We start from the raw sequence: 72,089 nt of genomic DNA, 5'->3' as shown, positions 1-72,089 counted from the left end.
CGATGATGATGCATGGAGGACCACCCCACCCTGGAATGCCCATGTCAGCATCAAGCCCCACAATGCTTCATACCGGAGAGCCAGCAGTGAGCGGACAAGTGATGGACATTCATGCTCAGTAGCTTAAGGGAAATACACGTTGTCTGCAGCGATGGTAGATTTCAAACATTGTCTTTCTGCAATGACTATGGAGTTCTTGGCGTCAACTTTGGACCAAGGGACGTTCCAGTTCTTCACAGGGACCCTGAAAAGCAGGAAAACACCAACTGAAGTCAACTTCTGGGGACATGCTAAATACCTATATAAGACATTAAGAAGACAAAGAGTGAAATATTGTAAAATGCTATTATACTGTTATCCATATTACGTTGTTTCTTATAGATTTTTTAAAAAAAATGTGAAATTTTTCCACACTATGTGTGTTGTTTCCATAGCTCTTCACTTCCTCCAGAAGCCTCCTTACATTAAAAAAGAAGCCTTACACTTATCCTGCAAATGACAGAAAGGGCTTATTTGCAGGATTTTTAGAGCATTAAAATAACTATGTCAGGCAGAAGAATCTTTCTTCTATCCTAGGATTTCAGCCATGCGCGCTCTCTCTCTCTCTCTCTCTCCCCCCTCTCTCCTCCTCTGTCCATCTTTCTTCCCTTTCTCTCCCTTTCTCCCTGTCTCTCTCCCTCTCTCTCTTTCTAGCCTGGGGCATGAATTTGCATGTCTAATTCATTTACTCACCATATTTGAATTGGCCTGAACAGATGTAAATCGGGAAGGATGGGAAAAACTGAAGTCATCAACAATGATTAATCAGCTGTTGCAGGCAGTGTCTTAAGGAGACTGGTAGGAGGAAGCATGGAAACGGAAAGGCAGTGTATTTGAAGCCTAATTGTCACATCAGAGCATCCTTGTCCCCATGCAGCAACCACCACCTTGTACATCACTTCCTGTTTTATGCAGCTCAAAACATGGACTGAAGATTTATTTTTAATATGTTGACTTTCTTTCTGGGCAAGACATCGGTCATGTGTGCATTTTTTTTTCCATAGTCCCATCATGGAGCATTTATGTATACATTGTAAATAAATTTTGTGCAAAAAGGACTGGAAAAATGATCTGTACTATTGCAATTTTTTGTAAAAGTAGCAGTTTGGTATGAGTTGGCATGCATACAGATTTACTAAGTGGGATAAGCTAATTATACTTTTGTTGTGGTTAAACAAATGCTTGTTGATAGCCTTTTTCTATCAAGAAACCAAGGAGCTAATTATTATTAATAATAATCATTGCACACTGAGTCTTAGAGTTTCTGATTGAAACAGTTTGGATTGTATAATAACTCAAAGCCCAGTTGTAGTAGTTTGAGTGCAGTAATGAAATCTGAATCTAAAATAAAAACAAATTATTTTTTGTCATGGTGACTCCACTGCTTGCAAAATTTGTTTCCTGTCCCCATGCAGTATTTGTAGCCATTCTATCCCAGACTGAGAGCTGAGCAGCTACAAAATACAGCTGGCTCTGGAGATGTTACCTATCATTTGCTATTTAAATATAAGCTTCGTATTTAAAGAATGTAAAAGTAATGCTATGCTGCATAAAGAAGCTTCCTTGGAACTTGCACTGTAAATTGTCAGGATGGGAAATGTTGCCTGTTAATAAATGTAATATCACGGGGCATTATTGGACAGAAATTTGTAAATAGTGTTGCCGCCCCTCCCTCCCAAATTATACGCAGTTCAAATTATTGAGTTTCTTACTGGAATTGAGCGTACTAAGGAAAGAGGAAAAATAAAACTTGGCGAACATTGCCTGTCCAATGCATATCTGTAAGGGGATGAGGTGCTGCCGGACCTCTTCGAGCAAGGCCAGTGCAGACCCTCATTAACCAATTTCCTCCTGGCTCGTTTGTGCTTTCTGCACCGCAGCCCCCGAGTGGAGGAGCCCCAGCCAGCCCCGGCAGGCTGCGAGACCTCTCGTTTGCTTTAAGTCAAATCGCAGCTATAGAATGAAAAAAAAAAAAAAAAAAAAAAGGAAAAAAAAAAAAAGAGATATTCCCGGAACTAGGAAAATGACACAAATATCTTAATTAAGGTGAAATAATGCAACAAGCCCCCTCCTGCCAGCCTCTCCCAAGGCAGCCGGCACCCCCGGGGAGGTGTCCCAGGAGTGTTGCAGGGCAGGTTCCCGGGGGGGCTCTGCTCTGCGTGTCCCCTGGGGCACCCCCGGGCTGGGCAGGGCTGCAGGCAGGCACTGCAGCCCTTTCTGAATGAAGCCAGCCACTAAAGGGTGACTTCCTCCCCCACTTTTTTTTTTTTTCTTAACTCTGAGTTTTCTTTTTTTCTTCTTCTTTTTTTTTTTTCCTCCTCCTCCTTTTCCCTCGTTTTTTTTTTTTTTTTTTAAGAGCCGCTGTACGGCCAAGGAGGCTGAACATCCCTGCTCCTTCTTTGTGAGGCCGGAGTAATGACATTTTTCTGCCAAAACGTGAATGAACGGGGCTCGCTTTTTTGCCTTTTTTTTTTTTTAAGGTCTCGTTTTGTTTCGTTTTGTTTGTTTTGTTTTTATGTGTTTGGGTTTTTTGGGTTTTTTTAAGGTTTCTTGAAAGACAAAAACAAACCGCCCTCTCACAGGCGAGGGCACACGCGTCCCTTCTCTTCGCAGCCGCAGCGAAGTGGGGCACAGACCTTCCTCCATGGGACCTTTTTTTTTTTGTTTTTTTTTGGAGGGGGGCACATTTCAAATTAAACCCACGATTACATCCCAAGACATTTAGTCAGCTGTAATTATAACACATTCAAAATGAAGAATATGCCTTGACAGTATTTTTATTGTTATTGTTCATCGCATGATGTTCGACAGCTTCAGAGGCACAGGAAAGAGAAGTAAACGGGTTACAAATAGGGAATTATCCCTCGTTTAGCATTAAAATTCATTTAGATAAAATTGCCACAAACATTTAAATGGGGAGATTAGTTCCCCCTCACGCCTTATTGCACTCTCTCAATGGCTCCGCTAAGAACATTTTACACGTTGGAAATTCCGCCTTTTCGGGCCGCTCGCTGTTTCCTAGCTACCCTCCTTTCACCGCACCGGGGGGGGGGGCCCGGAGGGGCCCGGGCAGATCCGCCCGGCTGTGCCTCCGCTCCTCGCCCGGGCCCTGGGGGCTGCGCGGGGCTGCGCGGGGGCGGACTGCGGGAGCGGGGCTGCGGCTTGCATCCCGCTGTCCTGCCGTGCCCGCGGCCGAGGAACGGCAGGAGGAGGAGGAGGAGGAGGAGGAGGAGGAGGAGGAGGAGGAGGAAAGCCGTCTTCGACTGCCATCTCTTGGGGGCTCGGGAGAGTGACGCGGGGGGGGGGCTCCGGGGCCGCCCGCGGAGCGCTGCGGATGTTGCGCGTTGCGGGGCTGAAGTTTGCACAGCCTTCAGACATGCTCTGTTTTGTTGGTTTTGGGGTGTTTTCATTTTTGGTTTTTTTTGTGTGTGTGTGTGTGTGTGCTTTTTTCTTTTTTTTTTTATGTGTGCTTGTTTTGTTTTTTGGGTTTTTTTTTTTGAGTTTGCTTGTTTTTATTTTTTTTGTCGTTTGTTTGTTTTTGGCTTTTTGTGGTTTTTTTTTTTTTTTGGTTGTTTTTTTTTGGTTTTTTTTATGCTCCCGATTTCCCGCGTCCCCCTTTTCTTTTTGTACCTTCCCCGGAGCGCCCCGCGGAGCCAGGTGCGTGCGCTGCCGCGCAGGGCAAGCGCAGCGCTTTCCCCTCCCACCCCTTCACAGAGGATGGAGAGGGACCAGAACTCTCACAGAGGTATCTGAGCGCACCGCTGCGCGGGGCTTGCCCTGCTTCTGGGCTCTGCATCCTCATCCCCAAGCGCGTTTTTTTGGGGGGGACAGCAAATCCCAGCTAAGCTAAGCTGGGCGGACCGAGTCCCGCTCCAGGTGCCTGCCTGCCGGCTCGGCCGTGCCACCGGCAGCCACAGGTACTTTTGGACTCAGAAGTGGCACTTTTCGGCCGCGCCGTGAATATTTCCACTCCCGGCGCTGTTGCGCAAAAAGCTCCCGCTACTGGGAACTGCTGGGGCCTCGCCCCGCGCGTCCTAAACCTGCGTGGAAAACAGAAAAGCATTTATCTCCTCCCATGACCTTGCTACGCTGCCCGTGATGATAACATATATATATATATATATTTATATTTATATTCATGTATAAAATCGAGCGCCTTTCCCCGGCCGCGGGGACGAGAGTCGAGCGGTTGCGTGGAGGCGATCGCGCCTGGAGTGGGAGCTCCCGGTGCCTCCTGGAGATGGCTGCTCAGCTCCTGGCCCGGGCTCGTGCTTTGTGTGTGACAGCCAGCAAGCCTTCCCCATCCCTTTAATGCGTGTGGAAATACCCGCATGCCTGTGTGGCAGCTGCTTCCAAAGCCCCAACTAACTCTTTTGGAAGAGCAGGGCGAAAAGAGTGAAAGGCGAAAGAAAGACTGTTCATTTTTTTCCTTTGGTGCCATTTTGGATGTCATCTGTTACCTTGGTGACTGTGCTCAGCCCCCAAAGCCCCTGGATTGTTAGGGGAAAAAAAAAAAAAAAAAAAAAAAAAAAAAAAAAAAAAAAAAAAAAAAAAGCATGCTATTTCTGCACCGTCATTTATCACTGTCACCGCATAATGATTCCCCTCGCAGCTCCTTATTGATGTTTGTAATTGCATTATCTCATAAAGGGAGGGGGTGGCGGGCCGGGATGATCAATGGAGCCGCGCCGTGCATGCCGGGGTCAGGGGCTGCGGGAGGCGGCGGGGCCCCCCCGGACCCTCCCGGCCCCGCTCCCCGCCTGGCAGACAACAAGTCCCGGGCACCGCCCGGAGCGCGGCCCCGGCAGCCGGCGTGTAGGGCCAGAGCAGCTCCCGGCGGGGCCGTCCTGCTGGGACCCCCCAATCTGCGGAGAGGAAGTGTTGGGGGGTGGGGGGGGGGCGGAAAAAATAGGGCTCTAGCAAGGGGAAAAATTAAAGCGGGTGCGATGTGATTCGGCTGGGGAAAATAGCGTCGGTGAATTCTACCCCCATATGCCGAGTATCCGCCTGCAGCGCTGCGGGGCGGGGGTGCTGCTGTGGGCTCCTCGGGGGACCCTTCCCCGCAGAATCCCTTGGGCCGCGGGGGATGCGCGGGGCCCCGCGGAGCGGCGACCGCCCCGTGGAAAGGTCCGGCAGCGGGGAGAGCTGCAGGGAGCACCGCGGGACCTGGGGAAGTGGGGGACGGGACCGGCATGGGCCCCCTCGGCGAGGAGGAGAAGGTCCCAAAAATGCGGCTCGTTCCCCGCATTTAGCTGGTTTTTGTAGCGGCTTCTTTTCGCCGAGCGCTCTTCAGAGACGGCAGCGCTGCCGCAAACCCCCAAACCGGAGCAGCACACGGGGGATTTTACTCCTCTCCCTTCTCTCTCCCCTGGCTCTATAAAGATTACCAACGAAGTAAATATGAACTCCTTTCTCGCCCTCCTCTCCGCGCAAAATGAACTCCATCCACTGAGCCCAAAAGTTCAAAGAATTATTTTCCGGCCATTTTCCCAGAGGACGAGCCAGTGAACCCCATAACCCGGGACTTGGGGGTACCAAAGCCGAGCCCGTGTGAGCCATAACAGAAGGATGCTGGTTTTGCCACAACCATCCTAGGCAGACCCCGAGCCTCCCTTTCAGGCACCACGCTAAACCGAGGGGGGCGAGTAAATCCTCTCCTGCTTGTCCTTCACCGCATTGATCAGCTCCCTCCCCAGGTTTCCCCCTCTTTAATCTTCCCTTGGAAATTTAGCAGTGCTTTAATTTGGAGGTAATACAGCCTAAGTGTTATTGTTCTTTTTCCTAGACGTACATATAGAGGGAAAAGAAAAAAAAATACACACACAGACGCACATACATATTTTTCCATATTTTCTCCCAGGAATGAGAGTTGGCGCTACCCTTAGCCTTGTAGCGAAACGCCGGTTGTCTGCTTTTATGTAAACATTCATGATTCCAAATAAACTTTATAAGGATTTCAATTGGAAAGTGAAGCGGTCGGCACTGCGAAGACAGTGTACTTGAAATTTCAAATGTGAACTAATCCAACTTAGCTATTTTTCCCTTTTTCTGGTCTGATAGTTTGCAATCTGGAGTTCCATGCATTAAAAAAAATATATTTAGTGCCATAGCCCACGGTTAAAATGGTGAAAAATTAGTCTCGTTTCAGAAATTATTTATTTATAGAACGAACATGATTAAAACATAAAAAACACACAAACTGCAGCTGCAACAAAAAAACCCCACCGTGATTTACGATTATTAAATCTTTGATTGCCATGTTAATGTTTCTTTTTCTACCTTTCATTTGCATTTTAATCTATCGAATCTTTACAATTTTGCTGCCTCCTACTCGAATGATTGATTACACATCTGAAAGAGGGGGAAAAAAATCCTAAGCTTTCTAGGCGAGCTTCTATTTTTCCTCCCCCCTTCCCTTTGCTGGTTTGCTTTCTGAAACCTTCCTCAACAATGTTAATGCAAGCAGGACAAATTAATTATGCTCTTTTAAATGTCAAAGGTATAAATAAAAATGCTTCCCACTCCCAACCCCCCCACCTTTTCCTCTCCTTTGCTCCTGCCCCAAATGGGAATATTTTTCCAAGCCGATTGTTTTAAAAGCAAGAAGGAATCACCCTGGTAAAATAGAATGGGGAAAAAAAAACCAAACAAAACAAAACAAACGTGCAGCGTCCTAACTGTAAATAAATATTATTGCGTGGACATTTACCTATGGAATAGGGGGGGAAAAAGAACCAGAGAGGCAGCGGGAGTCAGGGAGCAGTGGTGAAAGCTCCCTGGAGCTGCGGCAGCGCTTTCCGTCTCTGCTGAGCCTTTGCTTTGGGGCTGTTCCCCGCTCCACCCCCTTCTATTCCTTCCCCCCCCCCCCCCCCCAAAAAAAAAAAACCTCACACGAGAAAAGGGGGTGGTCAAGGTTCAACCCCCAACAAGAGAGGAGCATCCCCGGGGGTTCTCCTTCTTCCCTTGCCTCTACTCCGTGGGCCGGGGTAGAAAGATCGGTGCGGTGGTGAAGGAGCGTGGCGGCCCCAAAGAGGGGGTCCCACCTGCTGGCAGGGGGTGCTCAGGGGGGGTCGCCCATGGGGGACGCCTACCTGGGGACTGCCCACGGGGAAGACCCACTCGGGGAATGTCCACAGGAGGACACCGAGCTGGGGGATGCCCATAAAGGGACCACGGTCCAGGGGATATCCCCCCGAGGGGATGCCCACGCGAGACGGGGCCCCCCGAGAACGCCCGCCCGGCGCACGGGGCCGAAGGCAGGACTGGCACCTGGGGGGCCCCACAGGAGCCGCTTTGGGGAGGAATCATCAGGAAAAAGGGAAAGGAGAGGGTAGGGCGGGACAGGCGGAGGCGGCGGCGCGGACGCTCCGCACCTGCGGGCCGGGAGCGACCCGCGAGGGTCGGGCAGACAGGGAAGATTTAGAGGTGAAGAGATGGCAGATTGTTAAGAAAGTAATAGTAAGGTGTCCCATATACTACGGTTTTATTGTGGGGTAGTAACTACTAGATTTATTTATTGCCGAGGCAATATAATAAAGATAATGACCGCAAACTCAAGATAAATGCTTACGCCCATAGCTGGTCAATTCTTTTTTATTTAAGAGAGTGATCCGGTGAGGTGAAAGTCATCTTCTCCCGACCACAAATATCAGTCTTGGTTTCCACCAGGTTATAAACATGACATGCAAATAATGGAGCTGCTCTCGGGCGCGGAGAGTTCGGGGTCGGGGGGTAGGGAGGTGCCCCTTCCCCTGGCATTACCCCTCTCCGAAGCACTCGCAGAAGAGAGCACCCAGATGAAACAACAGGAGAATGCGTCTCCCCACGGGGGAAGTGAGGTGGAGGTACGCCAAAAAAAAAAAAAAAAACCCAAAAAAACAAAACAAAACAAAACAACAACCCAACCTCTCAAGCCCGTGGGGAAATGCCACTTGCGAGGGGAAGAGCCCGGGGGAGCGCTCCTGCCCAGGGCGATCGTGTGTCAGCCCCACAATGGACGCTTCTACTCCCGGGCTCTTTGATCCTTGCACGGCCGGGAAAAAAGCCACCTGACAGCGATCTGCGACGAGCGGGAGAGAGAAAAAGAGAGAGAATGACGGGGAAGGGAAAAAAAAAATAAACTAAATAAACAGAAGGAAGAGTTGAGCCGTACAATTTCGTGGTTTGTGCGCAGGGTAAAATTATAAGACCGAAAAGTGCGAACAATCCTCCTAAATCTTTTACAACACCAGCGCTGCGCTCAGCCTTAACCAGAACCTCCCTTTCTAGGCGAACGTGAGTTATCATTTCCCCTGCCTTCCTGCCTTCCCTCTCCCCGCAGGAAAGGGCAGATTCCTCCCGCTCCAAGGCTCGGCCGAGCGCATCTCCCTGCGCTGCGCGGGTTTCTGCGCTCCGCGCAAGCAGCGGCGCGGGCAGAGTCCTTCTCCTCCCGGAGCGGCGACTCGTCTGTCGCACTTCAAAGGGTGATAACCTAATTGCTTCCAGGGTTTAAAAGTAATTAAGCTGTATTAAGTAAAACCGGTTTGCCGCGCACCGGCTCCCCTTGTCCTTCAGAAGGTAAATTTTGAAGTCCCGTTTCTGGGGGAGGGGAAAAAAAAAAAAAAAAAAAAGGGGGGGGGAGGAAAAAAAAAACGGAGTTAAAATAGAAAAAAGAATCTTGCATTTATATAACGTAGGCGAAAAAATGTAAACAGATTCCGTTTTTGAAAGGGTATGGGTAAAGTGGTGGTAATTATGTATAATTAATGCTGAAGGGAAAATGAACACATAATAGGTTCCAAAGATTAAACCATCTGTAACTATCAGGGGAACTTTTAAAGTTTTCTTTCCCTTTTTTTTTTTTTTTTTGCCTTTGTAAAAAAATACATATATTTCCTTTCACTAAGGATTTTTATATGTTAAAATTCAAGTTAATGTTTTCATCTCTGAAGTATTCTGATTTGAGAAACAAATCCCTAAAACGTTTCAGCTACTCTCAGTCTACAACTTTGAAGATCATCCAATACAAAAATAAATTGAGTGGTAATTTTAACCATTATTAATGTTTGTGGCATTTAATTTAGTTAGGTGCTGGCTTTCCATTTTTGATTACACCATAAGGAAATTATTTTGCTAAGAAATGTTAAGATAAAGTATAGGCATTCCCACGCATTCTTTATATTTTTTCTGGCATGTATTTATTATAGTCTAGTCAATCTATTTTAATTTCTAGGTAATGCATAACCACCGGAGCAAATTATTTTTGCCCAGCAACATGTTTGCAAGGGTAGAGCCAGAATGTGAAGATGTGGGTCCTGCACATCTGCACGTGACATTCAACACAAGCAACTATAAATTTAAATACATTTATCCTACAGTCTCAGATCGACTTCACAGAAGTAAAAATGGTGCCTTTAACATTTGCAAAGGTAGGACTGGATCTAGCTTTAGCAACACTAATAGATGTTGAGGTGCTGTGTGAGCTGTAACTTCTGTCAGCAACTGTGCTTTTTTGATAACAGTAATTCTTAAGGTGTGAAAGTAGAGTGGTTAAACCTCGTGGATGAACAGACTAGTTGCCTGAACGTTGGTTTGCAGAACTGGTGGCTAGCGAAAATAAGTGCATTTGTGCAGAAAGAGCAATCATAATTAGCAGGAACTGAAGTTTAAACTGCTCTATCAGCTTAAACAGAGCTTAAACTGCTCTAGCATTCACTTGAGAGAACAGAAATTAATCTGCTTCTTTCAGCCCAGATTCAGGTCTGGTTCTGCTGCTGTTCTGACTCTTTGGGTATGTGGGGGATGTTTTCTTCTCCAGGAGGAAAGGCTTGATACCTCCTGTGGGGAATTCACCAGCTGGCAGTTCAAGACAAGGTTTAGGTTGTCACTCCCACTCCCCAATTATTGCGTCTAGCTCGGAAAAGTAAATTTTTAAGCAACAGTGCTGCTCTTTGATATCTGCCATACTGCAGCTTAAGCCTTTAAATTAATTCCTAGACTTGCTCTTTTATGCAGAGGCCAAGCAGCTGAGTCTCAGCTTGGCAATTCTGGCAAACCCAGCTGAAGATGCTGAAGACCCTGGAGCAATAAAGGGGTTTGCTCTTCAGGGGATAATCTACTTTAGCTCCAAGAGCAATTTTTGTGCTGCTCGCTTCTCAGCCTACCTGGAGGAGGATGAGCTGCCAGTGGATCCCAGCCCAGTGACTCACCCAATAACTTTTCCTGAACAACATCCATGTTGTGCAGACATCAAAGTGAGTGCTTAGGCAAATGTTCATATGGGAAGGGTGTGGAGGAGAACAAGGCTCAGATGGGGATTGCAACCTCAGGAGGTTACTTTTTTCGGGGATGAAAGTAGTTGTAAGGCCCACGTACTCATAGAAGCTACAGAGCTATAAAATCAGTTTGCTACTGAAGTGCTCAGCTATTTGCCAATGACAGCACAAGGGCAGCGTGTGCAGGCAGGTGCAACGATCCCTGGCATTGACCAGCATCTAACAATGGTGGATTAAGTCAGCTCCTATTCGGGACCTGATAACTCATGCAACACCAGAAACATGAACTTCAGTCAAATATTTTTTCCCAAGCCTGGGAAATCCCCTGCAAAACCTCCTGTGTTTAAAAAACCCTCCTTTCTCCCCTACTGGTGTCCTGGATAGAGATAAAGGGTAAAACACCCACAGTTTGTCACTGTCTTTACCAGAATAAATTACCAGAATACTTCCCTTTCAAATACTTTTTGATGTGCCAATCATCAAGCAGTCTGATGTAGCCACCTCATTCTTGCAGGGTACCTAATATGTCCAAGCATAAGTTGAACAGAAAATCAGCTGGATTTCAGCTTCCTAGGACTCCTTGGGTGATGCAGACTCAGGGGTGGGTGATACTGCCTGATGGGATGGCAAATTGCCTTAGGATGCTTCAGTTTGCCCCTTGATGGGAGGTGCTTTGTAGTTAATTTTCTTATCCCTGAGTTGATGGATGAAGCGAGGTGCTGCCCGTGGTTTGAGTGGATACCACTGACTCCTGTGAGCACTGACATGGTGATGAAAAAGCAGACCTTAAAAATGTTACTCTCTCAGTGCCTGCGAGTGGGATTTCCACCTCCCTTCCCAACTACTACCCACAGAGGTTTTTTTGGTGATGCATGGCAATGAGGCTGACCTGGCAGAGCTCCCACACAGACTTGGGTCCTAGGATTGGGAGTAAGCCCTACTCAACCCAGACTGCAACATAAACTGAAATTATCACCTACATTTCCTTTGCTGGCTGGATTGTTCTTCTTAACAGTTCCACACCCTCTCCCCCCCCCACCCCTTCTTTCTTTCCCTTATCTTAAAATCCCTTTGCCCAGAGCAGAATTAACAACAGGCCTTGTTAACAAAGGGACCAGCAATATCTCCCCTGATGGCATTAAAACCTCCTACCTGGCAAATTAGTCCTCCCAATAATTCCTTCTCTTCTTACAAAATGTTTTCTTTACTGGAACTTGTTTGCTACTTGCACAGTAATTACTCCACAGTAATTAGAGAGATGTTAAAGAGGCCGAGTCCAGATTTGGACCAAGATTTAGCTTTCTGTTGAGTTTGAGGAGTTGTCTGGCTACTGAACGGTAGCCAGGACTTGCATCTCAATAGGGTATTGTGGGATCTTTGCCAAAATCTGATCAGCTCTTCCCCTGAATCCCTGTCCACACTGTATCAGAGCAGGGTACATGTCCAAATTGAGAGGCAAGGGTTCTGCTTCATTTAGCATCTGTCTCTGCATCTCTGTTGAAGCTGGCAGCCATGGTCTGAGAGCAGATTTACCTCTCCTTTGGTGGAGGCCATCATCCTGGAGCCCTTAGAGGACCTCCTCTGCTGTCCAGCTCAGGAGAAGTCAGCTGTCCTGCTGGAGAAGGTCTTTAGCTCAGCTTTGGGATCACGGATTAGGAGCGACCAAAATGTGCAGTTCAGGCATGTGATAGGAGAATGCCCTTTTTCTATAACTGCTGTATGTCTCCTACTGAATATACAGGATATACTGCCCAGGGACAGAGCTACAGTGCTTTACCAAATTTCTCTGCCAAGCACAGGCATGTGGCTGGTGTCAGCAACACAGGTAAAGGAGCCACCAAGCACTGAGGCTGCTGAGGTGCAGGGCACTCAGCAAGGAGCATGTGGTTTACACCAGGAAACAGCAGATAGCAAGGACTCATTTTGGAGCAGTGGAAAGTCCCTCAAAACCCACAGAGGTGGCAGCTCGAGGATCTGTGACGTGGTCTTTGCACAATTGTCTGAACAAGTTGCTGGATGTGGTGGGAACAGCTGAGGTGGAGATCTTTGTCCTGGGGAGGAAGAAGGAGCCCTTTTAACCTCTCCATTCCCAAGCCTGGCAGGGACAGCAGTGCTGTGGTTCCCCTCCCAGCTTCCTTCCTCCTGCTCCAGCCACAAGTCCCAGGGCCTGGGCTGGAAGGATGTCTTATCTTGTTTGTGTAAAATGAGTGCTAGAGGGCTGGTTCTTTCTTTGGCAAAATGTTCACACACTGGGGACTCACCTCCTCTGCCAGAGATGGAGCAGCTATGGCCTGGGCTGGTCTCCTTCTGGGGTGGTGGGAAATTTGGCACAGAATAAAGCAGGAAATTGCAGCTCTCAGACACCGAGCTGTAATTGGGAAGCATAGATTTGGATGCTGGGACAGGTCAACATTTCTGTTGGGATAGTCACCCCTGTTTTTCCCAGCATGAAGGCTCGGAAACTCTTGCAAAGAAGAAACTGAGAGTGAGAAATTACTTTTATTTTATTTTATTTTATTTTATTTTATTTTAATTTTAATTTTTTTTATTTTTTAGCAGACCTTTCCTTGCATCCAAACGAGGAGACGTGGTCATGTAAACCTTCTGTTATTGGAGCAGAGCACAGTTTTTGGGCCTCACCATCAGCCAAGTGTTGCATCTGCTCACCTCTGACCAAAGAGGAGCAGGCACAGCCCCAGCAGCCCTAATAAAGCTCTGGCCAGGCAGGCGAGACCGAGGGATGTGCCATAAAATTTCCTCCTCGGTGGTGCAGCCCATGACCCCAATCTGCTTCAAATGGACTTTTTACAGCCTTACATCACTGCAGCCTATCCCACCTGCCTCCTTACTCTCAGCCATGCTAGCTGCTAGATAGGCAAACAGTGAGGCTGATCATCGATGATTTTTAATACAGTTTTTGATTTAAATCACTGTGGCTTCTGCTTTATAAAGTTTCCAACACTTGACTGATGCACAGTGTAAATTTTATATATATGTGTATGCATTTATAGATTTATATTTTAGCCTGTATAACAAAGGGAATTCTCATTATACATCTAAATATCTGCTCCATTTTGGAGTCCTCCAAAGATGTTCAAGTCTGTGCTGCTAAACAGTGTTATCATTTGAAGGAGGGATGTTCAAGCTTTTAGTAAACAGATACTGAGGAGCTGCTCCTTGAGATGTTTGTCATCCTTTGGCAGCATTTAGCATTAAATGCAATTTAGTTACTATAGTTAGAAAAGCCCTTCAACAACAATGGCAACAACAACTGTAATTAATAATAACAACAGAAACAATAATAAAATCCTTTGCTTTTTACTTCTTTAAACTATCTTTATGAACTGAGTTTCATGCTGGCATTAAGCAAACATTATTCATGGTCATCAAGAAATAGCTTTCTCCCCTGAAAAACTGGGAGTACTGAAATACTGAGCAAGTGAGCTGAGCTTACCAGGGAAAGACTCTGACCTTGCCATTCATATTCTCTAGGTGGAAAAGAGCTTGACTTAGCTCAAGCCCCACTTTGAGATGCAATGAATGTGTAGCCTTAAGTTTTTCCATGTGCACACCCCATGGCGCAACACCATGCTTCAAACTGAGGCTTGAGGAGCTCTTTTTAGTCCAGAACAAAGAGGAGCTTGGTGAAAGATCTCCTATCTAAAACAGGTAGACCTCACAAGTGTATGGGAGGATGAACTGTGCTATTCAGGGTACAGAAATCTCTGATTTATTAAAGCTCTCCAAGCCCTGCAGTCTTTAAATAAAAGGGGATTCAGTCAAGACTGCACTTTCTGCAGCTAAAAATTGGGAAATTTGTATGTTGATTGCCATCCAGGGCCTATGGATGGCTGTTTATTGCTGTTCAGAGACAAATTCAGCAGGAAATTTGAAGCTGTCCCCTGAAATAAAGGGGTAACCTCCAATTACCCCCAGTGCAGAGGAGAGCTGGACTTACTTTGTTCTATTGCCTCACAGTCACGGTGGATTCATGATAGTTATGTGCAAGTACAAATGGCACACAGTTCCAATAACACACGAGACATCCTTTCCAAAAATTGCTTTTTTAATATTTGTCTTCCTTCTCTTTCTCATCCTTCCCTGCTCTGTTGGGCTCAGCTATGCAAGTTTCTCTGCTGGGGGTGTAAAAACCCACACAAAATGATGGGATATGTAAGAAACAACTTGTAACTGGAAGTACTTGCTCTCCTACAGCACACATAATCAAAGAGGGTTGTACTAACTCCATGGTTAGATGAAATAAGGCCTTTTAAGGAGTTGAATGGAGCTGTTTGTTTTCTCTCTTGTAGCCCTGTTCCTCCAAGGCATGCTGTCATGCTCACCGGACCTGAGTTTTATAGGTTGGACTGGAGTCTTTGACAAAACTGAATTTACTTTAAATGACTGAAATTAGATACTTATAATCCGAAGTAGCAGCCTAGGGGCTCTCTTGTGTATTATCCTTCACTCTCAGCCCTCTGCTTTGTAGTGTCAATGGAATAATTTGTTAAGAAAGTAGAAATATAAGCAATAATTCTGAAACTGAGCAGGAGCACAGACTAGGCCTTATTTTGCCAATACTTGTTATCTTCTAACCTGGTATGACAATGCCTCCCCTGTGAGTAGCCCCTACAAAACATTGTTTTGTCAAAATTCTGCTTTAGAAATTATGGTTCAGACAGTACTTTTTTCTTTGCCCTACTTATGTGATAACACCACATTTTTTTTTTTCTCCCAATGAGACAAGATATCCACGGCACGGACTGGCATTCAGATTGGAGAGAAGAAGATAAATCTCTTCCTACTCATGGTGACTACTTGGATGCCCACTTTCCAACCAATTTTCCCAGGAAATCGAGGTATTCATGTGTCCCATCAGTGCTCAACAATCTTTCCCAGCAATCTCATCACATGTCACACTCTTCCACGTGTCTGGGTTGAATATTTCAAGCGGTTTCAATTGGAGTAGTTTTATTGGCATCAGAGACAGATTATATTAACCGAGGGTGTGTTCCTCTGTAATTTTATTTTGGCAAGGTGAACAGGCTCCAAATCACCCAAAATTTCATTCCGTTGTTTGCAGCATGTGTGTGTCTATAGATGAAGGAGATTTCATGATGTTTTTCCTTATATACATGCATGGATGCACGCACAGAGACTAAACTAATCAATAAACATGTTGGGTTGAACTGATGATGTAAAAACTGGTAAGGAAATTTTTTTAATATATAGAAAATATTGGGGATGGATGTCTAACTGAGCTGTTCTACTACTTACATTTGCTTTGAACACTTACTTGGGTGGCAGTGAACACCCTGCAAGAGTTTTCCATTGACTGAAACACCACTAAGGTGCTCACGAGAAAACCCAGTGCTGTCACTGGTTCAACAGAAACCTCTGGACTTTTTGGCATGATTTGGTTTTGATGGATTTAGATTATTTAACAACAATTAGAGCCTTTGAGAGATGCAGTTCTATTTATCTAATTTCCTGATGTACTTCTTCACGAAGCCCTACCTGAATTTGTCCCTATGTCTCTACACAGGCATTAAGGAATTTCATAAGGATTATTATTAACAGACTTCCCAAGAGTGACTTTCACATGAGGGCAAAGAAATATCCTTATGTTGGTTTACACACAGGCTGTGCTCCAGCCTTTCATCCTGGCTACACACTTCATGCTGATAAACAAATGGATTTGCTACAGGATGTAGAAACAAGGAACTGCACAGTTTGGAAAGGAAGTGGTGCCTTGAAACCTCTTTTTTTTTTTTTTAAGAATGTTTTTTGGCCTGATGGTGTCTTCACATGTGATTGAATTGCAGCTTTTCTATCCATTTTGTAAGAGTAATCATCTTTGACTTACAAAACTGTGCTTTAGGCGTGTAAAGAAGTTGTAAAGCTTTTTGAGCTGATAGAGCTGAGCCAGTCAGATGCCTCTTTAGTACCTACACCCTCTGCAGTAGGACTTGCAAACTACTTTTGTGAAGGGAAAGACCAACACGTTAATTTATTGGCACTACTGCATGGTGGAATTTTGGCATGCCTTGCTGAAAATTGGAGAGCATTACATCAGGGCTCTCATATCACTAATAGAACAGACACCTCAGTCATTAAGCAGGACAGTTGAAAGGCCTCTTCCTCTTTGTGCTGGCTCTTGAGGAGCTCTGTAAAATATAAAAAACCTGGGACTATCAGGCTGAGGTGGGATGGGTCCGGGGGACGGTGGATGTAGCTGGAGATGTACATTACCGATATGATGGAAGGAAGAACAGGAAAAAAAGGTAAGTCCTGGTGGAATCCATCCTTTGCCTTTGTCACATAATTTCCCTTGTCAGAAAGCAAGCACTGTCTCTGCATCCCATCAGTGCTGGGGCACTGCTGCCTTTCCCCTGACCTTGCTGCCTCCCAAGGAGCAGAGCCAGGGAAGTGTCGCACGTGACTCTGCTTCCCACTCCCCATCCCATGCCTTCCTGCACGGCACGTGGCAACACCATTCACAGCTTCCCCAAAGGTAAGGAGGTAAAGACACATTGCAGCTCCAGCTGCAGAAACAGGGCAGCATGTCCTAAGGTGCATGGCTGTGTTTTGTGGTAATGGCTGGACATCAAGGGGCTGTGCTATTTCATTTTATGTTAGCCTCGAGAAAGGGCTTGGTAGGCTGTGGTGGGAATGCAGGTTTATTTAGCTGCCCTTCCTGAGTTAGCTCAAATGTTAAGAAGCTTCCTTCAAGTCCAGTTTTAAGACTTAACTGTTTGTTAAAACACAGTTCTGCGGGACAAATTTAGCATTAGGAGCCATCATATGGATCATATGGAAGGCTGGTAAAAAAATTAATTAATGAATGGATTACAATGACCTATAAATGTCATTGTTTCATCTCAAAGATATATTGGTACTGTAATTTTTACTTAACTCTTTCAAAGGACCACATGTGGGCACCACCGAATGGATACGGAAATTATTTATACAGCATGTTAAGGGGACATTAAAGCATTTCATAGCATGTGGTAGGGCCTCTCAGTGAGGCAAAAGGCACAGATCAGCTATCCAGCTGTGGTGTACTGCTTTGGCTGTGCCAAAGCCACCAGATGATGCAGCTTTCCTGCCTGCCTGCCTCTAAAGGAAATGTGAGCCTCGTTCCCTAGGAAGGGGCTGGATGCATGGTCCAAGGTGGGGGATCCCCATCTTTAGATCCACAGGGGAGACAAGGTCAGAGGTTGAATTTTTCAGTGTTCTTGCTGCTTGTTTTATTCCTTGTCTGTATTTTCTACCCCAGGGTTATTTTGCCTATGTCAGGTGGCACCAGCCTTTGTGTAGCTGCTTTGTAGAGGAAATGCAGCATCCCTTAGAGATCAATGACTTGTGGCTGCTGCCAGCTTCAGCGATTTTAGTGGTTAGGAAATGCTTTGTAGTTGTGACTTCTCTGCGAAATAATAATATTAAAAAAAAATTAGAAAAACACAAGCATCCATGCTGTATGGGCTCCAGCTCCACAGGGGTGTGGCCTTCCTGCTGGGCTTCTTCCAGCTTGGGGTACTGGCCCAACAACTCTGGCTCATGTCTTGCCAGTAAACACTAGTTGAGAATAGGTTATATAGTACATACACACACACACACACATATATATATATATATCCATATACAAAAATCGTATATATAATTTATATATACATATATATATTCACACACACACAAATTATATAAAACCTATAAATGCAGATTTGGTATGCACGTTAGAAGTACATACACAATATACACTGTTTATATACATATATATATATATGCAAAATAAAATATCTATTTATTTGTGGTTATTTAAATATATATATTTTTTATACATATATATGAAAAAATAGATTTACTTAAATATAGACATGAAAAGAAGGCCAGTGGGGATCCCTCTGGGATGTAGGTGCATGTGCTCCTCTGTTACAGAAAATTATGACCATGAACTATGGCAGCAACCCTGAGAAGCCTTCTGGTGACATCATAAACTAGCTGAGCTTTGCCCTCTGGGTTTATGATGATGTCATCAGAACACCTTGATAGAGAGTACCTTTAGCCTCACAAGTCACATGTGGCCATCATTTATTTGATAATCAATAGGCTGGGTGACACTGCTAATGGTTTTGTAGGCTGAATCCAGCCCCACTTCCACTGAAGCCCTGGCAGGGGCTGGAATGTACAGCCTTTACTGCTGGTACAGACCTGAGTGGGAGTTGGGTTATTAGTTTGGGTCAAGTGTCCAATTGCCTCAGGAGTTGTTTTATTGAGGAAAGTAGAGTGATTTTTGATGATAATGAAATATTGGTGGTCTGAGTGGTACACACAGAATGGACAGGCATGATCATGGTCCAGTTTCTGTCCTGACCCTAAATGCCAGAAAGGTCTTAAAAGCCAAGTGTAAATTCAGGTGCCTAAAAAAATTACCCCCCAAAATACCACGGTAAAGCGATGGAGCCCATAGTGTGTTTTGAAATCTTTACTGTGTCTCTGTTGGTCCCTGGGAGACCAATCACATCAGCCTTTTGGAAAATCACGTGCAATGCATATTCCAGCCAGCCCAAGCCAAAGTTAAACTGCATGCTCAGCATAGAGATGATCATGACAACAGCTAAAAAAACCCACCAAAACTTGCAGAATATTCACCAGTGGGGTTGGGTAACATGTTCAGTAAGATTACAAAAAAAACAAAAAAACCAAAAACAAACCTGGAAAAAACAAACAGCAAAAAGACCCCACAAAAAAATCCAGCAGGACAGTTTACAATCAATTTTAAGTATATTTAACACTGTGATATCCTTCTTTTGGATTTACATGCTGGAGAAGATGTCAATGCAACAACATGTGAGTATCCTTTGGCTGGCACCTTTGTTTTTAAAATGAGGTGGTCTGATTGATTTTAGGTAGAGATTGCAAAAAATTATAAACAAGGCAGGGACACATAATGAGATATGACTCTCCAGTGCTAGGAAAACTTGGAGTCAGCACAGACTTTCAAAACAAATAAAGTTTTAGGTTATTTACATATTAGCATTGCAAAAACAAAAAATAAAATTTAAAAGTAAAAAACTAAAAAAAAAAAACCCAAAACCCAAATTGCATATAGGTCCCTGGGAGGAATAGGTACCTCTCCCAAATTCCTATGTATTAGTAGGGTATAAAAAGGTGTCGGTTTCCAAAGTAACCATAGCAACATGTTTTCATGAGTTCCTGTTGAGAAGCCAAAAAAACCTCTGTGAACAATAAAACAACCCATTTATATCTCCGAACTTAAATCTTTTATTGGTTACTGATTAACTTAACTATGCTGCCCGAAAATTCTTCGCAATAAGTAAGCCAACCAGCAAACCCTCAAAAAAAAAAAAAAACCCAACAAAAAACAACCCTTCTATGTTTAAATGACTATCCCTGAAACATACTCTACATTACAACAAATTTGGCAGTCAGCATGTGGTCATGTGCATGTTTCAACATGGATCTGAACCCCAGAAATCACAAGATGTAGAGTTATAAAAAGAGATCCCTCTGCAACTACTTTAAATAAATGTATGCCTTGATATTTACCAGCAGTGTTGCTATGGGCAAAATAATTAGTAACTACTAATTAATGTAGTCTTTCTGAAGGAATATAGGGGGAAAATATCTGTGGACTGTCAGTGCTGCTCTTGCCTGTGCTAAAGATGGTAACAGCAGAAAGGTAAATTGTGGGGTTTTAGACATTTACCCTGTGAGCATCCCACAGATTTTGTAAATGGGAATCCTACATCCTACTCATGTACAAATGTATATATGTCCTCAGGTCAGCATGTTGCTGGGAGGCTACTCTTTTTTACTTTGTTTTTTTTTTGTTGTTTTTTTTTTTTTTTTTTGTTCAAGGCTTATGTGAGATTTTGGCTTCCACAGTAAGTCTACATTTAAATTAATTAATCTGTTGACAGTTAAATTGTACTAAGTAGCTTCGATATAAAAGATGATTCCCAGATTCTTTTCCATCCAGCTTTAAAAAAAAAAAAAGAAAGAAAAGAAAAGAGAAGAGAAGAAAAAAAAGAAGAAAGAATCCAAGGAACTTTGTTCTAAACATCTGTCTGGGCAGATGTCAAAATGCAGAGTGTTGCTGCATTATACTGTGTGAGTATATGACACCATGTTATTACTCTTGGCTTAAATATTCTCAGTGGATTTTATGATCTATTTAGAAGCAACCTTTGATGGGAGTGTAAACTCCTATCTTTTGTCATACAATAAGCACCTTTGTGTAACTAGTTCTAGAGTAAATATTGAAAAACAACACAATGTTTTCTACATAGTGTTTTCATCTTATTCACAGCACATGAATATTTATACAGAGGGAATTACAGGTATGTGTCAGTGGAAAAGATTTGGCAGATTTTCTTTGAAAATGAATTTTGGTGAATAAACTCCTTTTGAAGTAAGACTGTTTTGTTCCAAATTGCTCTGGATAGAATCATAAGCTTTGAGCTGTACTTTAGCCAGCTGATTATAATCTGGTACAATAATCTGCATTTCTTCAAGAAATGAGAGAGAGACAGTGTCAAGGACATTACAAATCCAATAGTAATTCAGGGAATTAAGCTGGAATGAGACAATGCTTGTAACACTAATATTCCAGAAACATGTTGTTTAATTTTTCTTTCCAGATTGCATATATTAACCCATTTTATTAACCTGTCTATAACCTTGGTTCAATAAACCATTCCTATTCAGTAGAGCTCTAAAGCATATGTTTGCCTTTAAACACATGCTTAAATCCCATTGACTTTTTAATGCTTAAAGTTAAGCATGTGCTTAGATGTTTTTGCTTGCCTTTGCAAAATAAAATTTTAAAACAAAGTATCCTGGGGAAAAAGAAAGAATAAAGGATGAAATTTTTTAAAGCTTATAATAAGAAAACAATTCCTCAAACTGCTCATTTTCCCCCGTACTCTCAAGAACACTCAAACTATTTTTAACTAAATACCTGAAACAAACAGAAACAATTTTCATGCCTTATTTTGGAGTGCATTTGGACCTGAAGCCATGGAGATTCTCTGCCAAGGCACGAACAATAGCAGGAATATCTCACTGTTTGCTTAATGAGCGATGAATGGAAAGTGTGAAGGTGAAAAGACAGATTCTGGGTTTGAGAGTGACAAGGTGAGACTGCTTCTTTATCACACCTTTCTTTTTTTAAATCCAAACATCATTTTCAAAGCAGAAAAAAAAAAATCAAAAAAAATCTGTGGCTGGGAATTGCTCCGCAGCTCTCGCAGCCAACTGATTTGAGTTTACTCCCATTGCTTGCTTCATAGGAAATGTCAACTTGCTACAGAAAGTTTTAATTGGTTTATGAGTGATATATTCAAGCTGCTTATTTCCTAAAACATCTGTTTTTGTTTTAGTTCCCCAATGTCAAATGGTTGGTGATATCCCAAGGTAGCACGCTGTTTCCAAGTCATATTTCCTGGGGTATCTATCAATAAAAGGCCCTTAAATTGAGCATAATGAAATTAGTACAAGGTAGTCAAGAAGTCTCCAGAATCAAGATATCACAATGTCCCTCTGCACATTATTTTTTTTTCCATATTGCTTGTGATTGACTGCTTTTGGGGCTTGGAGGAAGAAAACCATGAGAGTTATGGCTTATTTCATCTTCTCCCCCATGCCCCCACTTCTTTGATGGCCTTGAGCAAGTCTAATTTGTATTGTTATGGAAATTGGAATTAAGCCAGGGAAAACACAAGTCTCATGCTGCACCTGATGGCGAAATCTAGTAATTTTTTCTGCTCGATGGACAGAGAGACTACAAATTTTTGAAGATCTATCCATTACATGTGACAATAGGAGTCCTAACATAAACAGGCAATTGTGAGAGCTAAAAATGAGCAAAACATTTGTAAGAGGTTTTCATCTGCATGCACACACCAAAAAAAAAAAAAAAAACCTCAATTTTCCACCACCCTGTGGCTTGGTCCAGAAAAAGGAGAAGGGATTTTTAAAAAGCAGTTATTGCTCCCAATACTGAACACATGCAGGAGTGTTCTTTTTTGAACAAAGAGAGTAGATTTGAAATATTTATCTAGTAGGCAGCCCAAAGCCCAGTTTGCTCTATTTTCATCCGTCATTTATTGTGAATTCTGTTTTTAAGCTTTTGGGGGAAAGGAATGTTTGAGGAGTTGTTTTTTTTTCCTTTATTAAAGAAATCCAGTTTGACTCAGAGGCAGTCCAACTGCAATCAGTCAAAACAAAGCCCACCTGAATTCTAAATCAAGTAATTATTACATACCAAAATCAGCTCAAAAACAGAAGATGGAGAAAAAAGTTTGCGGATCAACTTTCTTACCAAACTCATTTGCACCCAAATGAAATGAAGTTATAAGGATAAAATTCTCAGCAGATTTGCACAGCACAGTAATAGCCTTTATGCTTGGAAATTTATGGGCCATGGACAGTTTATAAGAAACGATGTAGTTCATCAGAGAAGCAGACTGATGGAGCACATGGGAGCATTCTGTGCAGGAAGTTGGGTTTTGGAATAATACTTACTTTGATAGAGTTGTTTTGTTAGCTAAGTAAAACAGTAGGGAAGCCAATGGCCACTTAGGCTTCAAACATAAATATATATTTATAAGTCACCCAGCTGCTTAATTGAGATCTCTAGTGTTTTCCCTAAGTATATCTTATCCAAAAAAACAGTGATGCAGAAAGTAACAACAGCACCAAAGACCTGCTATATGCTAAGTTCACTTAATTAGTCAGTAATAGTTAGGGGGGAAATGGAGCCTTATTTTAGGGCCAGATTCATGGAGGTTCCCAGAGTCTCTTCAGCCTGAGTAGTGGCTCAGGTTTGGCCCAAATTGTCCTCAAGCAATTTCTTGCTGAAGAAGCAGCAGGATAGCTGCCCTTATTGTACCTCTCTCTTCTCTCGGTGGCTTTTCCCCCATTGTCAGGGTACAGTGTAACTTGTGTGTGACTCCTGTAGCCAAGTACTCACAACCCAGTTTGGAAAGATAAACGCTGGGGTTCCTGCCAGATGCTGGCTGTGTTGGCTGTGGAGGGGGAGGGAAGTACATGGGGCTTCAAAATGTTCTCCAAGGGAGGTTACACAGGGGATGGTTCATTAAATTTGAGCAAAGAACTGGAAAATAAGATTTCACACTCATAGGCTTGAACAGCCTTGGCGAATTTGGGATTCCCCAGTAAACTTTGAGGAAATCTGGCAAGTTCTAGGGAGCTTCAGGAAATGCTGGAGGCATTTGCAAAGGTGGTTTTTTCTTAGAGCAGACCTCCAAGGTGAGGTAGAGAGTGGGGCCTTCTACTTCATGCACCCGAGCCAGCTCTCAACAGCCCTTTCTGGCTGTTGGATCCAAGGAAGGTGGATGGTGGATGGTGGGGTCTTGGGTTTGTCTTCAGCAGTCCCACTGTCATAGCTCTTCTCAGATGACTGTTTAATTAAGAGCAACAGCCTTAATCCGTATCTCCTGCTTTCTAGGTGAATATCCTAACTTGGGGGATACAGAATATAGAAAGATGCGGCTCTCAGTCTTTTCTAATGAAATTGTTTGTCTCCATACAGGCAGTTTAATATAATTTACCAATTCTTTGGTCTGCCCTAGATTTGAGCTTGAGGCTTGACCAGAGTCAGTGTTGAGGACTGAGTTTTCTCTCCCTCTGCAAACAGGAGAACTCACATCCTCTAAAAAGTCTAGGAAGTTTTAGGGAAGAGGTCTTTGCTCAATTAGGGCTTTAAGGAGAGGCTAAGATTTAAATATTGTTCTTGAAGTGTGTGCAGTTTTGGGTACCACAATATAAAAAAGATATAAAGCTACTGGAATGCATCCAAACAAGGGCTCCAAAGATGGTGAAGAATCTGGAGGGGAAGTCACACAAGGAGCAGCAGAGGTCAATTGGTTAGCTCAGCCTGGAAAAGAGAGGACTGAGGGGAGACCTGACAGCAATCTCCACTTTCCTCACAGGGGGAAGAGGAGAGGAAGACTCTGATCTCTTTTCTGTGGTGACCAGTGACAGAACCCGAGGGAATGGCATGAATGAGGTTTAGGTTGGATATTTGGAAGAGATTCTTCACCTGGGAGTGTTGGACACTAGAACAGGGTCCCCAGGGAAGTGGTCACAGCACCAAATCTGACAGCTCAAGGAACATTTGGACAACACTCTCAGGTACATGGTGGGAGTCTTGGGACCATCCTGCACAAGGCCAGGAATTGGATCTGGATGATTCTTGTGGGTCCCTTCCAATTCAATATATTCTATGATGCTATAAATACTCCTACAGTAATTTCTTTAATTGGGATCCCAGAAGCATTAGAAAGCCTGAAATATCAGATACATGTCCAGTCTGGACAGTTTTGGGGGAACCTGCTCCTATTGTTGGTGGTCATGTCTCCATTCTGCATTTTCACTTCAGTGCTTGATGACTGGAAAAATCCTTTCAGCTGATTGTCCTTATTTTCTCTTTCTCATTCCAGCTCTCAAGTATATTTGTGTTTAAACCAGGGTTTGCTCCTTATCATGCTCACAGCCCATTTCCTCCTCCTGTTTTATAGGCAGTGAAGTCTAAATGGTGAATTAGTGACATCTTCATTATGATGGCAGTAGAGTGTAGTGCCATCCTAATGCTGTTCTCTGTAGTAGCGAGCAGAAGGAGAAGCTAGGATGGGAGACATAACGATCGTATTCCAGAATAAATATCTGAAACGACAGACAAAAATTGCTGTGCCACATCAAAGCTCTTCCTGCAGCTTCATTTCACCAGCTGAAAACATCTTGGAGAACATTTGCTCACTTCAAGACTGCCCTCCTTTCTCAAGGTGCAGCTGAGTTTATGCATAGCTGCTGAGTGACGTGGCTGGAAATAGGAATTGGTTCTTCAGAAAGCTTGGCTTGCTGAGGGGGTGGACTCAGGGAGAGCAGCTCCAGATTTATAAAGACCTCTCCCACAATGGTTCACACCTTCCTTAGGAGGAATGCCATGAGTAAAACTGCCCCAGAGCTTACCAGAGAGTAGGAGCCAGATGCTGGAGGGATTTGCTGCTCTTCCTTTCTCATGTGAAGCAGGGGAAATCTTTCAGTATTGGCTTGTTTATTTTGTCTGGTGGCATTTGAACCACAAAGGACAGGGTGAGTGAGATCTTAAATTATGCAGTGGTCCAGGCAGCTCAAAGGTGTTGAAGAGAGCTGTGTGAAATTGGTTTACAGCGTTTTAAAATGTGGTTTTAGCAAAGCAAAACTGTCAGGCTCATTTCCCATCCCACAAAATTTGTGTTTGAGCTCTGGATTTGTCCAAAACCTGAACCTCTCTGTGGACATCAGACAAACCTTATTTCTGGAGTGAAACTGGGGAATTCTTCTGTTGTCCTCTGACTTTGCCCCCATTCCACAGGCACACCAGTGTAGCTCCTGGAATGTCTGCTGAAGCCTGCCTCTGCATGTTTGCTCAAAAGGGATGTCCTTGCCATGCTTCACCCTCTGGCAGCCTGGGCCTACCAGTGAGGAACTACAGTAGAGCTCTCTTGCTTCTTGATGCACCACCAAGTGCAAAAAAAGGAAAAATGCTGTGCAAGAACTCAGGGGAGTTTTCCCTTTGTAAAATGTGGGTCTCAGGTTGCTCTGAGGCAGATGACATGAATCCTACAAGCTGTCCCTCTGAAGGAATGACAAATGAATAAAGCACTCTGAACCCAAATGGCGTGGTAAGTTGGAGGGGTACTGGCAGCTGGGAATAAGGCAGTATTGCTGAAGCACCTCCCAGGCACCAGCACCATCCCAAGGACAAAATATGAGTCCCCGCATACACAGCACAAACATCCATGCAGAGCTGACTCTTGGGCAGGATGTACACAGATATCCACACTTATGTTTCTAGCCCTTGGCACTACATCACTGAGCAAACTGCATCCTGCCTAATTCTATACATTTACCCTCTTACAGTCGTTTGCTCAGCTATGATTTGATGCTTACATTTCTGACAATATGCAAGTTTATTTTTAGTTCAGAGTTTGAAGAATTTGCTTTATTCACTTTACACCCACTTAGAATTTTATATTTTATTTTTTTTAAATTAGATGTGTGATTTTAATTAAAATTTTAATATTGTGCACCTTGAACAAAGCTTTACTTTGTACTCAGAAGGAACACAGGCATATAAAGCCAACAAATACGACAGAGAGAAAACAATTGGTCACTTATAAGTAGGGAGACCTCTGTGTGATATCATCTAGCCTTCTGCTTTGCAGCCCCAGGGTCTTATTTCAGGAGTGCTGTTCATTGCTAGGTGGGACATGCAAAGGTGCTGGTGCAGCTGGCAGTCTCCCTCTGCAACCCAGCTCTGGCAGGCAGCCCTCATGATGAATTTCCCGAATATTTTTCCTGTTCGTCAGGAATCAGAGACATGACAGAGGGTCTGGCAGTAGGACAGCTGGCACGGCTCAAAGGTGCCAGAGCTGTTGTGGTGACCATCTGACCCAAGGACGTGTCGCCTGGCTCTGTCAGCTGCTCTCCCAGCCTCCTGCTCTCCTTTCTCCTCATGTGACATGTCCTCTTCAACGTAATCATCCTGCCTTTGGTGTGTCATGGCAACTGTGTCAGATGTTTTATTAGTACTTTTTTTCTTTTACCCTGCAACTGAACCCAGTCTCCTGGGAAATATGGACTGAGCCCAAAAAACATTCATGTGCCTGCCAAAATGTAATTTTTTTGAACCTGTGGAGGAAGAGAAAACAAGAAAGGCAAAAAATAAAAAAAAAAAGGTCATCGTGTTCTAGGTAAGGCCACATTTTGTGGCTTTCAGCATGCTTGTAATTTGGATATTTCTCAAGTAGATAGGAGCTGCTACAGAAGCAGCATTGCAGAAGTCATGGCATATGATGCTGGAGGAGACCTTGTGAGGTCACCAGGCACTGTTATTTACCTACGCAGAAGTAGACATTCCTTGAATAGACCAAAAAACCCAAAAGGGCTGAAAGTTGCTTAGCATGGTGCTCTTTGGATTTCATCTCTATAAATTAAATCAGACACAAACACCGGGGGAAAAAAATGTGGATTTTTAAAATGTCTTTGAACTTTATTACAATCTTTTTTGTCTATCTCCAGGTCCAGTAAAGGAAAAATACCTAACTTTCCTTATCATGGTCTTTCTCAGTTTCACACTTGACACAGCTGCTGTGGTGTGACCCAAGGTCCACCACTGCTTCAGCATTCAAGAAGACCATATTTGCTTTCTAAGTGGCTTTAAGCCATCCTGGCTGATGTTCTTGTGGAACCTGCAGGTTTCCTGCATGAGTTACTTGACACATACCAATGCTTTCCCATCCCTGAACTCCATTCACTGGAGTAGGCCAGAGTTTTGCGGGAGGTATGAGGTGCATTTTTTTTTTTTTTGGTTTGTTTCTTTTTTTAAGAATCTTTGGGATGTGGCAGCCATAGTGGAAGCCCAGAATTTTCTCTCACTTCAGATCCTACAATGGCCTTCTGAGTGTATCCCACAACAGGTGGGCAATATGGCAGACAATAGCAGAGAAATATCAGGTAAGTCAATAAATTCATGTCAGGCAGCATAGCTTCCCATTGAAATTGCTAGTAGGCACTCCTGGCCCATCAAACTGCAGCCCTCAGGTTGATAGCAGGAAAATTTTGCTCCTCTGCCAGGAGAGACTATTAAATACCGGATTGGCACTGACTCATGTTTTCGGGAAGTGGGAGAACTGCAGGAATCAAAGCACCTGGAGGTGGTTGACTGCTCCAGCAACAGTCATGTGCTGGAGATGGGTGAGATGGGGAGGAAAAGTCACATTTTTTCAGTGAATCTAATTGCACTGAGTGGTGGCTGGAGTGGTCCTGCAGTGCATTTTGCAAGAGTTTACATACTTTGGGATCCTCTACCACTTAGAATGGAAAAAAGAAAGCCAATCTGTTTGATCAGGCCTCTCCCACTCGATATGTGTATTGGATTTTACATTAAAGCTTTTAACAGCTACGTACACATCTGAGCTTGAGCTATTGTTAGCCCATGTGATGGATTAAGATCAAGAATGTTAATGTTATCCAAAGGAACGCTTTTTAATGTATATTGCGATTGTATAAACAGGGTCACCAGAGCTAAATGGGATGTCAACGACCTATGAAGATCATAAAGTAAACAAAAGATCTTAAAATAAGCATGTAACCTGAACATGTCGGGGATTGTTGTATATCAAAGGCATTTGCTTATATAAAGTAAGGGAAAATTACTTACGAGTAATGTTATTTGCCACAAGTCTACCTCTTGCCTTCTCTACAAAGGAAACCTATCTGAAGGGACTGGGGAATGTCTCCATCTACCAGGAAGCACGGGGCAGAGCCTACATGCATAATAAACATGCTTAAATCCCAGGGTGTAGTGATAAGCTGTCATTGCTGGTGAGCAGCAAGCTCCTCCAGCCCTGAGTGGAGGGGGAGGGAGGACAACACCAACAAACACTGCTGCCAGGAGGGTTTCAGAGCCCTTGTGACACAGACCATGGCAGTCCATGAGACCAGCCAGTTGAGTGGGAATTAGCAGACACCAGATGGTTGAAAACAATGGGAAGAGAGTAGGAGCTTATTATTTTCCCCCTATCAGTCTATTAGTGTTCCCCTTCTTGCTCCATATCATTGTGATTGAGAAGTAGAGGCTTTATTTTGGTTTATTCTTGGTTACTGAGTCATCCCTAAATTATTGCTGGGAGTGAGGTGTGAATCCCTTCTTCAAGATGGCCTAAAATAAGTAATGTTTTGAGAAACAACAGGGTTAAAATTGGAGGATTTGCCTGGAGAAGGGGGGTTTTGGGGTCTTACTATTCAGTCCTTAGTGCAGCTGGTCATCCCACCAAAATGCAGAGCCTTTCGTTTTGGTCGTGGACTGGATCCTTTTACAGGCTCTTCACTTAAGTCTTGACTTGATGATCCTTGCATGTCCCTTCCAACTGAGAATATTCTGATTCTGTGATTAGTCCTCACTGAATTTCATTGTATCACCTTCAAGCTGCTTCTGCAGTTTTGAGTCCTAATCCTGTCCATAAAGTCCCTCTCAGCCTTGTCTCTTTGCAAATTTTATGTGTTCTACCCCGTTAGTTTGAGCACCAATGGAAATAAATGCCAAGGCTGGGACTGCTCCTGGAGAATGCTTCTGCCATTGCAACCAGGAGTTGTAGACAACACCTTTATGGAAATGGTTTTATAAAATAGTCATACATTTAACCCTGAATAGTTCTATCATGACCTTGTTTTTTTGACTTGCTTATGAGAATGTCATAACAGTTTACTGAAGTTATATTGCTCTTTCTGTACAAGCTGTTGTGATAGACTATTCTCTATTAGTCTGATAATATTTGTTCTTGCAATAAGTCTGTGTTGGCCAGTTCACATTTCATTGTTATCTTCTAGGTTGTTTTCAGATGGTGTAGTTGTTTCAGATTTTTTTCCCAAACAGGTTAAATTACTGGTCTAGAGCACACCATCTCTTAAAAAAAAAAACCAAAACAAACAAACAAACACAAAAAAAACCCCAAAAAAATTAAAACCAAGAAACAAACCCCTGAAAGACCTTCCCTTGCCTTCCATAAGGCTTCAGATTAACATTTGAGAGACGGGTCTGACTAGTTCCTTAGTTACCAGAGTTGATTTTCATGAAGACCATATGACCTGGAATAATCGAACTTATTCAAGATTTCTGTGAACTTGTTCTACTATGATTTCAGGCTGGGAGTTTACCTATTTGCTTCTGGAATAATTTGTATGGGGCCCTGAGTTATGGCTGATCCCAACACAAAGTGATGCAGAGCAGACTGGAAAACAGAGGGAATTAATCAGCGATTTTCCCTTCCTGTGTTACTATTTTTCTGGCTCTGCAGAAATCTTGCTGGACAGGGGGGCTGGAAGTAAGGCTTTATTTAATCCTTTAATTTCTGTCATTGTCTGCCAGAGACTGTGATATCTTAATTTCGTGCTGGATAACAGCATGGATTAAATGGATCTTGGTACCTGTTATAGGGAAGGCATAAGTCCTTCTTCTCAAATAGCTGGGCACTGGGACCAATGGAGATGACTGCTCCCAGTTGCTGTCAATAGATCATCCCTTTGCCTGCTGCTCTGACCCTTTACCATATGTACCCTGCCTTGCAGTCCTGATGGGTATTAAACTTGCAAATGACACCCTGAGAGAGCACAAAGCTGTCCCTTAGGAGTGAGGGACTGTGGAGTTACTGTTCCCTGTGCCTTGCTCCTTCTCTTCACCTCTAGCAGACCTTTTCTATGCCTTTCCTCTTTCCCGCCATCCGGGCTAGGAATCTGGGGTCTTGGTGCCCTAAAATGTTCAGGAAGGTCAATATCAAAATGTATTCCTGCCACTTCTGAGGTTTTACTGCCATCTTACCTTCACTGAACAGACCCCCATGTGGCCTATGGCTCATGTCCAACAGCTCTCCCCAGTGGGTAGGAAAGTGTGTCCATGGCAAAGAAGGCCTGAGAACCTGGTTCTCTGCTCTCATGTGAGCGTAAATCTTCTTCCACCTCTTGGGAGAGAGTTATTGATGTTCAAAGTGGTTGTTTTGGTTGCCAGATGCCCAGCAGCATCCCTCGTTGTTCCCATATTACTTCTGTGGGTTTCTCTGCTGTTGTTTGGTTTTTAGTTTGTTTCAGAGAGAGTTCATTTCCATTTACCTTTTGGAATTTTCTGTTACTTCAATATCAACTGGAATATCAATGTTTTTTGAAAAATAGCATAGAAAAACAGGGGCTTATTTCCTTGTTTTCTGGAAAAAAGAGAAAAGTTTGCAGGGTTGACAGTTCTTTGCTTTATGTTTCCAATTAGGTATGGGCACAGAGTTTTGATTTCTTCCTTAGGTATATGCACTAATGCACCAAAAAGGAGTGAAAACTGCTCACATGCAAAATGATCCTTTCTACTTGAGCAAGCTCTTCTTAGCATGCGGAAATTCAGCTGTTCTCCATTTCAGATACTACAATAGTAATCAGCAATTTAAAACCCTTTCAATAATTGTTAACCCAAAAGGTTTTGTTTGTTTGTTTACTGGCACTGACTAATGGTTATTATCAGCTTTGAATGACATTCAGCATTCATTTTGCAGCTCTGTCTGTTTTCAAATATTTGGGGACGTCCTTGTTAGGATGTTTTCAATGCAATTCTATTCACAGCAATTCCAAAGCACGCGCGCTGTATGTGATCAATTAATCACCGCTTGTAATCAAAATTTTTTCTTAACATGCAGAAACACAGACAGTAAATATGCCTTAAAGTGTCTTTGTTTTGTCAGGAAACGACCTCCCAATGTGCTTTAAAATATGCAAATAGGTTTGTGCTCTATGATGAAGGATTGCTGTGTGGTTTGTCTAAGGAGACTTGTATGGAAGAGATGTAGTGACTAACATTTTGCGTGACTTAATATTAGGGCTGGTGGATGTGTGCTGTAACTTTGATCCACTTGTCTTTAGGGAGTCTGACAGTGAATGTGGTAGCTACTGTCTGGAGTTCTTAGGACTGGAAACAGCAGGTGTTCAAAAGGAATTGCAGGCTTACTAAAGGAGGAGACCAAAGAAACTTCTTGGCTGAATAAATTGCTTCACTTCATGGTAGAAATTTAACACATTTTTTTAACTGGTGCAATTGACTTTAGAACAGTGCTGGTGAAGTTGAGCATCAAGCATCTTCAGGTGTTTCTGTCCCTTCGAGGTTGTTACTGCTGTTTTTGCATGATGTCTACACAGTCACTTTTCTTGAGAAAAACCACTGACCTGGAGCAAACCAGCTTTTAAAACGGGAGGTGAATTTTGTGGTTAAGGCAAAAAACTGTTTGGGACAGATTAGATTATTCCCTATCTTTCCATTATAGGGCTTTTCCTGTTTGTTTGTCTGCATTATCTTCCAAAACATCTGGTGTTGGCCTCTGTTGAGACAACCAGATCTGCAGGTTAGATCCTGTGTGGTTTTGTCTTTTGAGAAGAAAGGGCATTTGGATAAGTTAAGTAGCTGGGAGACACAGAAAGGACTGGTCTTGAAGGGAGTTTTCAGCTGAAGATGGATGAGCTCTCCTGCTTCATGGACCCATTCCCCTGTTACCTGATTTCTTTGACGTGCTGGCAGTTGCCTTAGCTGGACTCTCGCTGCGAGACAGTCAGCACCGTACTCACAGCACTGCAGGAAAAATAAACCTGTTCAGACCAAGCAAAACACTTGGAAAAACATGCAGATGTCTTTTTCTTTTTTTAAAAAAAATTTCTTTTGGTGAGTTCTGAGTTGTGCTTCCTCTTAAAGCTTTGCATACAAAGACCTTTTTGTGAGGGTTGTTGGCCTTTGCACTAGATTTGGCAATTTTCTTCTGACACCACTATCATAGAGGAGGAGAGAAGAAAGGACTGATGACAGCAGCCCATTAATTAAAATTAGATACTGTTTTAATCTTGGTCACTGTCTTGAAACCATGGCAATAGCAAAATGCCTTGGCCTCTTTTATTTTCTTCTCCACCTGATTACAACTAAAGAGGTCAGGATCTTCCCTGTACTGTACCACCACCCAAAGCATTGAAATGGGAGTCTCAAGAGATCTGTGTAGACTTTCTGGGTTGTGCAGGCAGATTGATACCATCTGGAAGTCTGGTTGGGCAGAGGATTTGAAATCTGGATCCCGATACTGGCTTTTTAGTCTTCCATTTTTCTAAAAGTAGTTTTTCAGTGGGAGTAAATGACTCTAATTGTATTGAAGGAGCTTGACTAATTCACACCAGCTGAGGGACTGGCCCCTGAGGTCTGGGCTGGCCTGTTCTTTCTGAGCAATTTTAAAAAGAGCATCAACTTCTTGGATAATAGTGTTGGAATGGAAGTCCTTGGCTGCTTTGCATTCAGTTTGAGATGGAGCAGCACCTTCTGGGAAGAATGTGTATTTCCATGGTGGCTCTGGCCAAGAAGATGTTTCCTCTTAAGGAAATGGGCATCATTTGCCCTGTTGCACTTCCATCCAGGAAAGGGATGATGAGGTGGTAGGTTGAGGCTCTAGCAGCACATGTCTGATGGTCCTTGCTGAGACTGGCCAAGTGTGTAGCTATGGAATGAACAGCAAGCAAAACAATGTGGTGGCTTTTAGACTCCAGGCTGTGAACTGGGATGAAGTGGCAGGGTTCTCTTCACAGATTTGTACAGAATCTGGTTGCTGGGTATAGAACACCCAAGCTAGGGGTGCTGAGGATGGGAAGTACCCTGCCTCTCTGATGTCCCAGCATGGTATTGTTGCAGCATGCGTACTTCATTCTCTCTTAGAAACATCTTGGAAGGGGACTTCTCTGTTCCAGGGTGAAGTCCTGGGCTTCTGAGCCTTAAGATTTCTGTGTTCCAGCTGAACAAACTGTAGAAATCTTTGCGTAATTTTTGTGCACCTGAATACCCAGCACACTGCAGTTTAACACGATCAGAGGCAGGAAGGCTGTGGATCAGATGTTGATACTGAGCTCCATCTTTAATTTAGTAATTTTCTCTTTATTGTGCTTTAGCTGTAGAATCCTTTAAAGGAGGAGGAAAAAATACGCTGCTTGTCACTTTCTCAGATGATACTAAATGATCTTTCTGTTGAAAGAAGGAGCTGATTCTAGGTAGCAGCACTGAAGCTTTGTTGTTAAAGTCAAATCCTGTTTGTTGTTTAGGCCAAACAAATAAAATATAAATATACACAAATAGGGAAGCAAGAGAAGAGGGAAAATAAAAACCACAAAAGACAAGAAATCTCAGTTTCTGATGCTCACAGGTCACTTGTTGCAAAATCAGTGGGTGATACTTTTGTTTGTTGTGGGCTTTAAAGGAATCAGACCAAATGCTTCGCAGATGTATATCCTGCTCCATTGTACCACTCTCTACCTGGGCTGTTGTCTTAGCTTGCCTCCCATTGAGGACTTGCAAGAGAGGATTTTTCCATGGCTGAACAAGCTTGACCTTTATTAGGCAGGAGGTTAAGAGGAGAGAAAATGGAAGACAGAAGTGACAGACCTAGAGTGACTATTAGTAGGAATTGAGGTTTACATCTCAGTTGCTGCTGAGGGATTCGGTAGAATCTGATAATCCGTATATTCTTATCTGGAGCAGAGTTGCACTGACAGGCATGCTTCTTGTTTTCTTCTCCTCAGGTGGCTGGATTGGCACATCTTTTAATATCTGCAGGCAATGATATATGGCTGAGTATCAGCAGCAGAGATGGCAGGAGGCTCTGCAAAATTGCTTGCCATCCACAGAATCTTTTGAGTTGTAAAGCACCTCTTGGTAATGCAATCTCCAAAAAGTTGGAAGTGTTCTAGCAGAGCTGGTCATAAAGCAAATCTCAGTTTGTCCTAGCTGTGGACTAGCTTGTGATTGTCTTTGAGTTGTCTTGGCCTCAGAGGCTGCACAATTCTCTGGCAGTCAGGATGCTTCTCATCACCGCCATTTCTATTTGCATCTGGTCCTTGCTCATATACAGACAACTCGCTCCTTATGATCACCACTTTGATGTGGCTAAGATGGTCCTCTGACCTCACTGAACATTTCTCAACAACCATGTAGTTTCCTCCACGAAGCCCATCAAGTTGTCATTACTTACTTCAGTTTATTTTTGCATATCGTTTTTAGATAGGATGTGTATGTGCCGAGGTGTCTGTCTGCTGCCTTTCACCTGCTTAAGACATGGAAAGATGTTATTTTGAACTTCAGAACAGTCCTTCCTCTACATAAATATTTTACAAAGCTTGCAAATGTCTTTTGGGGTTAGGAATGATTTGTTCTGTCAATTCAAAATGTTACCTAATACCAATAAATGTTAATAAAGAACTTGTAGCTGGCATCATATGCCAAAGCACTGTGCATTCATTAAAAATCACCTATGCAAGTGCAAGGCCAGCCAAAATAATCTCCTAATCAGTTATAAAAAGTCCACAGTACTTGTCAGGAGTTCAGTGTGGGGCAATAGCATTGAGAGTTGTGGTTTCTGTCTGAGGCACTAAATCTGTTGCACATGGAGACAAGCCAGAGTAAGAAAGCCCCCACTGGGACACAATCTTTCCTATGTTTAGGGTAAAGGAGTGGGGATTTGAATTTGAAAGAACAGTAAGCCATCAGATAGTTGGTATTTTGGGTTTATCACTCTTATAAAGGGGAGAGCATATGTCAGAGGTCTACTGTTTTGTGGGGACAGTTTTGTGAGTGTTCTCCAAAATACCTGTTTCCTTCAGTATGCCAGATGTCTCCCTGCATGTCACTTCTTATGTGAGTCCAATGGCATGTGTGATTTGGCATTCATAAGGCTGCAGAAGGGATATTTGGGATGTTATGTGTTTTTCCAAAGGCAGTCTTCCCACAGTGGCCGTGTCTTCCCATGTGAGGTAAATCCTGACCTTGCCTGTTGGAATTGCTTCATGACTCTTGGCTGGCAGTGGAAAGCTTTCACAGTGAGCAACAAGCCACTCTATCTTCCATGTTCCACCTAAGTTAGTATTAAAACTTAATTTGTTATGTCTGGTGATTAAGGACTTTAAAGACCCCTTTGGCCAGCCATCACTCATGAGTAAGTATGTCATCTTTCTGTGCACTTAAATAGGAAAGGAGTTGAAGTGTCTCCAAAGGATATAATTTTGACTGGGGCTGGAAGGCTTACATGGTCACTTTTCAGGCAGTTTTTAATATGAGATTAGATCAGGAAATACCAGAATGTGGCTCCTGAGGTGAATTCTGTAATCAAAGGGGAACGTGTACTTCTTTTCTAAATGCCCAATTGCTGTGACGATTTATTAACTGAGTAATCTCTTTCCATCTCAGACTGAGAGATGTTTATGTCCACTGTGACTAAGTTCATTCCTGTCCTGATGGAGCTCAGAAGTCCATGTGGCACGGTGGGATTGCAAATGGCTTATTGCATAGAGTGTGCCAGGCAGTAGGGGACAGTGCCTGCTGCCATAGTGCCTCCAGAGCCTGTGCTCTTTAGGGTCAGCAGCAGCCTTGACCTTTGGAACATGGTGTTCCATGCTGTGGTTCAGACCCAGAAGGTAATTTGTGTCTTGCAGCTCCTTGTTGCTTTTTTTCTTCCCTGTTTGTGTGTTCGTGGGAGCTATGGGCTGGTAGGGTTTGTTTAGATGTCTTCATCATTCAGCCTAGGGCCCTCTTTGCAAAGACACCATGAGATGTGTGTTGGGAATCCGGTTTTGGTGATGTGTCAGGTTGAACATGCCATGTTTTAAGAATGGTTGCACCCATGTGGTACCAGCTTTTACACTGGTTGTGGCCAACAGCACAGCTGTGCTACGACTTGGAGATGCAGGAGTTTGACTCATATTCCCAAGTGTGTGGTCCTGAAACCATGCATTTGAGCAAATGATGTTGGTTTGGTATTTTAAAATTGTATGCATGCCTACCCACCAGTTGAGGCAGTCTGAATGACCAAGTTGTAGCTACTTCGGCTTTACCAGTCTATAAATATTCATTGCGCTTCTCTCCTTGCATTAATGAAAAAAAAATCCCAAAGAAGTATTTTAAAAAATATTGTCTTCATGAGGGTGGTGCAATACTTAGACATAGGCATTCCCACAAACTAACATGGGTTGAAGAAGGCTTAGCCCTTGGTTTATGAGGGAAAGGTCAAACGTGACATGTTCCCAGATGAAGGATGGTCACTATTGCTTTGCCAAACCATGTTACCAAAATTCTAGTTCTTTGTACATCAGCACTGTATTTATTTAGGTTGTTGTTTAAAAGTGCCAGAATGAAACCTGCTGCCTCTGCTGTTTTGCATGTTGAATGTAATAAAATATGTGGTTAGTATGACTGGATGCTGGCTTTTATGCGGCTGCTTATGCTTTGTTTTCATTTTGCTGAGTTTTATACACTTTTCTCAGCAAAAGAGGCTTGCAATATATGTGCAGGTGTCCATCAGTGCCTTGTGGAAAGGATACTTTGATCCTGGCTCTGTTTTTGATGGTGCATAGGTAGGATCACTTCTCCAAAGTCAACAGTTTAGTCACAAGTGTTGTGAATCCTTAAGATTCCCATGCTAGAGCACATGCACAAGAAGCTGGAAGTAGTTGTGTTGAGAGAACTCTTCTTTAAATGCAGACAGAAGTGCTCCTTACTTATTCAGCAGTTTCTGCAATGTACTGTGGAAGTGGTAGCCCCTAATATGACTGAACAAATTGATCTGAATTTAGAAATGCATCAGTGTTGCTTGGACTTCCTCAAGTTGCTAGGCAGAGAATATCTACCATCCTCTTAACACCGATTCCACATTTCTTGCCTTACTCCTACTCTAGGCTTGGCAGACCAGAGCCAAACCATCGTCACTCTCTTTAGGAATGTTGCTCAAGTATTCTGCAGGAAAAGAATGAGCTGAATGGTTCTGTTACGAGACCAACACATGAAAAATCCATCAGTGTGAAAAGAGTGCATAAAGGAGAGGAGTGGAGTGGAGTGGAGTGGAGTGGAGTGGAGTGGAGTGGAGTGGAGTGGAGTGGAGTGGAGTGGAGTGGAGTGGAGTGGAAAAGGTTTTTCCTATAGCTTGTCACAGGCTTGGTTATGATGTTCTCGTGGTGAGGTCTTGCTCCCACTTCACCATAGATGCACATGTTTTTTTGGCTAATCCTGCAATGCCAGCTCATGAATTGATGTTCACTGAGGTATGGTTTCCTATGCTCTGGTAACACTTCAGCCAGGTATCTGAGTACTACAGGACTTCTCAATTAAATTGAAATAATTTTGCAAGGCCATCCAGAATAAATACTCTGGACAACAGAACATGGTTGGTAATACGGAACATGTGATTTATTTTTTTTTAAGGAACCGATACGGGAAAGCGTTTCCACACTGACAAAAGCAGAACAAATGTAGGTCAGTGTCTGAAGGAGATGAAAGAAGCCAAGTGTAATGAGAGCCTATTGTTTCATGCTGACATATGCAGGAAGCTTGTGGAGAAAGAACATCAAACTAAAATGTGAGGAAAAAAGAATAGAAGGCATGAAAATCATCATACTCAAGAAAACAAAGAGATCAGAAAGTTAAGGCGCATGCTAAGAAATCTGCACTGGGAGGCTAAATAAATGAGTTTCATATTTCCCTTTCTTCCTTCCCTTGAGTTCCGGGTTTCTCTATCCCATTCGTCTACTAGGTAGCAGCTCTTCTTCCTTCCAGGAATACTTTGATTTTTTTCCTTCCTCTCCTGCAAATGCCAGGGCCTAGAGAGATCCAGATGGCAAGCAGACCAGCAGAAAAGGGCCTCTTTACTATTTCACTTCTCATCTTCCTCTCAAGTTAAAAACACATGAAAGATCTATTGAAAAGAATGGACAAGCCTTATTTACTTTTTAATAAGTAAATTTAGTTTATGTATTTAACAGAAGTTAGTACACTGTTCAAACAGCTGGAATAAATACGAAGAAGCAATTTAGACTCTAATTTTTTACTTTGTTCACCAGTCTTACACTGATTTTCTTGGACGTCAGAGGAGCTTTTCTGACTTGGGCAATGGGCATAAAGAATTGGTCCTTCGTGCTAATTATTTCTGCCACCCATTTTCATCTGGAAACATCTTTCACAGCTCTGGCTAGCCAGTGCCTTCCCTAAAATTTCAGTGGATCTAGGAGGCTTAAATCTGTTTTCAGCTCTGTGTAGAGAAAAAGTGATTCCTTACCCAACAGGGCCGAACTGGAATGGAACTGCTACAAGAATACATAGTTATGTCTTGTGTTTTCACAGATGAGGCACTGGTGTATTTTTTTTTTTTAAACAAACTATTTCCTTTTCATATAGCCTTTCCCGCCTCTTGTAATGGAAAAATATATTTGTGGGAAAATGTCTGTCTGAATCCTATGATACCCCATAGACTTGAATCTTGTCATCCAGGGGCTTACCCAAGAGGGTCTGCCCTGGTCACTGTTCAAGTGTTCCCAGGATTATCCCTTCTCATACCCTCACTTAAACAGGATGGATACCAAATTTCCACTCTGTCAATATAATGAAGGACTTCTATGGCAGTCTGATGGATGGTCTGGGTCTGTTCCTTTAGAGGGGAGAATTCATGTCACCATGAAATATGTTGTCTGATGAAAGGTGTTACAGGGCCATTGCTATTCATTAGAAGTTCAGTAGTTTATGACAGTAAATTTGTGAGTCCTAGCAAAAAACAAAACAAATCTCTTCTCTGTTCTCCTTACAGTATATAGACACGAAACCCCGATTTTTGTGTTGTTTTTAGGGCACGGGGTGATGATGACTCTTTCACTTAGTGATACATTTGAATTGGTGATTTATGCAGCCCAACGCTGACTTTAATTTAGCTGATGTTACGAGTAGAGTAATTCGGTCCTTAATGAAGTGCACTTCATATGACATATTGAACATGGGATGTGACAATCAGTGGTTGAAAACCAGCCCAGGTTACATTTTCTTTTGTCATTGAATATGGGCTGGCAGTTCATAAACTTAAAGGGAGGCATGGAAACCCATCACTCTCTCTTAAGTGGTGCTGAAGACAAGAGACCTGTGTTAAAACAAATTTTCCCCATTCTTTTAAAGGAGAAGGAGGGAAAAAAAACTTCCACATGAACTGTGTTATGCATCTGAGAAAAATGACATTCATGTGTACATCTACATACACACTTATTTAGTTCTCTGCTATGTGAGTATAGAGAAAGAATTGTTGTTAACAAAAAGATTAATGCCCTGACCTATGCAAAACTTTGGATTGTGTAGTAAGTGAATGAGAGAATTTGATCTACATGCTCCTGAGCAGACAGGTCCTGCTCTGAGTAGTATAAGTTATGCTTACATCAGCTCTTAAAGGGTTCAGGGCAAGGCTGTTGGGTAAGCAATAGGCAGCACAGCCTGGCTGGTTTTGGGAACCTGGGGGTTGTGGGGGGGACTTTCTATGCATGCATTTAAAAGGAATCAACAGCTCTGAACTGTAAATATGCAAATCTTTTTCATATTTATGTTAAAAGATTCGTCCTTATTTCCCTATGGAGAAAAAAGCAAAAGTTTTGAATGTTTCCAAGAGGCAGGTTTAAAAATGAGAAAACCTATGCTGCAGCAGGCTAAGTCAGGCCAAGCTTTGGGGGTTTTTTTCTCAGTGCAAAAAGTTGACTTAAAGTAGCATGGCAAGCATATTATTTTTGTGTACAAGCCTGGTTCAGAGATCTATATCATCCACTCCTTTCCTTCTTCATTTTACAAAGCTGTAAAAGGATGCTTTTAGTATTTGAGTGTGAGCGTAGGGGAAAAAGTGGAGATAAGCAAAGTGTGTCAGCTTCTGAGCCACTTGAAAATGGCATATTTTCCCTTTTTTAAAAAAAAAGGGAGTGGGAGGCAGAAAGGGCAGATGTTACACCCCAGTGTGTTTTCTGGGAAAAGGAGGACAAATGAAAGGACAGGAATAAAAAAGTTGTAACAAGGGAGAGCTTGTCAGTCTCTGCTACAAGGGAGGAGTGTGGGAAAGATGCTAGTTTGGGTTAAAATAGCACTGCAACTGGACAGCCTGAGTTTTAACTCTGCTTAACATGAAATTATCCCAAACTTCCCCACCAGCTTGGATCTCTGGTGCCAGTACCCTGACCAGTAAACTGCAGGTCCAAGATTGCCTGGTGCCCTGGGACAACAAAGTCAGGTGTAGGGGCAGGGTTGCTGGGCATAAGAAATAAAGGTGTTTTCATTTAAAATCGGTAACATACTGCTCATTTTTGGGACTTAGACCAAGGAGCTCTTGATTTTATACTTTTTTTTTTTTTTTGGTGGGGGGGTTATTCTGAGCAGTCTCAGTGCTCCTTGTCTAGGAAGAGAGTAGGGTTGAAACTAGGGAAAACAGGAAAACAGGCAAAAATTATCACCTTGAAAACATAATAGATAAAGGAATATTTTGACAAAAGACACTCCCAAACTAGAAAAATACAGTGAGGAATTCTCAACTTTCAGGCTTATATAAATTCGTGTTGAATATTCATTTGATCTTAAGCCTTCAGATTTATTAAATGCAGTATATTTGATATCTTGACGCTTTTGTAACTCTGCCCTGAAAAGAATAGCAGGGGACAGGGATGGAAGATCCAACCCAAGATCATGATATTTTATTTTAATATTGGGCGTGACATGGATTTAGGTTTCCAGGAAGAAAATGTGCTACCATACATCAGTATTAAAGTGCAAAATGGTCTAATAGGTAATATTTGAGGTATTTGTGCATTACTAACTAAATAGCTGATTGACCAAAGGAGGGATGTTTGATTTTTTTGTGGAGGACAGAGTAATTAAGTAGAAACCAAATACTTCATGGAAAAAAATTAAAACAATCCCAGGAATAGACCACAAAATCCTAAGTTCCAGCTCAGTCCAACACTATACAATTTCATATTTGATTTATTATGTTTTAGCCTGGGAGCTTCAAAAGTGTCTAAAAGTTTGATAGGCAAACCCCAGTGAGATTCTCCTGGTTCCTTTGAAAATGGTAGGAATTTTCTATTTACAGCGTCACTAGTGATCAATGGAATTTTTGGGACAGTTCAAGAAATATTAAACAGGCTGAGTTTGCTCTTTATGAATTAGTCTGGTGTTTATTCAGCAGCTCATTTTTCATCAAAGCACAGTATTAAAATCTCACTTGTTTGTTATAGGGTTGTCAGAATGAAATCTATTTCCAAAAATATACATTTCCATCTTCTCGTACCCTTTCTTCTTGCTGTAGCTAAGGTTATGTCAACATTCTCTATGTAAACCCCCTCATTTCAAGGATTAGCAATGCTGGCATCATCGGCCCAGACTCAAGAATAACAAAACCATGAAATAACCTCTCTAGGATCATGTTTTGAAGCAATTGTTTTCAGTGCCTTTGCCTTTTGTGTTAAGCATCCTTCTGTATACAAAGCAGTGGCATTCAGCTTCTGTTCTAAAGTTATAGTTAAAAGAAAGAAATTGTGTAGGCCCTCATATTTTCATGACACCATTAAAACATTTTTGTCTCAAGTTTAAACTGGATGGCCAACTAAGATTTAAAAATCAGTCCCTGTTCAATCTCATAACTTTTTCCATGGTGTTGTTTGCCATGCATAACCATAGTAACATCACAAGGCTCTTGGATGGTGTACTCTTCCCACTTGTTGCCATCTTTTGTATCCTCCTATAATATATACATTTTAAACAAGTATACAGCTGTATATTTGCAAATGTTTTGGCATGTCCCATGGAAAAATAAGAACTAAACCCTGCATGAGTTTTAGGAATGCCAGTGTGGTGCTGTGGAGCTCATCATTCATTCCTCCTTCCCTATCTGCCCAGTTTCCCATCATCGAATGCGCTAAACTGTGGAATAAAGTGGATTGTCATTTGCTGTGCCCCCTTTTTTGTACCAGCTAAGTGGCTCAGAGAGAAGGTTTTAAAGCATAGCAGAGCTGCTGCAAGGCTCATCTTCATAATGAATTGCTTGGACATTAGTATGTTTTTGTGTTCTGGAGAGCTCAAGTCTGGTCTGTCCAGCATTCCCTGGGGTCACCGCCTGTTACAGGTGACAAAATTGGTTCATAACACAGCTTGGCTTGGTTTACATGCAAAATTGCATCTCAGTTTTCCCACTTGATGACAAAGCACTGTCCTTCCCTGGCTGCCAGAGGTAATTTGTCCTTGGCTGAAGGAAGTCTTCTACAGTCGGAGATCCTGGTGTGTCTGTGGTCTTCATGCAGTCGATTACTCACCTGGATTTTGTACAAAAATGGATGAAAAGAAGCTGGCATGGTGATAATTAGAACAATGATTTCTAATGCTTCTGTAACCCTAATTTTTAAAAGGCTGGGGTCATACCATTCGAGCAGCAAGAACTGAGGTAAGGAACACCCAGTCCTTGCCTTGACAAGACTTCAGAGCCAACAGTAAATTTTCATGGACCTCATTGTCAGGTCCAATTATGGCACTGGTGATTGGGCCACCAGGTCTTTCCTCATCAGCCTACAGCTGAAGGCTTTGGTGAGAGAATAAAATTACAGAATAGACCTGATTCAAGATTTTTCACAAGACATTTTTGAAGGAAGAAGCGACTGGTGATAAGAGAGTGGGCACTGGTGATGTGAGCAGGGCTTGAACAGAAGAGTAGTGAAGAAAAGAACAAAACTTTAGGCCAGAGGATGTCTGAGGCTACTAGACAATCTTGGGTCTTGGAAACACCTGACCAAAAAACCTTGGGATATGATGGAAACTGTTGGAAACTGCAGGTGAGGCCTCTTAAGACGCCAGACCTTCCTGGGAGCGTGGAAGCAGGAACAGCTATTTTGAGACAAGATGGGAATGTGTAGTCATGTAACTAAAGGCTAGTGTAGGAGGAAAATAACACCTTACTAAATACCTGGAGGCTGAGGAGATTTGCTACCAAGGAGCCAGGCAGGGTCAGACCTCATGATGGTGTGGACCTGCCTCTGTAGTCACGGGACTGAACCAATCAGCTTGTACAAGTGTGCTTCTGAATGCCAGTTTGAAAACTAGTCTGGCTTTCAAACGTTCCTGTTTGGTCTCCTTTCTTTCGTTATTATTGTTTTAAGTCCAAGATGTCATTTCTAGATGTTCTTGACTGATGCATATCCAGTGTTTTGCATGCTGTGCCTGGAGCCTCTGTGATTTCTGCATGACAACAGGATTACATTTATACAATTAATTAACATTTGCTTGACCACTTTTATCCAATTTCTTTCTCTAGCACATAAAAGAGAACCTGACATAAATTTCTCTTTCAAAACAATTGACTTAGCAACTGCTGACCTTCTGTTCTGTCATTCTGAGGATTGATTGGATATTGTTGAATTGTTTCATTCTGCAGTAATTAAACATAAAATTAATTATGCTAGTAACCTATTATTTCTTTGAACCAAGGACAAAGTAATTTTTTTTGCTTGGTTACTCTCTGAGTTTTAACATCAGACAGCAAAACCTTGCTGTTACAAACAAACTAAACAGTATAAAGGGAGCAATTTAATAACCAAAATAAAATATAAAGACTTCTAATTTCCGTATGGCTGGCCTATTGCATTAGGTTAATATAATTTGATCTATAAATCTTTTAAACCTTATGATTTTGTAATTTAAACATTTCCTGGATGGCTAATCATGCAGGGAAAGAATAATAATAATAACCCCCCCCTTCAACCTAAAACAAAATACGAGCCAAAAATATACCTCAAAAGTAGATTAAAAGATTAGATAGGAGGAGCGTTTGTCGAACACTTGGTGAGCCCTAGTATGTCTGAATACTTCTGGTGCTTGCTGCTTACACAAGTCTGTCTGCATTCAGTCTGGTGCTGATGCAGAATTTCCTTTGTTATGATGAAAGTGTTGTTAGATGTTTACATTGCTGGTATTTGGTGTAGAAAGGAACATCAGAATGACAAGTTGATATTATCAAAATGTATGTTCTCATAGACACCAAAATAGTATTTCGTGGTTTTCATTAGCACGGCCCATATTAATTTAATTAACATGATTGAAAGTTATACCATAGCATGAGGCAGATACCAAGCCCAGGCTTATTACTCCCCCATGGGTTGTAAAATACTATGGCTGACAAAAGGGGTGCATGTTTGTACATGTGTGTGCTCCTAATTTCAATTTCACCTGTGTGCTTTGCCCCAGAGCTGGTGAGGATGGTGTGGTGATAGCCATACACAAGGCAGAATGTGAGAAAATGTAAGTGGATAACCATCCAGCTCCAGTGGCAGGTGAGCTCTTTGCAAGGCCCCTGTGAGGGGTGGTTGTCCCCTGTTGTATCCTTTGGGTTACCAGCAGCTTCCCAAAGCTCTGCCTCCAACACCAGCACAACCTGGGATGTTCAAGGCTCTGTGTTGGAATACTGCAGACAAACCTTTGATGTTTGTGATTACCAGCACGAATCCTGGAGGCAGCCTCAAAGGTTGGCTCTTCATATCCCTGATTCCAGTTGCCACCAGCAGGGCCATCAGTCAGGATTTGCTGCCATGAAGGAAGAAGGACATCAAGGAAAATGCTCCTATGCCTTTGTTTCCCTGCTGTTTCAGGCAGCTGCCTGCCTTGCTTGTATCCAGAAGCAGCTCCCATGGAGTCCTGTAACATCTCCAGGTTGCTCTGTGTATGTGTCTTTCTTTGTTCCTCTCCTATTTCCTCTCAGAATTATTTTTGCTGGCAGCCAGCTTTTCATGATGCTCGAATCTCTCTGAACTAGAGCTAGACTCCTGTGCTGTGACAAGGCATACGTCAAAGATGTGGGAATCTTGAACATAAATGACTTTTTAATTGTATGACTCCACATAGCTCATTGCTGGAAGATGTGGTGGGCAGGAGAGAGCAATCCTTTACAGACCAAGCACAGATACCAATATATGAGCCCTTTGTTCTTGCTCCCCTGCCCTGAGGCAAGCAATACACTCAGGTCTGTGGACATCAAGCCTAATTTGATCACACTTAGCCCAGTGAAACTATATTGACTTCAGTGGAGACACTGCTTTCCAGTGATATAAAAGAGAGCTAACTAGTTCTTGAGGCCAGTAGCTATTAGACTCCGGTTAAGAGCAGCATGCAGCAGTGATGGCTGCCTGTTCGTCATCAGCTGAGAAATGTCTGCTTTGTGGGCATGTCTTTCAAGGCTCATTTGTCACCTTTGTGTGGAGGAATTTCGGCCAATGAGTTGTGTTTAAAGTGTCTTAGCATTTCTGTGGGAATGGTTTGATTAAAGTCCTGCCATTAGCTCATAGTTCAAATGTGCAGTCTCACTGCCCGCAGGAGTATTGTGGAAAAATTTCTGAAGGATTCTGTTTCCTAATAATCTGGGGTTTTTTTCAAGACTTTGACCTGTGCTCACTCTGTGTGAGATCAGTCATCCCTGTCTGTACTACAGGGTCTTTGGTCCTCCCCAGGCTCTGTTGGCTCCCATCCATTCCAATCCCTGATCTCCATCTGTGCAGATGCACCTTGCTCCCTGCTTTTCAACGTTAAAGATTTATTTGTTCAGGGTAGCCTCAGAGATGTTGTTACTCTATAACTCCCCATTTGTGAGTTTTCTATGGAAAAGCCTGTCCCAGAGTCTTTGTCTGCTTGCAAACTCACTGTTATAATTTAATTCAATAAATCATATTCTCAAAGCTTTATCCTTACCAAGAGAACTGCAGGGAACTTTCTAGAATCCTTTCTGGACATAGGTATCAATTTTTTCAGCTTTCTGTATCCAGCAAGGAGCTGGAAGCCTCTTGAGATAGTTTAAACAATGTTTTTTAGTGATGTGATAGATGAAGAAAATACTCTGCAGCTTTTGGATTTCCAGTCTCAAGAACCATCTCTTATGTTAAGAAAACCTTTTACGTGACAAAGCTTTGCAGAATAGGGCTGTGAAGTTCTACCTGTTTTTTCTAAATACTATAGCCCAGATAGTGCTAATTTTTATATATTTCAGCTTCTGGCCTTGGCATCTTGAGCCCTGATGACCCCTTCTGCAGCCAACCAGCAGGGTATAGAGAGCTGAGTGTTGTGCATTCTTGTGCCCACCTGCCCTGCACACTCTGTTCCACACCAGTCTGCTCCAGCTGTGCATAAACAGCTCAGCAGTGAGTTATGCATTCCAGCTGACGATTGCTGATTATAAACCTGGAATTATTTTTCATGGCCAGACTTTCTGAAGCTTCTCTTGGTGTCTTACTTGATGATGGGAGGAACTAAACATGTTAGAAGTTTTCTCACAGGGAATTACTTGCTGGTCCTTATGGAACCCTTACGGCTCTTAGGACAAAAGTCCTGACTCTGGGGCTGACTTGGCCCTCATTAGAGGGGAAAGCAAAGCCTGAACCAAGGCACGCACGTTGCTGAGGTCAGAAATGGAGGAGAACGAGTCACAAAATTATTTTTAGCAAATATAGGTCAAAGTAGGTTTATACCACTGGCTGAAGCTGGGACAAGGCAAGTAAAACTAACACAGGACAAAAGTGATAGGAGAGCAGTAGTAGGAGGAGGAGGAAAGATTGCAGAGTGAGCACATAGTGATTTCTTTGACTTTTCTAGCAGAAATTGACAATTGATTTTTGTTGTTATTGGATAAATAATTTATCCATGTTTAGACTTCATTGTGCCACATTGCAGCTGCTCAACCTTCTTCATATCAGGTGTTTTGCTTTCTTGCTTTCTAGACCAAACTTGCTTGCTTGTACTGATGGGAATGTTGAAAGTTGTTTCTTCTACCCTGACGTCTGGACCACTCATGCAAGCAGCTGCTGCATCCTCCCTCATGGCTCTTGTGATGGAAAAGTTCATGTTACATTTTACCACACATTTATGGAGATGAGGAACTATACCAGTTTATTCTCTCCTTGCTTTGTATTTAGTTTATTACTGGTAGTGGAAACTTTGGGAAAGAACAACTACTTGGGGAGACCTGCTCTGAGAACAAAGCACCTGAGGTTTCCCTCTGATAATGGGTGGCTCCAGGAAAAGTTAGCTCCAAACCGATCTGTGATGTCAGTGGTGCTCCACAGTGGACAAAAAGAGACCTCAGTGTTACCATGTGGCGTTGATGTTTTCAGATTAAGATGGGAGGATTAAGGAATTTTACTCAGCAATTTGAGATGCTTTGTTAAGAATGGAGGAGATTTGAGCTGCTTTGTTCTCAAACCACATGCTAGTGAGAAAGCAAACAGGCACTTAATCCTGACAGACAGCAGAACTTGACATCCATTTGTCCCTGGAGAGGTGACCAGGAGGTCCTCATGCCCAGCTAAAATGGTAATTTCTTCTTTTTTTAGGCATCTTGTGTGAATCTTCACACTCAGGGCTGCACACCTCCATATACTGTACCTAACCACTGTTGGAGCTTTGTGCTCCCCAAGACAGGATAGCATTTAAAACCCCACACAGGAGGTGACAAAATGGTTACTGAATAGGGCTAAAATATGTTCTAACTTAAGGTCATGTCTTTAGTCTTAAACAGGACCATGCCAAGAAAAAAAAAAAAAAAAAAGGAGCTGATAATTTTCCTCTGTGGGACTTTGGCTGGTTTCCTGTAGCAATAAAAATATAGCAGTCGACATATAGACAGCTGAATATATACACGCTTGTATAGTACCCTCTGACACAAATGTTAATGTCTTATATAGATCTTCGAGGTTCTTTTAAACATCTAGTTACATTTTGAGGTCATGTCCTCAGAGGTCATTGATGTAAGCATATTTGTAGAAAGAAACAAACAGCTCATTGAATTTGGTTTCCCGTTTTAACATACATCAGTGAAACTAAATACGCGACGTTAGAATGTCTGGCAACAAACCCATTTTCTGATGTATAAAATTTGACTTTTCCCCTCTGTGTTTATGTCATAGCTAATACACAAAGATAAAGTGCATATACTCTACTCTGCATATTTACTGAACTTTGGCAAGTCACTAAGAGTCAGTGCTCAAATCAAATAAGAACAGCCCGATTTATAAAACACCCTTCTAAACTAATCTTATTATATTAGAAAGGAACTCTAGGTTGATACCAAGCCAATCAATAACTCATGCTTCCCACTGTTCAGCAAATATCAACTATCCCTTTCTAATCTTTGTGTTTTGTCACCATTGCAAACCTGTTGTGAAAAGCTGCCCTCATGTATTACTTAAATAAACAGTGTAAATGCACCCAAACAAGATTAATCTCTGTACATGCTTATTTTCTCTGCAGGCACTGAGTATCAAAGCATCTTAGTTTTGTAAAGGGATCTACTCCAGGTAATTAGATTAATCTTCCAATTTGTTTATCCTTGATTTGTAGCTGGCATTACTTTTTTTTTTTTTTTTTGCATTATTCTGCTGTCACGTACTAGCCTATACACACCAATTTAAGTGAAAGGATTATTTTCACTGGTAGAGTGGAGTTAGCTTGTGATTAAATGCTTCTAAAAGATCTCCCATCTTCCTCCCCAAACTGCATTTTTATGGGAATAATCCATAACACGTACAGGGCTGATTTAAATTCCTTTTGCTCTTCCAAATTTCCAGAGAGCAGTAGAAAAAAAAGTCAATTTTAGGGGGTTAGGAGGCTTGGAAGTGGCTAGGGGGCAAAGGAAAACTTGACCTTCTTTTTAAATTATCATGTGAAACCTATATTGGTAATATATAAATTAAAGAGTCTTATTGGTATCACCATTTATTCCTGGTAAGCAGCATGGGAAACCTGGCAGTGGTGTAGCAGGATCTGAATAAAAGAATAGCAATTTACTAATTCCCTTTTAAAGACTAACAGAGTTCCCAAGCACAGCTTTGGCACCCTGCTTGATTCAGTTGCCTCATGCTTCTATGAAGGTTTATTGACTATATAAGGATCAAATAAGGGATAAGCTGAAATCAGAAACACAGTATTCATTCATTTAACTCTGCTATAATAGAGTAAATTCAGGGTGACTCAAGGGACATAATGTCTTGTAAAACATATGTACTTAATATAAGGGTCATAAAATTTATTAAATTAAAAGCTAGGTTAAAAATAGGAAGAAAATTTATGCTGCTGTCTAAATGAGCAGTAATTTCCCTTTGGCCTTTCCCTTTTCACCTAATATGGGTTCTAGGTTTTGTTGGTTTTTTGTCTTTTGGGTTTTTGTAATAGTCAACTGGTAAAATCTTCACTGTTCACACATGAATGCAAGTCAGGTGAACCGGTATGCTAAACAAAGATGAGGAGGTGTGGCCAGCTGGGAGGATTTTTTGCATCATGGTTGACCATACATGAAAATCTGCAAGTATCCATTTATTATTTTGGATCGAAGAGTCACTTGCTCCAGGCCAACAGAGCACAATGGAGAAAAGTCTTTTTTGGCCTTAAAGTGGAGAAAACTGAAAATTTAATTTTATATCTCCACAAAGAAGCCCCATTCCTGGTGGGATGTCATCCATGAGTCTCTTTTCCCTAGCGATTCAGTGATGGGTTGTGTAAGAAGACCCTCTCGTGTGAATGTTGCAGGGTTACTTGAACAAATGCTCCAGGGACTGTGAGATACCGAGAATCCCCTCCTGTCCTTGACAGATGTATCAGCAAAACCAAAGTGCTCAGATGAAGTCAATGTAATTATCCTGCAGTCCTGCAGAATGACAGCAGAATTTAGCTCCTTCGATCAAGACAACCATTTTCTATTAGTGATGTTGGGGAGGTGGGGTGGAAATAAAGCCTTGTGACCTAAATCCTCCTCTCTAACCCCTAAGAAATCACAGGGATTCTGGGCATCCTTGACTCATGACACTGACCAGACCATTCGTTACTGAGAGCTTTGCAATGTTTGCTCAATGGCATAAGTTGTTAAGGAAGGCCATGAAAAGCTTGTATGTGCTAGAAGGCCACCCCCTTTCCTGTGTGTTTTTACACCACAGGATGACACAACCAGCCTCAATTCCCCCCTTCCCCTGCGTGCTATGAAGGGGTTTTTTTGTTTTGTTCTTTTTTTTTTTTTTTCGTGCTGTTTAAACACTTCTGTGCCCAAATCTGTCACCCGTGACCTCATTAAGTTGCATTTAATCACACAGGGATGCCCATCAGGCCTAACCCCATCATTTCCTGAGGAATTTCCCCCTGATTTACTTAATAGCTCTCAAACACTAAGCGGGAGACCTCCGGGTGCTGCTCCCTGTGCATGTTGGGTTACTGGCATTCATACTGTGTTTTAAATAAACACTGTTTTGCAGGCACACTTGTTTTGAAAAATAAACTTCTGGCAGAAAGAGCTAGTTCACATCAGAGGCAGATTGGTAGCGATTTGGCTCTCACCAGCAGATTGGAAGAGGTCAGGCTTTTGGTTTCGGGGTGTGGGTAGGGAGGAAGAAGTCACCCTTTCTTAAATAGCACCTAGCATTTCACACCTTCCAGGGAGAAGAAAAGCCTGAAACCAAAGTGGTGCTTTACAGGGGTCCTTTGGGAAGAGGGTATGGCAGCAGCCCTGCAATGTGCCCCCAAAGGGCATCTCATTCTCCACCTCCAGGGAGTGTGACTTGGTCTCTTCCTCACCCCTGTCTTCTGCTGGAGACATGTTAGTCCACAATCTTCATCCTCCTGCTGAAAGGCTTTTGGAAGGTTCATCCTTATCCCACTGCCCTTATCCTGCCTATCCTGCCAGCTTAGTTACCTATTCCCCTGCCCATAAAAAGGTTTCACTTCTGGGATGGGAACCATTAAGAATGAGGAAAGATTAGGTGCTCCTGGGCAAGAGTATTCTCTGTGATTCAAAGATCCCTAAACCGAGGGTGTTTTTAGGGAGGCAGACCTAGGAAGGTTCATTGTGTGTGTCCTCTGCTTCTTCCAGGACTCCTGATGTGGTTATCATAAATTCTTAGACAGTGGGAGTAACAAGAACTCTTCGACTAGAAGTCCTACAATGGATTAACCAAGGGTAGACCTGGGCAGTGGTGGCAGCTTGCTGGGACACCAGTGGGGAAGGACACCACAAGTTATTGCACTGATCCTGAGCTGGATCTGGCTGACTTGAGGTGGAGCTTCCCAGCCAGGAGGGAAGCCTGAGCAAAGCTGCAAAGTGGTGTTTAAAAAATGGTTGTAATGAGAGGTGTGAGATGAAGATCCTTCATGCTCAGTATGATTTTGTGCACATACATATATATATATATATATATATATATAAAATGTTTGTTTCCCAGTGCTTTGCTGCCATTTAGGGGAAGGAAAAGTGCAACAGAAAAGGAGGTTCTTCTTTGAAAACCACCATTTTGCCCTAGTGTTGTATCCTCTGATCTCCCATAAAATATACCAGGCTTGGTAGCCCAGTGTGCAGCCAGTGAAATTAATGCAGGTATTTTACAGAGGGAAATATTTACCCCATGCAATGTCTTACACATTATGTGGCCTTCTTCTGAGAGAGTTCAGTTTGATCACCAGCTCTGAGCTGTACCTTGTCCTGACATATGTGCAAGATGTATTTCAGAGCTAACCTTTCTGTCCCACTGGTAGGATCACAGCATATTCACCGTCACCATGTTTGGGCCTATTTCTTTTTTCTCCACAACAGAAGTGGGACACTGTAGTGGATAAATGAGAACCCTCCCCTATCTGTCACATCACTGTCTTCTCTTAAATTATTGAGATAATTTATGTGGTGAATGAGATGAACAACATCCAGTTATTTTTGGTGGTTTTTTTTTTTTTTTTTTTTTGGTCATTCTTAATTCAGGATTGTCTAAAATTGCTACTAAAGTCATGTCCATGCTGCCATGCCTCGAGAGGAATTTTGGAGTGGCTGGTGAAACCAGGTGGATGGCCTTTACGTTTTTCAGATCAGAGGCATCATGTCAAAACAAGGTGTTCAAACTTCTGTAAACACAATCCTTTGAGAGCTTTGGGGCTAGGCTACAATGCAAATCATTTGTCCATGCGAAGGGTCACCAATTAATTAGCAGTTTTATTTTAAAAAATTTCAACTGGCAGCCCTTCTGAAATTTAAGCACATTGTTCATGGTGTAATTATAGATGAAATATTAGAGAAGTGGACTAATTACACACAATGCACTTGAGCCCAATTAAAATAGCATCTGCAGTGAACGTAGGGGTATTCTCTTTCACTAATAAGAAATACTTTCTTAACAACAGAAAATAAAATAGCTAAATTGGGTATGCAGTTGAGATTATAAATATCCTATTAGCATATAAAATGAGGATTAACCTTATTTAATCACTGCTTGCTTGATCATCAAAAGTCATGTTTCACCTCTATAATGTAGCTGTATCCTCTTTGAAGAAAAAAAAAAAGCAGCATATTAATAAATTTGGCTAATTAGGTGCTTTTTCTCATCTGCTCAATGGAGCTGGTGGAGCAAACTGACTGCCCCTAAGCACTTGGCTCTTTCACATCTTAAAGTTTAAGCTTATTTCTAGTAGGTATCTATTGATGAAGATGCAGGGTTTAAGCAGATTTGTATGTGGGGTTCTGGCCTGTGTGGCTTGGTGGGTAATCATATCAAGGAGGACTTTGTGCTGTTGGGGAGGGGAAAAAAAGACGGGGATAAAGAAAAGAACCTAAATCACAAGTTTCATCCCGTGCGAAATAAAGTCCTGCCTTAAATATGACTGTGTGGTGATATTAACGTGAGGGCCCATTCTAATCTGAGTTCCTGGGGAGGTTGGAGCAGCTTGTTTTACTGAGGGTCTGTCACCGCCAGTGTCCCTGAGAGGCAGCTGGCGCTCAGAGGAGGGGGAGACAGAGGTGCTGCCTGCCAGCTGGCAACTTGGCTATGTGAAAGATGGGCAAGGGGGCCAGGGCAGAGACTGAAGCAGTCTGACTTCCAATCTCTTCTATAAATATTCGGCTGATCCAGTATGCACAAAAGGAGACGAGCTCTGAGCAAGAAGAAGGCTTTGAATCCGTCATTTTGGAATATTTTCTGTCTGTGTCCTGTAGTGAATGAGTCCTGTGGTAACACTGCCTGTTGTATCTGAGGATGGCTTGGCAGGTTTCAGAGCTGGCCTTATTTTCAGAGCTCTTCTGCCTCTGGCTCCATCACAATATCCTACCGTTGGGTCTGTGCATGGTGGAAAATAGTAGTAAAGCAATGGTGGGGCAGGAGCAATCCTATGAAATGTAGGCATAGCCTGTCCTAGCCCCGTGCAGCTCTGCTCCCTGGTTGTGTACTGTTTCCATTAGTGCCTCTGTGTTTTCCTGGCACGAGGGCCAGTGGCTGATAGCTTGCAGAAGCTGAGTTTTAAATGTGCCTGTTGACATATTCCCAGAGGAAAGGCTTGAGTAATATCGTCCTGGCTGGGCTGAAGCTGGGCCCTACAGCATTTATGGCACACATTTGAGGGCTGGTAGCTGTAATATGGGCTCGTGGCCCCTTGGCTAAAGGTGAATGTCACCCTCTGTGATTTGCCTTATCCCCAAGGACCATTTCAGCTTTTATTTCATTGTGTGTGCTCAGTTTTGATTTAAGCATGGACCCAAACCCAACCAAAATGAGCCCAAGTCTAGTCTCTTGAAATACTTGATACTGCAATGCCTGAAATGAATAAAGTGATTTGCTCTGCGGTAGCAATGGTGAAAAAGAGAACAGAGGCACAGAAAGTCCCATATTTAATTGCAGCTTCTCTTTTGTGATTTGTCTCCACCAAGCTACACTGAAGCATCAGCTGCCTCTCTCCTGTCCCTAGGCAGAAGTGTGAATTTTTCCCTTGCTTCGACAAATACTAGTCAAGTGCACCGAGGGATGGTGGTTTTATTTATCGTATTCAAGGAGCTACAATTGGATGTTTCACAATAAACTGGGCTCAGCCTGTGATTTACAGTAATGGGGAAGAGCACTCTGCTGGCATGGCCCTGTGTTGCCAAGTCTTGTGATGGTTGCAATGATTTTTCCTTACTGCCACAGAGCCTGGAGCAAAGTGTTCATAAGCGTTTCAGCTTGCTTTTTTCGTTTTTTTTTTTTTTTTTTTTTTTTGTCTGTTGGTAGTGGCAATGGAAGGCTTTGTTTTGTATTAAGAGCAGCCTTCCATCCCTTAGGGCAGAATAGAAGAGCTTGGAAGCATGTTCTCAGTGTCTTCACAAAGACTCAAAAAGCAGTATGAATTTTCTTTTATTTTTTTTTAAAGGAACCCCCAGTTTGTTTTCCCACGATTGGTTTAAGTCACTGTGGCATGAGTTCATATCCTTTCTTGCCTGATTCGTGGAGACTGGAGAAGGACAGCAGTAGCAGAAGCAGCAGCAGCTACCTCCACAAGGCAGGAGGTGGGGTGACACTACCAACCCCGGTCTGCAGGGGAGTTTAGAGCTAATAGGGTAGACATACACCTTTTGTTGCTGCTGTTCCTGTCTAAATCTCATTATTACTTATATTTTTGGGGTTTATATCGATTTTTTATCTAACCTGGTAGGAGAGGACTAAAGGAACCTGAAGTGTAAATGTAGCTCAAAATATTGAAATCAATCTTGTGGTGGTCTTATTTCAGTTCTTTTCAAAGCTCTCACTTCCAGCAACTCCTGGCTGTGGCACAGGCCATCTTCTCATTTATAGCCTGCCACTTCCCCCCTCCTCTTCTTTTGGTGCTAGAAATCACATTCAACTAAACCCTTCAGAGAAACACAAGAGGCAAATTAAAAGTGACTGGGAATAAAATAGACTTTGCCATGCGGGGGGATTTGAGGTGTTATACTGTAGGGGAGGGCTGTGGGTGAAGTGACTGAATCCAGAAACATATGGAGAATGGAAAGGTCTGTGGGTGATCGTAACATCAAAAACATAAAATGAAGTCAGCTGCTGTGGTAGAGATGCAAGTTCAGGGACTCTGCTGCAAAGAAATTGAGGAAAATACAAGTGGGAATGAGAAACATTTTTCTGGCTTTCATGGCTATTCATATGGCAAGAAACCCCTCTTTGGGCTCTGATTTTAAATTGTTTGTGTTTTTATCACTGATGCTATAGCCTTAAATCATGGTAATATTCTTGAGCATAGAAAAGATAACTTGGGGGACTCTCTAGTTTCAGTGACAGGAGAATTAAACACTACTTTTGATGTAGCTGCAGCCAAAATCCTTCCTTTTTTTCCTACCATCCTGAGCATTGGTTCATTAGGCAAACCCAACATTAGCAGCAGCTTATTGCCTTGCCAGGTGGGCCAAAGAATTAAACTAAAACCAAGCTGGCAGTTGACTTTTATCCACTTACACCAAATTAGGGGAACTCTCGGCTCTTCATGTGTTCTTATTTGCTGCAAAGAAAGACAGTTTGGGAAATCTAAAATCCCCAAGTGCCACAGAAATGCTAGATTTGGGTCCGATTCCCTTCAAAGAGATCATTCATCTTGTCTCCCTCTTAGCCATCAAAAATGAAGTGGTCCAATTTCCAGAACCGCTCGGCAGCCAGCAGCTCCCTTTGAGAATTTTCTCCTGTATACTCAGACCCTGCAGCAAGAAGAGCTACTGTCCCTTCTGTGGTGCAGAGGGGAAAAATTTTGGCCACTTCATTAAGATACTTTAAATGGGCTTAGAAGTAATTTACAACCCTAGCTCTGGCCACCATGATTGGTTGTCACTTCTCATCATCCCCTCCAGATCTTCAGGGGAGGTTTACACAGCAATTCAGCTTTATCATGGAGTTGCTACATTACGGGTGAAGGGTCCCGTTACAACGCAGGATTGTTTTACTGGGGATAGCAGAAACCAAGATGCTTCAGTGGCAGGGGGGGGAGAAATAGATCTTTCCAAAAAAGATCAAAGGAGGCAAGAGGAGGGAGACTGATTTTCGGCGAGAGATCCAGGCTCATCTCGCTGCCTTTATACTATAATTCAAGGCTTGTTTTCAAGACCCATCGCACAATTTTTCCTGTAACAGGATGGGGGGGAGTGTGGGGAGAAGGACTTGGTTAAATTGTAAATGAGTATTTCTTCAAGTGCTCCGAGGAAATATGTTCTTTCCCCGTAGAGCCTATACATTATTTTCATGTAGTTACGGGGCCTCACATTTCCTGGAACTATCAACCAGACCTTAATTCTCCTCACAAGACATCCCTTTAAAATTGTGAAGCTCTCTTAATCAACCTTTGTATCAGCAGCAAATTTGCAGTATGACCTAATTTGAAAGATGTCTTGAAGTGCTGACTCAAAGGGTTGGTGAATAAAAGCCAGTCATTGCCGCTGTGACACTAATGTGATGCAAAACAAAATCGAGTTGCATCAGCTGAACATTAGTTTGCAAAAAATATTAGTGATTGAAGCCACTTGCTGGTTATCTTTTATTTATACTTATGAAATTTATACTTCTTGGGGTCTGAAATGGCTCTAAAACAAACTTCTGAAGGAGAAGCACAAAGAGACTCTTAAAAGGTGAAAAATCCCAGTCGGATCTACACATCTAAGCTGCATCATTTGCACTTCATAGTCTCCCCTCTTTTATAGAGCAAGAGGCAGACACATTATTTTAGAACTTTTATTAAAATATTTATACAGCAACAGATGAAAATTCTCATCCTAATAGGTCTCTTTGCATTTTTCAATTACATTCCAAGTCTTTATCTTTTTTTTTTATCTTCTCTAATTGAAAAGCAGATGATACTCCTTCATTCTCCGGATAAGTAACTGTCTCAAAATGACTAGCAGTTACTTTGGGACTCAAAGAAATAAAAAGGAAAGAAGGGATTTGGACCAGAAAGTTTACGGGGGGAAAAAGTATCCCTCACAAAGCAAGAAAACCCTATTCCACCACAGTTTTATTTAATGCCTCTAAAAAGAAAAAGTGACTATAAATTATTGAAGGTTTTTATGCTGTGATTTTATATTGTTTCAATTATTTTTTTTTAATCTTTTCCCCCCCTCTGGCTTCTCTTTTTCCCGTTTTCTTAAGGAAACTTATTTGAGCTGGAACAACCTGGCCAGTTTCTTTATTGGTTTGTCAAATATTGGCAGCTAATTTTCACTTTGAATGGGTCACTGAAGAATCAGGGGTCTAGGGATGAATCAACTCAGCAGAACTATTTTTCCCTGCACTTTTAAAAAAATTATTTTACTTTTAAATTGAAATATCAATAATGCAAATCATCTAATATGTGCTGATAAAATGTCTATAACTTTCCACTGAAGTATCTGAAAACCAGATACATACAGACACACAGAACACGGAAGACAGGCCATTAATTTAAAATTTAGAGGACCAATAAGTTTTTGATAGCAATGGGTTACTGTGCTAATGATTATTTAACTTGCTTCATGTAGGGTTAAGTGTGTATGGCTATGTAAAGTGCAGCGCCTTATTGAAGTGAGACAATTTTTCCTCTGAAATGTTATATTCAAATCAGGGGGAGGAAAGCAGCCAGATTATAAAAAACAGTTACTGTATGATGGCAAATTTCAAGCATTTGTGAAGCAGGAGCCACTACAGGTACAGAAGTAAATTTTGGTACTGCAGGATAAAAACCCCAAACAACCATACAAAAAACCCAAAATATTTCTGAGTTTCCTCTCTGCTTCTTCTTAGAAGCTACTTTAGTAGGGCTGTATTTAATGATGGGTGCAAGCACAGAACAGGGAGCACGGCTCGATGTTTTACCTTGCTGGTTGCTCTCCTAATTATTCTCATCCTTTCTCTTGGTTTGCCTTCATTTTCGATTTATTTTATTTTATTTTATTTTACTTATTCTCAAGGTGGGTATTACCATAATAAGATACTGTGGGATCTGGGGTTTGCTGGTGTCTTTTTGAGCTTGAAGGGACATCTTACTATAGACATATAATTCAATACTGTGCATATTATTCAAGAAAACTCTGATCATTGTTTTTTCAATGCCACTTCTAAGTTAAAAAAAAGCTAAAAGTAGCAATAAATGTTTGATAGCCTGTAAATTATTTGCAGCCTTTTTTATTTTACTCCAGCACTCTTCAAGTACAGTACGTTTGTGTTTTTTATGTTGTTTATTTTGTCTTTCTAAAGGGATTGCACTTGCTAACCTCTGAATTTTGGGTTGTTTACTCTTTATGTGGCTGACTCTGTAAGAGTACTGCCATTTGTGAGTATTTTGTATCCTTCAGCCCTCCTAGGAAGTCGTAGGTAGGAATGCTCTGAACCCTCCTCTAGTAGTTTCTTATGGGGAGACGATGGCAAAGTAATGGCTAATGATCTGGAAGTTAGCTGGAATTCAGAGATACATACTAAACATAACATATCTATCTACCTATATATATAAAAAAAAGAGATTTTTTTTTTCCTAAAAAAAGAAGCAAAAAAAAAAAGAGCAATGAAAATTTATGACCTTAACATTCCTTCAGGGTCAAGCAATTTATCAAATTCTCTCACTTTCTGGTTTCAATTACACAGCTATTGTGGAAGGAACTTATTTTAGCAGGTTCATTTGCCTCAGTAGGGAATACAGGACTTTGGCCTAATGCTTCACCTTTAGTGCAGGCCATTTGAGCCTTAGAACAAATACCAATCATCACTCTTAGGGAAAAAAAAAAAAAGTAAAAAAAAAAATCTGCATCAGTATGGCCTATTGGAATGGGGTTTCTGTCAAGGTAAACGGTTGTCGGCAATGACTGTGGTAGAGTGGCGATAAATCCCATTTTATTGCTGAAAAATTCCAGCTTCTCTCCATGCCTGACAGCTCCCCACATTCTCGTACCCATTTGGGCAATTTCTGTACTATGTCCATCTGGTTCTTATTACCTCTCAACCTGCCAGTGTCTGATCCAGAAAAAGTGCAGGTCAAAAACAGGGGAAAGAAACCAAGGTGATGGACAAAACAGAGAGAGAGTGATTGAGAGACCAAGTCACTCTTCCTGTTCCTCCCTCCCCAGTCAAGAAAATATGGGTTTGAGTGGTATAAACAAATTTAAGGGGGTTGTTAGCTTAATTATGAGGTTGCTGTCGATGTCCTTAAAATAACAATTTTAATAAGTATTAATCCATATGCTCCAAGCTTTGGTATTGCCACCAAGTATTTGCCCAGGACACTGATGGCATCTGCCTAAGTAAAACTTTTCTGGAGAAATAGGAAAAGCCAAGACTTCAAATACTTAAACCTAGAAGTCCTGGTGTGATCATTTAATCTGCAGCCTTTTTCACTGTGTCCTTGGCATTAAGGAGAATGAGACTTGTCTCCAAAAGTTCATTTGTGGGTTGGAAATTGTTTTAGGAGGGCATCAAGAGTATAGTTAAATTGCAATTTGAAAAAAACTCCTAACCCAAAGTTAGGGTAGCTTCTTGAAAGAAAATTGAAAAGAAAGTCTTTATTTCTGTGCAAGTTCAGTGCATACTGAACTCAGACCTAAGAAAGTCCTCAAATCCCCCTACCATAAGTAGAGGGAAAATTGATAACTTTCAAAAATTTAAAAATCAAACAAATTAGCCCACAACAACTGAACTGTCAATAAGTCAAAACAAAAACCTGTGGGAGTACTTGGTCTCCTCCCAGCTAAAACTATTTTGTTTGGCATTTGTCAAGGACCCTCCTAGTGCTATCAGGAGACATGCCCTGATCCACTTTCAATCTCTTCCTTCAAGGGAGCCCAACAGATTTAATTGCAATTTCTGCATTTATTCTACCTGAAAAAAAAACCAACTCATTTCCCACCCAAAATGTTGCTCACTGTACCTTGTTTTCCTTGTAGATCATCACTACTTAGGTTCTCTGGTCTCATGTTAGCTTGTACAGCTTCTTCCTGCATTCCCTAAAGATGCAAGGGAAATGAAACCCAACTTTTTGGATCTAAAAAGTCCTAAAAATCTGACTGAATTTTCAACAGCAGAAATTTCAGAGTGTGTCCTACTATCTGCTCAGTGATCCCTGGGGAGGAGGGCTCTTGAGCATCCCACACTGGGTGTCTCATATAAGGTAGGGATTGCTGACAGGCATAATGGTCTGATCTGGCAAAAAAAGTGCTGGAAATTGTGGGAGATGTTAGGAATTATGTCCCTAGGGCTTGTTCAAAGCTTTTGGTTCTCAGAAGCTCAAGATGGGGCTCTAACAGTGAAACAAGGCACAGGGCTGCAATTTTCAGAGGAGCTGAAGGAAGAGGTTGCCATTGAGCAAGGACATAGGACAGAGAATAAGTAGGAAGGAAAAGGTAGGGAGAGCTCAAGATCTTGCTCAAGAATGGGTGACCTAAAAACACCGTGTGCAAAATGTGACACCCAGCTCACCACCTGTCCTTGCAACTTCTCCCTCTGATGCTGGTGCATCCATTTAAATTAGGAATTTGGAGGAGATCTTTTCGGTGGGAAAAGTCTTCCTCTCTGTTACCTTTTGGTGTCAGTAATGGCACTAAGAAATCTGACTGCCTACGCTTAGGATTTGCTTGCATTTGTCATGGTTTATAGAATTAGATTCTTTTTTAAAAATATTATTTACTGTGTGTCTTTTTCTTTGTTCAGTTGTGAGGGGCATGCTATGCAGATTTAGATGCCAAAATGTAAGAGTGTGGTTTGAGACATCTACAAAAATCTTGGCTTGAAGAACCACTCAGCCACACTACTTGATTTGCCTGTGAAGCCTTTGAATACAAAAAAAAAAAGCTGATATGAGGGAAAGCCCCAACTTCTACAATGAAAATATGTCAGCATGAAAATGGTTAATGGTGAGTATTATAGCTTCAAAAGAGCCCATTGGCTACCCCTAAAGGATGCCCTGCAATTGTTAAACTCATCAGATGCAACTACCCTTCCTCAGCTAGCCCTTACATTTGTCTGGCTAACAGTAAAAAAATACTATAATAAATCGGTAACATATGTTGCCAGACAAGAATAAGTGATATAAATAAAGAGTCAAGAGACATAGCCCCTCAAGAACAATGTGTAAAGATTTAAACTTCCAGTGTATTAGTTAAGCTAGGAACATTTTAGGAGGAACTTGAAAGTGGTATACTGTTTGTTTATATCATTCTTTCTCTCTTTTTTTTTTTTCCCCTCTCTTTTTTCTTCTCTTCAGATTGCATTTTAAATCAAAATGTTCTCCATGACTGACTGCTTTGCAGCACTAGGGTAAGTCCCATTTTTCCACAGCTTAAACAAAAATATGCCTAAGAAATCTATGCCAGCAAGGCATTTTGCTGGGTTTTAGTTTAGGAAATAAGCGCAATGTTGTTGGGAAGACAGCCCCCCCCCCCCCCCCCCTTTTTTTTTTAATTTTCTTTTTCTTAAATTTTTTTTCTTAATCCAAAAATTGAAAGCTGTGTATGTGCAAACATAGCTACTATCAAGAAAGGCAATTCACTGTAAAGGTGACAACTCTCCAAACTAGTAATACATTAACAACTGCAGCATTAAAAAAAGAAAATATAAAACCAAATATGCTTTGAGACTCAGCTGGATGTTTTATTTATCTTTTACTTTTATTGAGACATCCTTTGAAAAATGGCATAAAATAAATAGTTTTACAAAGCAACAACATAATCAATCTCTAAATGAGAAGATAAATCAAGGATTTCATTAACTGCTGGTAGCCAGTTTAAATTGTAGTCTTGTCCATAATGTCTATCTATCTATGTATGTCCAAGTTATATTAAAAACCTTTAAATGGCTTTGTAATATCAGCTACATCTAGCTATTATAATAATTAATGATACTGTTTTATAAATCAATATATGTATTCTTGATAAATTCATATCCAGTTAATGGTGTAATTTAAATAAAAAATTAATGTAATAAAGGACATACTGGAATAGGCAGGAAATCTTTAAAGGTTAAGAGGCAAATTTGTCTAAATTCTTTTCTTTGTACCTATTTTTTGAGAAAGCCTCCATTGAAATGCAGCTGATAGCAAGGCTGGCTCTCCGGATCGCGCTCTCGCCATTAGTTTTGTTTTAACAGCACCCGGTGAGTTTTTGCAGCCAGAGGAAAAGGGAAAGCCCCTTCAGCAGCAGGAATACTTTCCTTCCTGGTTTCTCATCCTGCTGCAAATCTGCAAATAAAAACATAAACAAAGGAAAAAACAACAAAAAAGTAAGTTTAAAAAAACCCAAAAAACCAAAAAAGCAAATCACCACTACAACATTTGGCCAGAAGCAGATATGGTAAAAATGCTCTTTTTTTAACCATTCCCTATCTATTCCGTATTTGTATTATTACAAAAATATTTTGCTTGTTCTATACGGTGTCATTTAAAAAGGTAAAATATGAACATTTTGTTCCAGGCGTGAAGTGCATTCAGAGGAGCCTGGAAACCCTGCAGACTGTTCAGTGTAATAAAAAGCTGTTCTTTATCTCTTGTTTTAAATACAGTTAATCCTGTTTATTCAGCAAACACATTTAAGAGCAACTTTGAGGAAAAAAAACAAAACAGAAAAAGCTGGAAATTGCCTTTTTCTATCTGCAGTGGCAAGAAACCGTGGCTCTGTTCCTTTGCTTTTATTTATAGTCAGTAACCACAAAACATATCTCTAACAATAACAGGGATTTTAATAGGCAATATTAATTGTTCTTCCCTTAACTTTTGATCTGAAATGTTTCAAACAAAAGCCCGTTGCCTGTTTATATGCTGAATTTGTTTGAAGAATATCTTTCTGAAACGATGCAAAACATTACACTTCGTCATTCAGACTGACATGGGACAGAAATGTCATTTTAATCCATTGAGTGATTTCTTTTTTTGTTTTCTTTGGGGGGGAGTTTTCTTCTCAACACTGCTCTGCCTTATTTAGAGCAGCAGTGATCTGCGCAGTTTCTTTTGACACTGATGGGTATTTCAAACCCCTTACTCTGAGGGGAGGGAGAAAAAGGAATTTGCTGCCACTCACAGCGGCGATGCAGCTCCATAAGCCCTCACTTATTTGCTGAAAGTTTAGATTTCAAATGAGCTTGCAATGTAAAGGTGGGCTTTTTGATACTGGGACTGTGTTTAGGAATGGAGAGAAAAAGAGAGGGAAGATGATTATGCTTGTATGTTAAAGATTATCAGGATATTGGTAATGCAGCCATTTAAAAGGTATTTTGTTTTTTGATGCAGCTAGGAGCAGGAGATTCACAACCATATCTGGGATGCTTAATTTAAGCTTTACAGGAAAAACATCAAACAGCAGCTTACAGTAGCGTGCCAAACTACATTAGACATTTTAAATACCTTCAGTTGGAAATGCATGTTATATTTTTTACCCTCCCCTTCTGGGATCACTAACATGCCTCTCCACAGACAAAGCAAGGACAAGTTCCATCTTTAAAAATTATCTGCCTTACAGATCACATTCTCAGGCATGTTCCCCTCCTTTTATTACCGCGGATAACCTCTTAATGCTATCACAATTTTATACTTGTTAAGTGGACATCTTCCCTATATTTAACTGCAAACAAAGCGACTTCATTTTGGGGGCTGGGAGGAAGGAGAAATGCTTTGGGATGATTAGAAACATAAGTTTCTATCTTCTGTCACACCAGCCTATCAATTATTCAAAACCCTACTAAATTTAGATGTCTGTTCCTAAAACGTTGTTTGCACTCGTTCCCTGGGAAGATGGAGGCAGCTGATAATTTGGCTAAATTATGCGTTTGAGCCCAATGGTTACAAATGAAAGAGTTGAATTCGGCAGATTTATTTGCCGCTGATGAAAATTCTTGGTAGCAGGAATTCAGAGCTGCTCCTTCAGGGAGCAAACCGTGGGGTGAGGTTGCCCCCACAGGTATTTATGTGGACCAAACCTCATTGTTACAGCAAATAGTGTGATGCTTCAGTGACTCGGTGGGAGGTTTTGCTGATCAATTAGGGACTGGCTACTGGGGGCAAAGGGCCTAAAGCAGCCCCTGAGGTGCTTTGAGCCCCAGGTAGTCATTACCTGAGTGTAAAGACCAATAAAGAGGAAATGATTGCTATTATAGGATATGTGAAGGATGCAGGGTGGGTGACTCTGGATCAGGCAGGGTGTAATGTGCTCATCCCAAACATGCACTTTGAGCATCCCTGATGCAGCCTGGCTGCTGTGGTGGTGTAAAATATCTCCCTTTCCCAGCAGTGTTGGGGTGTGATTGGCAGCAAGTCTCCACCGAGCGTGGGCGTCCTCCCGTGCACACCAGTCACAGGACTTGAAGGGGGAGTTTTTGTAATTTTTTTTTTTTTTATAAATAGATAGGCTCTGACAAATAACACCTCCTCTTCACGAAGCTCCTTCGCAGCAGCAAATAGACCTCTGCTGGGTTTATCAGCGGCAGAACCACCTTTCCTAAAGGAAATAATTTTTTTGGTGAAGATAATTTGGCTGATACTGCAATAGCTTAGGGGGGCAAAAAAGCTGCAGATGCTGTAGCAGGAGCAGAGCTGCTTCCAGCAGCCCTGGACATGGGGCAGCACTGATTGCTGCACCGGGCATGTTTCACAGGGCCAGGCACGAGAGCAATAGGAGAGCTGAAAGAAATGCTGTTGACTGTGAAAAATAACAGAATAAATAATCAAATAAAATCAAATCCGTGCAACAGAAACACCACCCTTTCTCTTGCAACGACAGTTGGCAATTGCCAAAACACAGACAGCCTTGGGCTAAAAAAAAAAAAAAAAAAAAAAAAACCAAAAAACAAAACAAAACAAAACCCCCAAAAATCCATAAAGAATTTCATTTATATTTAGAAACCAAAATGTTTCAGGCAAACAGCATGCAAATTGCACAAGCCCTTGTGTCGACCCCCCTCCACCCCGTGCTGTCTCTTAAGTTACACTGCTAAGGAGCACATCCCTATTTTTACAACTCTGGCATAAAGGCAGGCGAGTGGCAAAGGGGAAGGAAAAAACCCAACCCCCCAAAAAACCCAAAACAAAGGACGTGTGAGGGCTTTCATTTATTTTGATAATCCTCCTCCTGCTCCACAGCGTTTTGCTGTCTTTGTCAAAGTGAATGACAACAATTTGGCCAACTCTCTCTGAGCTGCACTCAACAGTGACAGGCAAATTATCAGAGGCCCTGCACTCCTTATTATCAGAGGAGAAGTCATCAGGAGGACGTGCGGAGGATCCCTCTCCCCTGTCACTATTTGTCAGTGGGACAAGGGCCACTGCTATGGGTAGCTGACAGGTAATTTCAACAATAACAATTACTCCTATTACTGGTGTCATAAACAATTCGCCCGAGGCATGACAATAGCAAAGCTTTATAATTCAATGCCATATAAATAAATGCCAGCAGGTAACAAGTAATTTAGCTCCAATCAGGCCTTGGCCCTGGTATTAATATTGTTATTGCAAGAAAATGGAAAATTGAAAAAATTCAATATGTTAATGAATTAAGAGGGGTTCAGAGGCTAAGGGAGGGGAGACATGATCTAGAATGGGGGGGAAGGAAGAAAACAAAAACAAAAGATACAAAATCATGCTCTCAGAACCAGCACAAATATGTGTTCATACAACCTTATAACTAGTTTTTGATATAAAACATGGTCTTTCTATCCTGCTTTTCAGGTTAGGGCAAAAGGCATGTGGGAACCTGAACCCCACCCCTTGCCTCCATCTGCCACACTGCCAACGACATGCATGAAAAAATAAACTTAATTTAATGGTTTTATTAAAAACAGAATAATATTTGAAATTTCATGCAAGACATAGATTTAACAAAGATTAAAGGTTTATTTACAACTCCACTGCCTTATTGTCCACCTCTTGCATGTTTTTATCTTTTTTAAACAAGCTCTGTTAAATCATTGATTCTCTATTTATCAAGAAGGATTTTATTGCAATTTTTCTCTCCCCAAACGCCCTTCATAGGCCACAACACCCTAACTCTCTTACAAAAATGATGATCAGCAGCCACCAAGCTAAAGACCGATATCTTCAAGTACAACTTCTTGATCAACCCAATTTGCCATTTTACTATTTGTCCAGCAAGACAATGTGGCATCAGGCTGACAGCAGTAAAAGAATTTGAAAATCTCTAATTAGGAGAGCTGCGGAGCAATTAACGCATGTCAAATTTCACTTCATCAAGTGCCACTCTAATTTTCCCACTAAAAATTAATGGACTTTTTTTTTTGGTGTGCGTGTGTCTGTGTCTCTGTGTGTGTGTGTGTGTCCCCTCAAGGCAATGTTGATTCAAATCTGCTCAAGATGCAGCGTTGCACAGCTAAGCATCTTCTTGATTACAACCCGACACACTTCTAACTGCTTTCATTCTCACTGCCACAGATACTTTGTCAACAGTCAAATTACGCCATGCTGATAACAATGCATAATGGTCTTCCTCAAAGGAGGCTCCTGTCATGGAGCAGCCTTTCATAAAAACCCACCGGTTTCTTCTCTGGGAAATAGATCTGGATGAAAGGAATTAAGCTTTTGTGGTTTCAGCCATGGTTGCAATGTAATTTTCTTTTTCGTTTCCCATTTTTTCTTCTTCCCCTCATGCTGTAATTTATTTATTTTTGTACTCACCTGAAATTACAACAGGGAGCTGTTTGAAGAGTGATACAGAATGGAAAATATTTACAGTCACTGTTTATACAGGCTTTGCTTTAACCACTTTGCTCCAAGACATTTTCAAGAGCAACATCCTCCTTCCAGTACCACTCATTCCTGGTTTTTGTCGTGTTTTTTTGTTTTTTTTTTCCCCCTTTTCTTTCTAAAGGTGCAGGGCAGCATCCCACAGTCTCTTTGCATAAGCACAAGCCCCACTGACGTCAATGGGAGTTTTTCCGGGGCGAGGGCTGAGCGCCTTGGCCCGCTGCTATAAACACGTTGGGACTTTCTCTTTTAATGGATGGTATTTGGATTCTGCGTGGGGCTTGTTTAACAGGCATGTTTTCCAGAGTCCTCAAACATCGCAGGGCACACAAGACAAATTGTCTTTTTGTCAGAGCTGCATGAGGGCAGGAGAGAAGCACCGAGCTATCACAGGCAGTTTTTACCTTCCGCTCACTGCTTCCTGATCCCCACCTCCCTTTTCCTGGGAGATCAATAACAGCAAAAGTCAGAGGGTGTCATGGGGCAGGATTTCCAACAAGCAGAAGTGGAATTAATAAGAATAACATGCTCCAGAGATACTAATATTTTTTTTTTTTTTTTTGCCTGTAAGTTTCAGAGCTGAAATATAGCTGTGTGTTCCCTTGGAGAGAAAGGTTAACACCCACAGCCCTGTTTCTAACTGGGCTTATTGCTGCCAACCACCCCAATGACATGGGTAGGGCATATAACCCTTGGTGTGTGCATGTCTGTTTACACTACAGAACACAGCCAAAACCACACACTGCCTTTAATCTGAGCCATCTTTCCATCAATATCTTATTTCTTGCCCCAGATAAATTACTGATGTTTCAGTGCCTGGTAACACGGCTCCACTCCTCCCAGTAATTTTCTATATCCTCCCCAACTGTATTCACCCCCACCCCTGAAGGTACTATCATTATGCGACTAACTCTGTCTGGAATACTAAGAAATGTGAAATTCAGGGTATTTGGTTCCTGAATTCTGGATATTCCTATCTTTGTGTCCTCCACCTAGGATGGAGAAATGAGACTTCTAGTAATGACACAGCCCAGTGCACACACAGTTGTTGAGCATCCCCAGACCAACGGCATGGCAGCCACTGGGCATGCAGGTTAGTACATGTGTAAGTTCACTTCTATCTTTTTTTTTACATGTCCATCCTTAAAATTTTTTCTTGCTAAACAAAGAAGAAATTATATACTTTACCTCAACAACCTCTCCTTTTTTTTATAAGGGGATGCTCCACGCCCCCCCCCCCCGAAAAAATGCTGCCATAAAAACAATAAGCAAGGCCATAATTTAAAGAGAGAAAAATGTGATTATATAACACATCCTGCAGTAATCAATTTTACCTCCAATATCTGCTTTTGTTTTCAAAATGCTAAATAAACAATACATAATGCATCCCTCATCAGCCAAAACCATGAGGGCTCTGTGCTCAAATAACAGGAAACATATTCAATTTTCCTAACAGAAGACAGTTCATTAAGCTGTGCCACATCAAATAAAACTTTAATTTCTCCAGCATCAGAGTCGCAATGAAAGCAATTGAGGAAGATGAGCCATATGGTACTTCTATCAGCAAACACATATTGCTCATTCCCCCAAAGTTTTCTAATTCTGCTCCCCAGACCTGTGTAATATAGATAATGTGCTCTGAGTGCAGCAAGCATGAGCTATCTGGTGTACACTTCTAATACTGTATTTAATGGGAAATAATGAATCATAAAAGCCTGCAGAAGACGGCTTTTGCTAACCTAAATCTCAGCTGTAATTTCATTGTTCTGTGCCTAAGATGCTGTTTGCCCTTTTCAAACAGCAGCAGTTGAACATAATTATGCTGCTACAAACCTAGGCTGCAAAAAGAAAGCCTTCCTAATACAACCAAGTTTTTATTAACTCTTGAAATCCTGAGCTTGGGGCAACTGCAAGCAGAGAGCTGCCTGTCAGGTTTTAAGGTTCATTAAAGAACATGTACACGTATATCTTGATTTCCAGTGTGCAGCCCCACAAATTAAATTGATGATTCCCACATCAGGCCAAAAATGCAACAGGAGAAGGCTGTGAAAAATTAGGAAATCTTCTTGACATCGGGAAATCCGACACTTGTCTGCTGTAACATCTGTAAGTGCCAAAGAAAGAGGGGGATTTTTTTCCTTAAAGGTAAGTCTATTTTTCTTCTTCTTGCTAGATATAAAAATTGTGGTTAGTGCCTGGAGTAAAGCGCCCTCTAAACTTTAGTGTTTACCCTCCGTTTATAAATCCATAATGATCTATTTAATGATATCATAAGGTTAAAAGTTAAACAGCACTGTATTTTCTCTGCCTTTTTCTCCTCTGCCTTTTGGAAAGGCAGGTTTGCCTATCTCTGAGAGACGATCGGTCGGGGTTATTTTCTGAAGAAGCCTATAGGTAAAGAGGCATCCATACATTCACACAGGAGGATTCATAAAGGCAAGGAAGAGAAGATAAAGGTATAATTTTGACATGATGACCCCTGGAAAATGTCTTTGACTCATCACAAGTAAGCCTCTTTCTTTCCTTCCTCCACCCTCTCCCCCTCCCCTCAAAATGCGAGGCTAATTTAAAACATTTTCTAGATATGCTACTTATACATATTGAAAACATATTTTAGTGACTGTGTTTGTTTTGGCAATATATAAACCAAAAAAAAAAACAAAAACCCCAATTAAATTAAAAAGAGCGACTTTTAAAAGTTAGAGATTGCCTTTTAAAAGCTTATTAAAATCAGCATGTTAGATGTCTGTCTTTGAATTAGCTCCGAGGCTTGATTGCTTTCATTAAAGCTGCCTGTTTGGGTGCTGCTTGGTGAATGTTCAAGTCTGGATTTTTTCCCTTCTTATCCCCCCCAGCCCTGAGCTGCTTCTCACTAGTTGTCAACTTGGATTTTCCCTCCAAATTTGAAAGCGAAACTTGGAATTTTTTTTGAGAGGCAACAGCCACCCCCACCCTGCCTTCCCCTTTGCAAATTACCACAACCAAAATCACCAGCAACCCGAGTCAGAGAGAGACCAACAGGTAATATATATATATATATATATACACTAAAATATATATATTAAAAAATTGCTTAAAAAAAGAAACACCCAAAATACCCATCATAACCAAACCAACACCCCCAAAAAACCCACCCCAAGCCACCAAAAAGCTCCAAGCTCTCACATTGCTCATAGCTCATGAATGCCTTAAAAACAAATGTTTAAACAGGTTTTCTTTTTTTTTTTTTTTTTTTTTGAAGCGGCAGAAAACCTCTGTATGCTCCAATGGGTTACAATAACAATGCTCTATTGCAATGTAAAACAAGCTGGAGGAGAAAAAGGTGCTTTTTGTTACCATTTTATCAAAGCTGTTCATCTTCTAGCTGCAGGCAGCATTTTGCTGGAATTGCAGATATTTCTCTGTCCGGGCTCCTTTGTTTGTGCATCTCATTTGCATATATTTATCTCCAGCTGAGGGTGCTTTCAGCTCATTAAGGCCTCCCCTCGCATTATTTCATAAGCCAGCTGCTAGGAGGGATTTCACCTGTGGTGACTGAGAAAAGAGGGGTGAAGAAACCAAATTCTTCATTAAAAAAAAAAAAAGAGAGAAAACAAAAAAACCAACAAGCAAGGAAATCTTCTGACTCTCTTCCCCTATAAATGGGCACCATTTGTGTTAAACAGCCTCTTGTCATGATAGATGCCTCCTGGGGTCAGGGGGGAAAGTTGATTTGAAGGTCAGCAGTAAAACAACAGACAAACCAGACGCCAAACTGGTTCTTTAGCTGTCGGTGGGAGCAGTGGTACAACCAGGTCTTGAACCTTTTTCAACCTCTAATAAAACAGGGGAAGAATCTGAAGTGGAGCAACCAGGCCCCAGAGGAAAAAAAAAAAAAAAAAGAAAAACAAAAAACCAGCCTACAAATAATATCAATATCGAGCAGCAAGGGGAAACAACGGGGCAGCTCTCAGCGTTACGGGCACTCCGCTATTGTTTCAAGAGCTGAGGAATTAATTCCACTTATTTATTTAAGGCGTGTCAACTCTCTGCCTAAACCTGTTTCGGTGTCAAGATGAATAAAACTTTTATGGCTCATAAAATGGAGCCATTCATCTCCATGGTCTTTGTGGTGCCTGGGTTGTTGGGGTTTTTTCCCCCCTTTCCTCCTGGGAGGCTGAGCTGGGCCAAAAGTCTCTGTGTCCCATCGCTACCAACTCACTCACAGGAGAAAAGAAAATTTGGACAGTGCATCTCAAGCTAAACTTCTGGGTCTGATTAGAAATTGTAAATGTTAATTCATCATAGTCATGTGCAAACCTCCCATCTCCTCTATTTCCCCAGCCTAAAATTACAACGAATTTACATCATCTATATGGAGCTTTGGACCAACAGGTAATAAAATACAATAAAGCTTGCTTTTTATCAGGACACACGCACAAAAAAATCCCATTAATTATGGTTCATGACTACTCTAAACCAAATGTTCAAATAGTAGTTGGAAATGATGCATAAAATCTCAGCATGTTCTGATAGGTTATAGAGTCAGTGGTTTATTGCAATGTAAAACAAGCCACAGGAAGAGAGGGTGGTTTTGTTTACCATTTTCATCAAAGCTGTTCATCATGTTGATATACTTATGCTTTATTGTGACCCTTACATACGTTGCATTTCATATATTTATTTTCCAGGTTGTTGTCTCTTTTGCTGCATTTGCCTCTGCGAAGTTGAGTAAATGCTCTGGCCCCATTCAAGTATTTTCTCATCTCTGCTGAATTTCCACCAACAAACCAACTGATAGATACAGACCTAAGAAATATTTATTATCATTGTGTAAGAGTTCTGTTTTTTCTTTCTTTTTTTTTACTTAATCTGAGGCAATCAGTTGCTGAATAAACACAGACTAAGTAATCTACCTCCTCAAAAGGTAATCA

Source organism: Cinclus cinclus, chromosome 3, assembly GCF_963662255.1.
Source record: "Cinclus cinclus chromosome 3, bCinCin1.1, whole genome shotgun sequence".
NCBI lineage: Eukaryota > Metazoa > Chordata > Aves > Passeriformes > Cinclidae > Cinclus > Cinclus cinclus.
Note: the sequence above shows the minus strand (reverse complement) of the source record.